Genomic DNA, 64,988 nt, shown 5'->3' on the forward strand with positions numbered 1-64,988 from the left:
TTTATTTTTAATAATGCGGATTTGTTTAAATTTCAATCAGTTTATCTTGGTGTTGTGTCTTTTTTTCTGTTAACAATACTTTTCTCAATATCACTTGTAGACTTAAAGTAAACAGATACCATTTTTATTACGTTTAAAATATTTCGTCTTCTAGCATTCTTCATAACACTGATATAGTCTTAAGGTGCGTAAAGCCTTTGCTGGAATATTAGGGCAGATCAATGTCACCTAATTTACTGTTGTTTGGCAGGAAACTGTGGCCAGAGATTAAAAACTTCATAGTAATATTTTGAAGGCCAGGGTGGACTCCCAACATACTTATCAGCATAAGAACTATCTTGATATTTCTATTCTGGCCACTACACGAATCACTCCAAACTGCTACAGCAACCAGCACAGGCAAGAAGTCAACAACACTGGTTCTTTTTTGTAAAATTCAATATGGCTCCTTGATTTTAATAAACACAGATGGACTTGGTTCCCTCTTGCAAAACATATGACTGACTTTATGCGGTTGGATCCTGAATGGAAATCTCAAAATGATAGTTACGTAAATGGTAGTTGATTCAAACTGCTATAACACAAAATATTGATGGTGAAGCCTTTGGTTCTTTTTTGCTAAACAAAGTTTGATCCTTCCTTATGCCATATAAGCAATATTATCAAATTTTGTATTTTGGTAGTTGGTTCCTTCTTGTATAACTACGTCCAAATCAGAAGTGTAAAAAGTAGAAAATTTCTGTTCCTGTAATATTTAATTAAATTCTTTTTTAACGTTTGTAGGTCTTATCCGATTATCCTAAATATTTTTAGGTTAGTTGTAAGTTTGACAAGATTTTGTATGAATAAAAGTTCAATAATGAAATGACACATGTTTTTTGTTTTAAAAAATCTGTCTTTAAGCGCGAGCAGAGGGCCTCGCAAAATGTATCTTGCCTACATAAAATTATGATCTTGCGCCGCCACTGTATTCCAGTGTTTTTTCTAAAATTTATTTCAGGGTTGCAATCTGATGAATTGTCGATTTACCAGCTCTGAATCCAGCCTGGTATTTTCCAACTATCTGTTCTGCATATGGTGCCATACGGTGATATAGTACTCTGAAAAATATTTTGTACTCTGCATTTAGAAGCGTAATTCCTATGTGGTTAGAGTCTTCAAAGAATATCTCCTTTTTTGTGAATTTTGCAAAGTATTCCAATCATTACAATCTCATAACATGACATAAATTACACTTATTAAAAAATCTTGAGGGGTGCAATTTGCTCGATATCTCATTGAAGATATTATAGAGTGATTGATAATTAGGTACTTGAAAAATTGTATAAAAAAATGTAATGAAAAAAAATTAATAAAAATAAAAATTATTTAAGACGATCCGCTGTGTAAAATGATTTTTATAAAATTAATTATTTGATAAGGTAAATTTATTGTCAATTCCTTATGTAATGATTAATAAAGAAATATTAAATTTTCATAATATCGTTCATAATGATTGATGTCAGAAAACATTTTATATTGAAATGTAAAACTAATAAAATAACCAGTTTATTGAAATAAATTTGTAAATTTAAACATTCAGGTGAATCAGTAGCTGATTAATAAACCAAATTAATTGCTTAAACAACACTGCGATACCTATTAAACATAAAATCATCGAATTGAAATTTAAATGATCGTTAACAGGGATATGTGTCGAAGTAACGTGGAAGTTGACAAAACATTTTTATTCAGTATGATTTTGTTTTATCAGGAAATGTGCCAAAAATTTAGATAAACTGGATATGTTAAACCACTTAAAAGACAGTGTCGTTTCATGGAAAACAATTTAAAGTAAACGTGTTATTTGGTTTTCAAGAAGTCAACTTTAAGTTCACGTCAAGTTTCCTTCAAACTTTTGTGCCAGTCACAGACCTGACATATGCGGATCTGTTCGGCGGATCAGATCTCCTGTTAGCTATATACAGGCAGACGTGTGTTCAGACAAATTCGTTGGTGCTACACATTAACGGGCAAATCTCTCAGATCTAGTGGTTTCCGCGTTGTGTTTATCTGTTTTCCACTGGGCTATGAATAATAAAAAGCAACTACCAATAATTGGATGATATATAAATTCATTTGATGATAGAAAAAAGAAAAGACTATGGTCAAAACGATGGTTATTAGAAAGAAGAAAGTACTCCACATAAATTTATTTAGACAACTCGAAACAAGAGAACCGCATGATTTACACATTTTCTGCAAATGGATAATGAAGCACTTAAAACATTATTAGAATATGTTGGCTCTAGAATCGAGAGAAATAACAGACACATGAGAGAACCGGTAAGTAGCAGAGAGCGATTAATCGCCACGCTACGATACTTAGCAACTGGACGAATTGGTGAAGATTGTGGTTCAGTTGTACAATCTCTTCACAGAATTTAGGACAAATAATACCTGAGACTTGTTGGGAAATATTTATGGTATTAAAAGACGAATACTACGTAATTAAAAACTTACTTAACAGTTTTTTTGTGAAGTACAATAATTTCAGTTTGGAGTATTCTTTTTAAAATTACAAATTCAGAAAGGTTAACCGTAGTATCGTCCATTATTGTATTAGTTAATGTACATTGAGAGAGTACGAAGTAGACGACGCCATGAGTAAAACAGGCCTAAACGATGGATAATGCGACAACAAAGAGAGATGGAAACAGTTGAGCGAGAGAAGGCAGTGAATATTGTAGAATCTCTGAACATATATATATATATATATATATATATATATATATATATATATATATATATATATATATATATATATATTGTGATGATGTTTTAGCAATGAGTGTTTTTTAATAATATATATATATATATATATATATATATATATATATATATATATATATATATATATATATATATGTATATATATTGAAATGAATAGAATATAGGAGAAAGAAAAATAGTGTTTAAAAGGTTAATTTACAAGTTATATACTAGAGAATTTTATAAAAATTATTTATGTGAGGGCATTTTTAAGAAATTAGCATATAAAAAGTATTTTTTTATAATTATAATGTTGTAAATATATTTTAGTGAGCCATGTGATTAGGCAACCAGATATACATACTCTCCAAGTGACATTTTAAATAATAATTAGGAATATAAAGTGAGGTTATAATAATATGTTAGTTTAAAATGTTTAATTTATATATAGTTACTGATTTAAGTGTATATTCTGATCTGAAAAGCCTAAATGTCAACAAAATTCTCGATAGAAAAGTAAGGAATTCTCTAGATCACCGGAGATGGCTTTGTTTGCGAAATGGATTGTTTCAGAAAATTCAGACATGTAAGGGATGGAACAAATCGAACATGATTTCTTGCGAGATGATTCTGGAACATGGAAAAAGATATAAATACCCGGTGATTTGGATTCAAGATGTCCAGTTTTAGTATGAAAGTTAGTTAGAGTCAGTCAATCAGTTACTGTTCAGTAAGTTCAAGATAGTCAGAAGGTCCAATTGTTCAATATAGTGAGTTAAATGAAGATTAAGAAACAGTATAAAGAAAATATTATTGAAGATTAAAAATTATGTTATGTATAAATGGTGATTGGATAATGGAAGAAGTATTAATTGAATATTAAAATTATATAATATATTTGGTGATTGGATATTGGTATATTGAAAAGAAGAATAAATATAAATGCTGTTTGCTGGTTTGCTTGGTGGTTTATAAATGCTTAAGAAGAAATATATTTTAAATTGGTGGAAGCTGATAATTGGAAAAAGTAATTTCACAAAAACAAGGATAACCGAAGCACGAAGACATTGAGTGGTGATTAGAATCTATATAGTGGAAAACAGTTCATTTAGGCATTCAGTGAAAGAAAGGTACAAAATTTTGTTAATATAATTTAGTTAGTGTCATAAGAATTTCAATTTTGAAGATAGTTTGTTTAAATTTTACATTGTCTATAGAATTTAATTAGTTTCATAAGAATTTCAATTTAAAGATAGTTTATTTAAATTTACATTGGCTAGGTTAGATATATATGTGTGTTTCATAATAGATATAATAAAGATAATTTAAAAAAGTACTTACAAACTAATTCTTTGAGAACCGCAATAAAAACCCTATATTATTAAAAAACACTCATTACTCATCATTCACAAACAATACATCATAACAATATATATATATATATATATATATATATATATATATATATATATATATATATATATATATATATATATATATATATATATATATATAGGGTTTTTATCACGGTTCTCAAAGAATTAGTTTGTAAGCACTTTTTGAATTTATCTTTATTATATCTATTATGAAACACACATATATATCTAACATAGCCAATGTAAATTTAAAACAAACTATCTTTAAATTGAAATTCTTATGAAACTAATTAAATTATATTAACAAAATTTTGTACCTTTCTGTCACTGAATGCCTAAATGAAACTGTTCTCCACTATATAGATTTTAATCACCACTCAATGTCTTCGTTCTCAGCTTCGGTTATCCTTGTTTTTGTGAAATTACTTTTTCCAATTATCAGCTTCCATCAATTTAAAATATTTTTCTTCTTAATAGCATTTATATTTATCATCATCATATAACGGGGGTCTTACGGCGATTGCCGCTTCCCGCATTTCAGCCTCCATCTTTTCCTATCTCTCCAATCTCCCTCTTCCCCTTTTCCTTCTTTCTGGCGGAACATACATTAAGGCTTTCTTTGGCCACCGCTCCTCCTCCATTCTCATCACGTGACCATACCATTGTAATTGCCTTCCTTGTATTCTATCTGAAAAAATATCTCTAATTCCTGTACGGTTTCGTATTTCCTCATTCCTGATTCTTTCCATTCTTCTAAGATAATCCATTTCCACAACGTCTACTTTATCTCGTTCATTCTTTGTCATCGTCCAACATTCGGCACCATATGTGGTAATTGGTTCTACAATTGCTCTGTATACGCGAAGTTTGGTATGCATCTTTATTTTATTAGACCACAGTAATGAATTCAGTATTCGGATGCATTTTTTCCCTTGGGTTATTCGGTTTTGTACATCTATCTTAACTCTGCCATCTGCTGATATGATGCTTCCTAGATATTTATACTGGTTGCAGCCTTTTATGACTGCGTTTTCAAGCCTCAGATCTGTGGTATTTCCTCCAATTTTTAAATATTCTGTTTTGCTTATGTTTACAGTAAGCCCCCATTTGGCATTTATATTTATTCTTCTTTTTAATACACCAATATCCAATCACCATATAACTATTATAATTTGATTTCTACTAATCTCCAATCATAATATAATTTTTAATTTCTTCCAATATACTACCAATATTCTTCTAATATACTTTTCAATACTATCAAATTTTAATACTAAATCACTGATTATTGCGCACTTTATACTTTCTTCCTAATTCTGACTGACTAATCTTGAACTTACTGAACAACTGACTTCACTAACTTTAACTAACTGTGTCTGTCTTCTTACTAACTGTCTGACTATATACTGACTGCTTACTGACTGACTGGCCTTATACTGACTTCATAGTACCTGTCTGACCGCTTACTGACTGACTGAGCTTATACTGACTTCATAGTAACTGTCTGACCGCTTACTGACTGACTGGCCTTTTTGAATCCAAATCACCGAGTATTTATACCTTTTCAATGTTTCAGAACCATCTGGCAAGAAATCATATTCGACTTGTTCTATTTCCTACATATATGAATGTTCTCGAAAAAGTATATGTTCGATTATGTCCATTTCACAGACATAACCATATTCGCGAAGGTTCTACCGTAAACAAAGGTTCAATTCTGTATTCTAGAGAATTCTTTACTATTCTATCGAGAATTTTATTGACATTTAGGCTTTTCAGATCAGAATATAAACTTATATGTAAATTAAACAACCTAAATTAATAAACTACACTACCTCAAATCCGTAATTATATGTAAATTAAACATCTCAAACCAATAAATAACCCCACTTCTACATTCGCAACCATCACTTAAATGTCTGTCACTTATTCAGAGTATATTTCTTTGCCTATGCACATGGCTCACTTAAATATATTTACAATATTATAATTATATAAAAAAATTTTTAAATATATTCTATAGTATATAACTTATAAATTATTTTTTTTATAAACACTAATTTTCTTCCTCCTAAGTTTAATATCATCTCAATATATATATATATATATATATATATATATATATATATATATATATATATATATATAATATAGAAAAGAAATTTAATCTTTGCAGATAAGTTAAATAGTAAACTCTTAAATATTGGGGAAATCTGCAAGAAAGACTCTAATGAGTATCAATTGTTTCGCCGAACGTTTTCGCCAAAGAAAATTAATTTGGCTTCTTCAGGGCTGAAAGAGAATAAATTATAATTAGCTACCATATATTATCTATTAAAAACATTATTGATCTTACCGTAACTTAGAATTGTAGAGTTAGAATATTAAAAAACTTTGCCAGTAACAGCATAATGGTGTTTTTTGCCACTATGTGCAAAAAATAGTTTTTTAACGTTGGAAATGTATGGTAGCTGTGAACTTAAAACGTAAAGGTTTACCCAAGGTTAATCGAAAAAATTTTTGTCTATGGTTTCGAGATCCAGTGCTACACTTTTTCCAAACGGTTTTTGCTACTTCTAAAAAACTTTACTTTTTTAGCTAAACTAGTATTTTTATTTGTGAACCTGCTCCTCTTTTCACTACTCTGAGAACAGCAGCTACTTAAGGGAGTTGATGGCTAGCTTAATGATTGTGATTGTTCATCCTGAAAAAAATTATATATACTCTTATTATACATTCTGCATCTAGTTTCTAAACCTACCCTTATTATAATTTTTTTACAGTTTCCATCAAGCACATATGATTGGTAGGAACTAGCAGACGGATTTAAAACTTCCTGCGACTTTGAACATTGCTTGGGAGCCGTGGATGTCAAGCATGTTGCGATTAAAAAACCGCCTAATAGTGGGTCTTTTTTCTACAATTATAAAAGTTTTTGTAGCATCGTCTTGTTAGCCATTGTAAATTTTAATTATGAATTTATATACGTATATTCCGGAATAAATGGTAGAATTTCTGATGGAGGTATCCTGCAAGAAACCGACTTTTAGGACAAATTTGAAAACCATGCCTTAAATATACCTCCTAAATCTCGCCAAATCACCATACATTCGAACAAACTTTTACCAAACACATTCACCAAACTTCCGTACATTTTTATTGGAGACAACGCCTTTAGCATCACAGAAAATATATCTAATGAAACCCTATTCACTAACTGGTATTAGTCACGATGAACAAATTTTTAATTATCGCCTATGTCGAGCAAGAAGACTGGTTGAAAATGTGTTTGTTATATTGGCTTCTCGTTTCAGAGTATTAGTAATTACAATTTCATTTAATAATGTCGAAAAAGTTGATAAAGTAGTAATGGCATGTTGTGTTCTACATAATTTTTTAAGAAGGAATAGCTCTACGTATATACACAGTCGCTCTATTAATCGCGAGGACAGTAATCACAGCATTTAAGATGGTGACTGATGTGAAGAGCTTCTTCAATTACAAGGTTTACAAAGCCAATCGCACCTTTAGCCAATACAATAAATTTTTTTTTTGAGAACGATTTCCGAAGTGGAAATTGAAACATCAATAAACGTATTTTAACCTTTAATTGTGGCTTATTCCCATTTAAACAGTAATTAATTTAAAATGCCACAAGAAAATAGCTTCAGAACAGTACTATAAATACTATAGTAATGAAGGACGAATATCATTTCAAGAAGACATGATCAACGGAAATTAATAATTTAATCGAAAAGCTCTACCATATTTATCTTTATTAAATTGTCTGTGTCTCTTTCTTTGTTAAAACGGATAAAAAATAAATAATAATAGATAAATATATGACTTACCATTATTTCACTTTGACCATTATTCTTGATCTTGTGTGAATAACAGTATGTCAAAATACTACAAGGTGGGTTCATAAACAGTGTCCGTAGGACCCAGTTCTCTTACTCTTCCTTATTTCGGTTAACTTACATCGAAATCCAGCACGCAAGGAATCTATTTCTTTCTTAGATACTTTACATCTACATCTGGGCAAATTTCTTGGCATTTTTAAACTAATTCTTCATATGCGTTTTTTCACAGTTGCCTGTTAGAATAGTCTTCACTTTTTACATTCCACAAGAATGGCTTCAACTTTCCCAAAATACTTCTTATCAGCATCAATTTTGTCTTCTTGATGTTGAGGCTCAGACTATTGCCTGTTGTAATTCATCTATGCTACTGGCAATGATCACCGTGTCATCTACATATCTATCTCTACATTGTTCGTTAATTCAACGTTATTTTTATGCTTTCTATTGCATTTTCCTTATATTTTTGAAATATTTCCTCGGAGTAAATATTCAAGAGGAGTTAGGATAAGATACATCCTTGTCGGACACCTCTTTTTATCTTCACACTTTCAGTAAGTTTATTGCCTACATTAGGTTTACCACAATCCAAATATTCTTGTTGTGAATACCTGCCTTTCGTAAAATATCTATTATTTGTTCATGTTTGACATTGTCAAATGCTTTTATAAAATCCACAAAGCGCAAATACATATTCTTATTAATGTTTATACACCGTTGTATAAGCACCTGGAGAGCGAAAACTGCTTCTCTAATTCCAAACCTTCCAATCCTCTAATTTCCGAAAGCTAAACTACGATCTATCATTATTTGACTCACATTTATTATATTATATTCGTCTAGAATGATCTTAGTGAACGCTTTACTTCAATTTGATGTGATTTATCAAGCTTATCGGTGGTTATCACATAACTAGGCATTTAGTTTCTTCGGGAATAAATGTCGACTGCAGCTAGTCCTCCGGGATTTTTCCACTATTATAATATGTTGTTAAAAAGTGCAACTAAAATATCAAGGCATTGTTTGTCTGATTTACACATGCTAGCTTTGGGTTGGCAATATGACACAGGGTTGTTGTGACATGGCGGCAAGTGAGTTAGGAAGGTTAGTCTCAAGATGGTTGTAAGGTTTCACTTTATTATAGATTAATGGGTGTTCTCGTCAACTACCTGTTTTATTAATACACAACATTCTGGCGACGAAGATGGGAAGTTGATAATATAGTTTGTGCGGGGTGAATTCTTGAAGTTACAAAAAATGACGTTAATCGACAATATATCTGTACCATCCGTGAATAAGTGGATAAGTCAAATTTTCGTAAAAACAAGATATCCCAATCTTGAAATAGTTCTCTTTCAATTTAGTCAGGTGAATAAATGAGTAATTCAAATATGCAAGAGCTTACTTGGTAGGAGCCCGTGAATATTTGGACTTGACGATTTATTTGGTATCAGAACCGATATATCGACTTGTCTAATATTGAAGAGATTTAAATAAATATTTGTTTGAAATAATGTATCTTAATTTGACCATCCGTGTACATAATATTCAGTCTGTGAATAACTACGTATGTAAAAATACTCACGTTGCATTTTGCTTTATTTTTCTTGGTGTCTTCAGTTACCTGTTTATCAACATAACAAAATAGTAGGGGTTTTACAATTGAATGGGGAGTAACTAGATATTCAAGACTAGTACGCCAGTTTCTGTTTTAAGGTTAATATGTGAGCCAGTATTTTAACGACCATTAGGTATTGGCATTTAAAAAACCTAAACGGGATACTTGTTCTAAATGTGATATCTTCGAAACAAAATTAAAAGTTCTTGAGGAGGAAGAGGAGAAAGAGAATTTGAGACAAAAGATGGATAAACACCATCTGCTCGCAGACGATGCTTACAAGTCAAAACAGATGGATAAGAACGTTGCGTCTTCAGACACTAAAAAAAAGCATACGCTTTTAATCTTTAACAGTACCTTTCAACCCATTTTTTAACAGCGAACACTGTCTTTTATAAGCGTCAAATGTGGACGTTTAACCTTACCGTTCACGATTTAGCAACAAATGAAGTTACATATTTTATGTGGGACGAATCAACAGCTAGAAGAGGTGGCAATGAGATACCTTTTTGTATTTACCGCCTTTTATCAGAACTTCATGATGTGGAAGAGATAACTTGCTACTCAGATACTTGCAGAGGTCAAAATAAAAACCAGCTAGTCGCTTTCATGTTCACTTTCCCTTTCACAAAACTACCAAATCTCAAAGTTATAAATCACAAGTTTTTGGTCAGGGGGCATACTCACATGGAGCTTGATACGGCTCATACGAAGAGAATACACATTAAGATCAATCACCCTAATGACTGGTATCAGCTGGTAAGATCCTGCAAAAGAAAGAAACCATTCAAAGTAGTTGTAATGAAACAAGAAGATTTCTTGGATTTCAGCAGTCTAGGAAAAGGAGCATTAATCGTTACAAAAAAGTTAACGTCGATGGAGAAAAGTTCCTGTGGCAGCTAGTGCAGTGGTTCCAATATAATAGTAATATTGAAATAGTGCAATATAAACATAGTTTAGACGTCTTCAATCCTTGTAAATCTGTAAATTTCTGAAGAACAGAAAAACATGTTGCACCAAGCACGTTGTCCCAAATCACAGACAAGTTTCTGTCAATTAGTAAGGAGAAAAAGAAAGACCTACTTGATTTTTTGCCGCTCATCGATGAAGTTTTTCATAATTTTTATCAAAATTTGCCTAATACAGATATGCAGAACTTGGACGCCCATTTGGAAGAGTTTGATGCAGATAATCAGTAGTGTCTTAGTTTCCTTTTTCAATTAAAGTTGATGTTGCGTGTTATAAAGAAATAAAGTATAAAAAAATGTTTAATTTTTTGTCCTGGAATTTATGTACAGTAAGTACAATAAGTCGGTAACTCAATAAGAACACAGAAATTTGGCGTGAATAAGTGGGTAAATTAGATTTCTTTAAGCGTAAGTGATATACTCACAGCTCATAATTATGTACGTCATTCGTTGCATGAGTTCCCACCAATTTCTATAAAAATGAAACTAAAATTAATCTTTTTATTCTTCAAAACTATTAAAATGTTTAAAATGGCCATACTGAAAAGTTTATATTTTTGATTTATCGACTTATTCACAGATGGTACAGATATAACCATTTGGCGGAAAATCTGAAGAATTTGAGATATACCTGGAACGAATGGATCATCTTTTTGCGGTGAACGAGATAACAAAAGAAACAAAAGTCTCAATGTTTATCACGCTAGCAGGTTCTAATGCATATCAAACACTGAAAAATTTATCGGCACCTAAAAGACCCGGTGAGCTATTATATAGAAAAGTGGTACAGCTTTTATTAGCACATTACTCACTACCTACGTTTGAAATTTATGATCGATTTATTTTTAATAAATGCAATCAGAAAGTAGATCAGTCGAGTTCTGAATATATCATTGAAATTCGTAGACTTGCGAGTACGTTTAACTTTAAGTTATTTTTGGAGGAAGCATTACGAGATAAATTTGTGTGTGGGTTAAGATCGGAAAATATTCAACGAAAATTATTATCAGATAAAAAATTGACATTTCAATGTGCGTGTAAAGCTGCTCAAGCAGCAGAATTGGCTGAAAAACAAGTTAGGAATTCGTCTGAAGAAACTAGTGTAAATACTGTCAGAAACACCAATTATAATAAGCCAAAAGTGATCGGGTACAAAAGTAATAATTCATTCAATTTTAAAAGTGGTGAATGTGAAAAGGTTTGCAACAAATGTAATCGTCAGCATGCCAAAGTGTCCAGCCAAAAGATGGAGATTTTTCTCCTGTCAGAGATGTGTGTCCTACGTCCAAGTTAGCACATTGGTGAACAAAATCAAGATAACAATATAGTTTCTAGTGTATATATTGCAGATCAGCCTGAAGAGGTAAATAATGATCTGTATGTTTTAAACCAGGTATGTAACAATGATAATTCAGCTCATGAAGTGAGGTTAATTGTTAATGAAGTGCCAATACAGTTTAAAGTCGATACAGGTGCTTGTAAGACTTTAATAGCCCACAAAATGTTTGTTGATTTGTTAAATGTACATTTAAATAAAGTTTCGGTCAAATTAAATTCAGATTCAGGTCAAAAGATAAGATAGTACCAATAGGGGACTGTAGGGTCAATGTATGTAATGTCCATTTTCGACGGAAAAAGCCGTTTTCTGGATGTCTTGTGGCTCGATTTCAATCTGGTGAAATCCAGACGCTAAATTTAGTGTTGTGAAGTATTGGCATCTTCCTAGTTGGTCCAATAGTTCTGATATTTGTGGTAGAGGATAACAATCTTATACTGTGAGTTCGTTAAGTTTTCGATAATCGATCACAACTCGTCATTTTTGTTTTCCTGACGCATCTAATTTCTTCGGTACGACCCAGACTGGACTCGACCAGGGCGAGACGCTTTTCTGGGTTATTCCTTCTTCTAACATTTTATTAATTTGCGTCTTTACCTCTTCCTTATGTATTTGATGATATCTATAGGATTTAGTGAAGATAGGTTTAGCGTTGTTTGTTTCGATTTTGTACTTGATTTCGTTTGTGAAGGTCAGTTTGTCGCCTTCGACATAAAATATCTCTACTTATTCAGTACATATATCTAGAATTAGTTCTTGTTCTTCGCAATGTAGATGATCAATTCTTAGTTGTTCTTTAATTATTCGTGTTCTATCTACTACGGGTTCTTTAAAATCATTTCCGTTGTAGTATAGGTTGGCTCCGAATTTTTGAAAGGTGCGATTGAAATGTCTGAAAATTCGATTGTCTTCGGCATAGCATTAGCGTTTAGGACGGAAGTTGAGAATTCTCTACTTTCGTCTACATGGACTAATGTATGAGGTAATCTAACTTTTTCTATTTCTTTAGCTGATAATATGGCATCTGTATTTGATACGTTGCATTTTAGTCTGCATATTTGTTCGGTCCGGCTGTCAATGGTAATTCTGGTTTTTCCTTTTATTCGTTTTCTTTCCGGTCTTTCAAGATTTTTGTCTTAATCTCGGTTTTTTACGATAGTGTATTTTTCATTCATAGGGTTTTGGTATTTTAAATTTGATTCCTGTTTAGAATCTGATTTAATTTTTATTTTAGGCTCGTTTTGTCTTGTTTCTGTAGGGTCTGTCGGTGATTTGTCTTTAGGAGGTGTGTTTGTCTCGTGTCCTACTTTGTGAAGGTTGAAAGTTTTAAAATTTGTAAGCAACTGTCGGGATTTGAGATGTATTACGCATTCATAATGATCTAGAAAGTCTAGGCTTATTATGCCATCGAAATCAATGTCTAAATTCTTTTAAATTGAAAATAAAGACTTTGTGAGGATTATCGTTAGTGAAGGGAATCAGGACAGATTCTGTTATTAACAATTTTTGATCGGTTATACCTTGAATAGTAACGTTTTCAGGAAATCTATTATGATAATTGCTTGCTGTGTTTTCTTTGAAAACAGTGATTCCAGCAACTGTGTCGATTAAAAGTTTAAAAGTGTTGGTAGCATCGTTAATTTAATATAAATTTTTGGAACTCATTGTATGAAATGAGGTTACATGAATGTCTGTTCGGGAAAATTGAGATCCGGATGAAAGTTGATGAAAGAGGTCCAAGTTGAGTGCTTGGACTTGTTCTTGAATATTCGTAATATCCGTGGAGTGGTTCGTATGATTGGAAGGATAATTTTGATTCTGAAGTGAAAGAAAATCCTGATAATTTTGTGTGTTAGTGGTTTCGTAAAAGTTATCAGTTTGTGGATTATTTTCTGTATAATAATCTGTTTCATAGTTTTCATAGTTATCGGTATTATAATAATTATGTGTACAGTAATCGTCTGTATAATAGTTAGTCGTCATTTCATAAGGGTATTCGTTTAAAACATGTGCCCTTTGGAAGTTTGGGTTTCTTTGGATAACAGATGGACGATTTTGATTTTGAGATGTAAAGGAAGGGCTCTGTTGGTTGAAATTTGGATTGTTGGAGGAGTATTGATTCCTATTAGGGTTCTGATTGTTTTGATAGTTGTTAGGTCCATTGTTATATTGGTTTTGGTAACCGTGTGGGCTAGAAAAAGTTTGGTTTGACTATACGAAACGTGAAGAGCGGCATTCAGTATTTAGATGACCAATGCGGCCACAATTTGTACATTTTGTAAACTGAGATGAGGGTCTTCTCATTGGTTGAGAGGGTTTAGGAATAGTTGATCTAGAATTAGATTTTTGTTCTTAAAAATATGACAATTGAAGTCGCGTCGAATACGATTGCTTGCTTCAATGAGATCTTTTGGATTACTAGCCCTAATAATTTGTCCTAGACGGGGTTCTAAACCGGTTAAAAGTGTGTTTAGTCATGGTATCGATTAAGTTACATTGGGCAGTTTTTTGATGTGGGGATAAATTTGCTATTTGGATCGAGGCGTGCATTTTTACATTCAGAACTTGTAAGCGGTCAAAGAAAGTTAGAAGAGATTCGTTAGATAGTTGTGTTAGTCTTTGTAAGTCTTGTATTAAGGAGGTCAGGTCTCTACTGTCTCCGAAATGTAGATTTAGTATTTGTTTTATTTCTGTATAAGAAAGTGGCTTTCTAGAATTAATAAGCTGTGCAGCTTTACCTTTGAGTTCATTTTTTATGTGAATCGTTAATAGAACGCGCTGATCCCCTGTGGCCATCTTAAAAGCACAGTCGCACGCATCTAAAAATGTAGAAAGAGAAATCGGATCGCCTTCAAATTCTGGGATAAGGGAAAATATTTCCGAAAGCTTATATGGTTCGATTTCTTGTTGAGTTTGGGAACGTGTCTCGGGCATTTTTCGAGATATTTTTAAATGAAAATGAAAAATAGAAGATGGGGAAATATAAAATGTATCAGTATATAAGGGAGAAAAAAAATGTGGTGTTATATAAAGGGCAAAAATGTATCAATATAAAAATATCAAATAATAAATAAAAATGTATCAAATATATCAAATAAAAATATATCAAGAAAAAATATACCAAAAATATAGCAAGTAAACAAATATGTCAATAAAATATCAGTATAAAATAGTATGAAAGAAATATGTTAATATCAATAATTTCAAATATTAGATAATCAACTTGTATTTTTTTTATGTATCTTGATTAATTGACTTGCAGTATAGTCAATTTCGTAAATTATTATAACAACATTATTAACGAGATGATTCAAAATCCACTTACAAAAAGAAGAACATCGGGACGCCTGTTTCTCTCTGCTCAGCTATGAGGGGCTTCACTAGGTGTTCTTTCCGTAGATTACAGGAGTGAGGTTATTCGGAGATGCTTTCTTCTTTAAGGATGGTCTTGTTTCCATCCATGGGGTCATGACCACCCCCAAAACAAAATTAAATATCAATAAAAAAATCCTAAAAAAATATAATTTAAAACTCATCAACCCTATAAGCAGGAAGTTAAGAGTTAAAATGATTCAAACTCATTTATTCTAGGGGTAAATGTAGAATTATACGAAAGCCTTTTTAAATTGCTCTTTAAAAAAATTAACAATTCTAAATACAGTAATACCTCGACTAAGACTTCCACGAATTCAGAGTTACGCGATTTTCAAATTTTGTCAATTCGTCATTTGAGTGCCAGAGAATCGTTCGATTATCTATGACATAGAATTACCGCCCACACATTATTTTAATTTACCAATCGTTGCCAGCTGTTGCTGACAATTTGTGAGAAAAATTTCAATACCGAGTAAAAAAATATTTCACTCACTTATAGCCTAATATGCCTAATTATAGAAATAACTATTCCTTAATTATATTATGTTTTTTGTTGAATAAATTAATTTAAATAAAATGCTGTTTACACTTATTCTTAAGGTTTCTTCTTCATTACGGAAGGGTGGTTATAACTACAGCAAATTGCTCTCGTATCTTGAGCTGTTCTTAGTGTCGAATGTGTGTCCATGCCTGTCCAGTCTCTTACATTCATCAGCCAGGAGCATTTTTTTTCTTGACCTCTTTTTCCTTCTACTTTCCCTTCCATTATGAGCCGTAGAAAGTTATATTTTTCTTCTCTGTAAATATGTCCTAGATAAGTCGTTTTTCTGTTATTTACAATATTTACGAGTTCTCTCTCAGTCCTCATTCTTCTCAGCACCTCGTTATTGGTCACGTGCTCTGTCCACGAAATCTTCAGCATTCTTCGAAAAACACTTCAAAAGGCTTCTAAACCCTCCATACCTGTAATTTCGAGAGTCCATGTTTCCACTCCGTATAGCAATAAGGAATAAATGAATGTTTTTACAAATTGATATCGGATAGCCAACAATAAGTTATGAGTTTATTAGGAATGTTAAATACATTCATTAATGTTTACACTTACATTGAGTTATTGCATTTAAATTACTTAACTTTGGTTTATACTTATTTATCCTTGGTGTGTTCTTGATTTTGTAGCTATAGTATAGGTGGGTTTAAATTAATTGTCTTTAAAATACCTAGTTTAAATTGACAGTCCTGGATTTTTCAGTATTTATATTTTAATAACTTTCCTTTGGTTTAATAGTCTGGTACACTTGATTTTACTGTCATAGAGTATGTGGGGTTAAATTATTTTCTTTTTGTTCAAGTTTAAGACCCCTTAATGGGGTCTTTTAACTTAATGGTATTTTGGTTTTAATAACTTCTCATTAGTTTAGTATATCGCTTAATAATTATTGAGAAAATGGTTCCCTTACATGAGGCACAAATTATAACAATCGTAAAGGTGCAAAAAATCTAAATCCTATATCAAAATCACCCTCAGGGCCCATGACCCCCCACCCCGACAAAAAATTTCTGGGGATCAGCCAGTGAAAGGTGCAAAAATCTAAATCCTGTATCAAAATCACCCTCCAGACCCATGACCCCCCCCCTGACAATAAATTCTGGATTCGCCACTGAGCACATGAGATAAAAAGACAATTTTACCGTAAATCCTCTAGGTATCCTAAATTTTGTAAGAGGAATAGAACTGTGTGAGCTAATCTGATCATTGACAAACCATTAGAAGGCATGAAGGAAGGGCACAATAGATATTATAGGTCACAGTGTAACTTCGTTCATCGAACGATTACGTAATACTTTTAGTTCTAAATACACAAATAACTAATTGTGAATATATGCAAATATGCAAACTATATCTCAAAACTGACCATGTAACACCATGTATCTATTACGCTAAGATTCACGAGAAAATATTTGAAAATAATGTACAAGATTGAGGTAATGTATATATATATATATATATATATATATATATATATATATATATATATATATGTATATATATATATATATATATATATGTATATATATATATATATATATATATATATATATATATATATGTATGTATTCAAAAAACTTTTTTGGGAATAGGTTCATTTAAAACCAGATATTATTAAAAGTTTTTAATTTATTCAAAAGTTGACGTTTCAACAGGTATTCCATGTCTTTATCAAAACTATATCTAAAATTTATTGATTATTTTTATCATAGTATTTATAAAAAACTAATAAAAAAACTTACTAATAAATATTAACATAAAAAACGATAACACGAGAGACACCCTTTATTTCAAACAGTGATTAAGCAAATAACACTAGAGTACTACGTAGTAAGTGCCTTTTTATTAAGTCTAAGCTTTCGTCTATGTTTATAGACTTCATCGGAGTTCAAACTACAAAACAAAGGATAGTTCTGACAATTATAGCCTACTATAAAATATTACAATCTTTCCAAATATTAGCTCAAAAACTTTTACTACTCAAATCACCTTGACAATTTTTTCTCTGGGGTTACCCGAAATATCTCGTTTATGTTGACAGACCAACTAAACTTACATTATTTAAAAGATAGCATACGTCGCGAGATGCAGGGAATTACTGTAAAAACGATCTATAATTATCTTCAGAGCTTCCACGATAGATTTTATCATTGTCAACAAATAAATGGACAGAATTTTGAGCAGTTGTTGTAACGAAGAAATCGTAATTTAGTTTAATTGATTAATTTTACGTGTTAAAAAAATATACATTATATTTACTTCAATTATTTAGTAATTTATTGATTATTATGCTATGTAGCAACAGAATAAATAATAATCAGAATGCCCACTCTGTTTGTCAAGATAAGTACGAGGATCTCTTTCGCGCAGACGGAATCAGCCATGTTTTAAACGGAATAAGTTCTGTTCAGTGAAATTTTATCTGGTGTGCATAGAAAAATTAACCCGGTTTTTAACCCAATATTTTATGTCGTACTTTTAGTTGAAGAATAGATTAAATTATTTCAAATTTACTAAATGATTAATCTCTAAAAATTTAAATTATGGTTGTGTCATAGCTTGTCATAAATTTCTCAATCCGAGTCTGTGTTTCCGTTTAAAATACGGCGATCGCGAGCTGACACACTTCAAAGGTGGCATCTGAGAGTGGGCATTCTGATTGTTATTTATTCTGTGACATAGCTAGAATTTTTGAAAAATGGAAGAAATAAGATTTTCTTTGACATATCACTCAAACCATGTTGGTACATATTTGAAAAAATCAAAGTGATGACGTCATACAAATTTGTCATAATTATAATTTTATTTATTTCAAAGACGTATAATGATTGTACAGGTTTTACATTTAAATATAAATTGTTCAAACTATACAACTTAACTAGTTAAAATCTACGTTTTGTATTTAAGTTCATGGTAATAGTACTGTAAAATACAATAGAAGTATTAGACCAATAAAGTAAACAAAAAAAAAGTATCATATTTGTGACACTCAATTGGCCAGGCCAAATTAGGTCCAAAAAAATCGACTGCAGGAAACATATAGGTTCTTGATACAGAGGTCCATACTACTTAAAACAACTGTCGTTTGTCTGGCCGGTTCAGTGCCAGGAAAAAAATCTTATTTCCCTGGTCTATATATTTTTCCTTCTATTTTATGAGCTATTGATTATTTCTTATTGGGAATATGCTCTTCCTAGGTATAATACTGCCATATCATCTTTTTTTCATCGTTATTTCATACTGCATCTTCTAACAAGAAACTTTATTTGATACATAGAGGGGTTTAGCGTGAGAAAGTAAGTAAATGATGCAATAATATCTAATAACACTGGGAAACAGAAAATTTGTTGCATTTGTACAAATACTTGTTTTTAATTAATTAAAGTTACCGATTTCAAATATGAATTTTTTCCCCTAATGTTGATTCCTACAGTATCAGAGCCATGCTAAATCGTTTTTTTAATAATATAATTAATGATTTTGGTGTGTGGTAACTCTCCCTAATGTAATTTTTTTTACTTGTAAGCTATTAAGTTTTCGTAGATTACAATTTTTATGTTTTTAAAAGTTACATAATTTTTAAAAATAAATTATTTATATAAAAATTTAATTTCGTAAATCGATTTTTTTGTTTAGTAATAATTTTGCAAAAGTTTGAAACATTCAACGGAACTCACAAACTTATTTCTACTTAGTACAGATCCTCTCCTAGCCAGAACTTCGCTTATAACTCTTGCCTTTGTATACTTAAGCCTGACAGTCTTGAAGAATATTCCAGCAATAGTCCGCCATCATATTAATGTCCCAACGTCCTTGGTAGCGCTCCGCTATCGTCATAAAACCTTGGTGAAAGAGTCCCCTCTGCTTATTACTGACATGCCCAAGTTTCTCAGAAGGACTTTTTATCAAGGTGACTATTCAGGAAATGGAGCTTGATACTCTTATTACACCCACGATCGCGAAAACCAAATATTAATAATTAAAGTCTCACAATTGTCAGCTTTTTTGTTTCGGAGGAAATTTTGTATAACATCTTTAAAAGAGATCATTTTGAAATAAAAATTCTTTGTGGTGTATACTGCTGTGTGTGTGTCATCGAACATATCTGCTTTGATCTTCTCGTACTTCAGGTGAGACAATTGGGTCGTTCACAACGTTTGGCATCCCAGCTACAAGTGGTTGACATTCAGGCCAGTTTTTCTGGGTTTAATGAGTATCTCTAGCACTACAGTTCCACATGCAAATATAATCTGGAAACTTTGTCTACCCTCTCCATTAAAAATTTCGATTTCAGATTTGAATTCTGTGACTACAAAATACCTCAGATTAGTTAAAATTTCATGCAACAAAACAAAAATTTTTTGTTCCCCAGTGAATAGCTATGACAAGGGGAAACATACTTAATACTAAAATAATACTTTGTTTATAGACGACATTAAAAAATGGAAAAATAATACCTATCATAATCTATGTCGAGGCAAGATGTATTGACTAGTCTAGTTTTTAAGTAACTCTATTCTTTGCTTTTTTTGTCCAACGAATACATCTATGGCAGCATTCGTCTACACAGCACATTCAATATTAATGATTGCTAAGTCTCAAGTGTTAATAACTAAAACGGAATTTTTAAAAACAGGATTTGTTGCGGTTGAGAATTTCGCAAATACGTTTTTATTCTTTATAACAAGATAAGCATAATTTTGATGAGGTGCTGGTAGCAAAAATATTCAAAATTAAACACGATAATTTGGATAACTCTGGGAACAACGAACATATCCGAAACAGTATACTCATCATCATCATCACAGCCTCTATATATCTGAAATCTAGTTACTGAATTAACTGTTGTCTGAATTTTTATTTAAAGGACTTCAAACTGATTCTCAGTATGTGGAAATATTACAGAAAACACTCTCAAGAAAAATATTAAATCAAAGTTACCCAACAATTATGAAAAACCTCGATCTTAAATAAGTTTTTTTATATCAATCCTTTTTTCGATATTAACAATTAGCTGATAAAGCGCTGACAGATTTTCGTTGTTAATTCACTATTCACATGATCTTACTTGGAAAGTTAGATTTCAGAAGGAAAAAAAATAAATGTAAATGTGTTGCGTTAGTGGATGACAGGATCATACAAATGTATGATCTCAAACATCAGGAACAATCAATTCTGGATATGTAAATAAACTATAACTATATAAACTATAAATATCCTATAAACTACGATAACAATGTACATTTACAAAATACCCGCCGCAAAATTCTACATTCCTTGATAAATCTAAATTAACTGTATGGGCGTAACAAAGAATAAATATTGCATTTGGCAATATTTCGGAACTCTAGCAAATCAACTGTTATCAAATCGTGCCATTAATTAGTATCACACAATCATAAGGTTGAGCCTGTTGAACTAGTTGGTTCGCTCAATTTAATTCATCAAACAAATGTAAAGTGTAAAGAAAAAGATAAAATAGGAAAAAAGAAAAAAAACAAGAAGAAAAGTACAAAGAATAATTCAAAAATTCCTCAAAAAATTGAAAATAATATATAATCTCTGAGCTACAACCCGAAATTAGTAACTCAGAAAAAAGCACTTGACGATTGAATGAAGATTAATAAATCACCAGGGAAGGATGGCCTTACAGTCGAAATAATGGGAAAGTTAAGTCGAAAAGATGGGTGGGAAAGTTATAAGAGAAGTTTTCAAAGTTTAATGGCTGGGATTAAGCCATCACGCTATTATTGCTCAAAAAGGAGACCAAAAAGAAATTAAAAATTATAAATTAATTACTAGACTTCATATTATGTATAAACTGCTAACTAAAACAGTAACCAACAGACTAAATTCTAAATTTGACAGTTACAAAATCAAAGACCAAGCAGGTTTCAAAAAAGGCTACAGTACATATTATCATCTATTTATAATGAAGGTACTAATTGAGAAAGTAAACGAATATAATTTATAAAACTGATAATTTTAGTAACTGTTGAAAATTTTTTGATATGAATATATTGCTGTTAATTGCGACTTTGAAGTTTGGTAATGTATTTAATACTAACAATGAATTAGTGCACACGACAAATTTGTTCCACTGGTTTTCACAACACCATTTAAGGGTCTTATATATAGCACAGGCTTCAGTGGAAAATATGCTGGATTGATTTTTAGGGTAAATGCTTTTTTAATCCTTATTTTTGGTACAAAATAAGCACTGGTTATACATGTTACTAATTTTGACCCATCTGTATATATTGCAATGTAATCTGAATAGTTACTTAAGATCTCCTTCAGAGTATTATGACAAAATTCAGTTTGGTATTTAGGAATAATAAAGTTTTAGACAGAACACCTGACAAAGTCAGGTGTGGTATGTTAAATGATTTCCAAATAGGATTATAAGGAGTATTTATTAACAGTTCATTGCAAGTTACAAATGCTTTGCAAGTGGTGGGGAATTCTTTTTTAAGAACGTAGCTGTTAAATCAGCTGTATTTAATTGATTCATTATTTTGGCATTATAGCTGCAGTGATAATGTTGCCATAAAGTATTTGCTTGCCAGATATTCTCTGCGCAATGAGAGTGGGTTTTCAAGGGTGTAGCTTCATTTGACGTACAAATAGAAGTTAATGAATACACATATTTGGCACAGATATTAAAATTAAATGAAGACAGCCAAACTATAGAAATAGAGAGACGAACAAGATTGCCATTGAGATTCGTTTGGTAAACTTAGCTACATATTGAAAAATAAAAAATATCCTCAATATATAAAAAAGAAACTATTCAGCCAGTGCGTACTTCACGTCCATCCATACAGATGTCAAACTTGCCATTCACAAGAGCTAATATGGCTAAAATAGTGAAGACACTAAGAGCAATTGAAATACAAATGATCAATATATGACTGTAAGAGAAAAGGTCACCAACTTTTGTTATCTGGGTGCAAACTTAAATGAACAGTGGGACCAATCGACGGAAACTAAGATACCTAAGATAAGGATCGAGAAGGCAAGATCAGCTTTCGTCAAAATGAAAAAAATCTTTAACAGCCACGATATAAAATTGGAAATAAAAGTTCGTTTACTAAAATGCTACGTATTCTCCGTTCTTTTATATGTTGAGGATTTTTTGGATACAGAGTTACCAACGAAGAAGTACTATATAGAATGGGTAAAGAGCGCGAACTAGTCATAACCATAAAACGTCGCAAACTAGAATACCTGGGCCATATAATGCGCAATGAACAACGATACAACCTACTTCGGACCATACTTCAAGGTAAAGTGCATGGGACGAAGAGGTCCAGGACGAAGAAAAATATCCTGGCTGCATAACCTGCGAAAATGGTTTAACTTAACCACTACCGGACTTTTCAGGGCAGCAGTCAACAAAGTCAGAATAGCCATGTTAATGTCCAACATCCGTAACGGATAGGCACCATAAGAAGAAGAGAAAAGGAGGAATACCTGGATAAGAAACGTCAATAGCATACTATTAGACAAAAATATGAAAAATAGACCAGTATTAAACAGATTGGAGGCCCTGGACATAATTAAAAACGAGTGAAACCATAGATCAAACACCACGCTGGTTCGAGGTGGATGCACATGGCTCCAAATAGAGAAAGGAGGAGCGAAGGGGATGCCTATGTTTAATATTGTTTCACGATGTTTCAAGAATAATATAGATAGATATACTCTCAAGCAATACTTGAGATGCAGAATCATCCACACTTTTAAAAATATATAGGGCACTTAAAATAATATTATGCCTCAAAGGTGTATTCCTATGCCAATAATTTGTATTAAAACAATTAGATACTATTAAAAACACAGCTAACGACTATAATTTGTCCTTTCCATGGATTATACAAACTCTTATATGCAATATAAATTAAACCAACTTCTCAAGAGTGATACCGTCATTTATTACAAAGATACATACATTGTTCATGTTGTTATGACAATTACTCATTCAAAATTCGTTTAAACTCATTTTCAAACTATTTTTATGTACAAATAGTGCTAAAAAAGAGGTACAATGTTTTCATATTTAATCACTGATGCTATGATAGTGTCGCATATCCGATATTGTATAAAATAGAATATATAATTTTATTTGCAGATTGTGTTCCGTAGATCAAGACTACAATGAAGTTCTTATTTCTTGTGATTATTTCATATTTTGATCAATATGGTTAATATCAAGCTTGAAGTAATATCTCGGACGTATCTATCATAATCCAAGGCGATACAGTAGTGAAAAAGCAGTGTGGGAAGAAGATGAAAATATTGGCTGAGGGATATTGGTAAGAGAATGGTATGGTTATAGCGCAAAGCAATTATTTATAAACATAAGTAAATTGTATTACTTTGGAAACAGTTTTTTTTCTATTCATTAACGTTCTTAGTTTTTATTTTTCATTAAATGTTTTGGTTTCATACTGTTTATTTTTACCACTACAGCGTAAAATAGTCAATAATGGGCGATTTGGCACCGGCTGATATCGTTAAAGCTGTAGCAATGATCGTAGGTGGTCGAGTTAAAGTAATATCAATTAAAATGTCTGGTAAATCAAATTCGAGGCCTCATAGTACTGTTAAATGTTGGAGAGGGAAACTGGAAAATATATTACAAGATGAGGTCAAGGCAGAAAGCCCAAAACCACGGCTGTAGATGATTGATTGTATTGCAGATATTCCTACATAGACATCAAATAGCGAAAAAAAGTACAAATAATAAAATAATATACTTTTCAATGCCTAAATACTAGTAAACCATAGAATAAATTCAATTTTGAATTGAGCACTTAAGTATAATTTAGTCACCTTAATCATCTATAAAATTTTACACATTTTGTTGAACACTCAAAATAATTCTTAAAAATATCACATATAACTAAAACACATTTTTGTGTAGTTGACAAAGTTGTGTTCCGAAATCATTTAACGAACTGAACACATAACCAGACTTTTAACACACAATACATAACCATACATAACCAGATAAAGTTTTACTTTAATCAGAATTATAATCATCAGAACTAGAGTCAGTGTACAAATTGGGCTGAATAACAATTAGAGCGGTTGTAGGATCCATTATGCGGTATTGATTTTCTTTGTCGATAACAAGAATTATTCCAACTCTCACTATCAAACTCTTTGACTGCTTGGCATAATTATATTGTCTAGCAGCACTGTGCTCAATGCCGGTGACTGATTGCATTTCAGTAATAAGGTGGCAAGCGTAAAAATAGTATGTCCTTGTCTCTTATATAGTTCTTCAAGTACGTATTCTTTGTTAAAATTATGGTACTTTACAATATTTAATAAATATGTCTTTAAAGGGACTCTTTTAGAAAGGCATATGTTCTGATCTCTCAAAACAGTTACAATATCATCTTTCTTAGTACTAATATTGGGTATTTTTGTTAAGAGTCGGAAATGATAAGAAGCATTGTCCATGAAAATTACAGAGTTGGGCGGAATATTAGGTAGAAGTTGTTTCTTAAACCATTTTTCAAATAAATGAGTGGTCATGCCTAGAATAAAGTTAAAAATTTCGGCTATTAACACACCGAAGACCTGAAAACTGCTCTAATTAAAATATGGAAGAATCTGTGGAAGAAGGCAATGATCAAGAAGATCATTAGAAGTACGAAAAGATAAGTAGCTGCATTCATAAGGGTCGTGTGAGACACAGACGTTGTTTGAAAAACAAAACCTTTTTTACAAATACACTATTTTGTCTTTTAACAGCTTCAAAGCGGCATAAAACGTACGAAAATGCAACGTCATTAGCTAGATACTATTTTTAATGCTTTCTTGTAAAACATTATTTTCTTTGCTAGACGACAAAAAAGTTATAAAACATAACTACGTTTCTTTAAATTTGTCGGTGCGTTTAGGCATATTTTATCACTTTGCAATCTTAAGTCAACACAAATTTTTATTAAACTGGATTCTTATTTTAATAGTAAGTTATTTTGATAGTATGTTTTCAAAATGAGATCATAAAAATTAACTTGAATACAATAAATCTTTTACAACTTTCTAATCGGAACCACCATGGTTCTGTTTTTTATGCTTAGCCATATAATGTTTTAGTTTAGTCTTATAATCACATTTATCACATTTCAAATACTTCAATCTCCTCTTATCCGTATGCACATTTAACACGTGCAAACTCAGATTTATTTTCCTTTTCGTTTGGAACTTGCACTTTTTCTCCTCGCACTTGTACATCTTCACTTCTTGGTCTTTGTGGTTTTGACTAATATGTTCGTTGAACGTTTTTAATACATTAGATATGAAGGGACAGTGTGGGCATTGGCGGTAGTTTTGGGGATTTTTGTGTTTCATCCGAATATGTTTCCTAAGTGTTGGACTTCTATTCGTTTCGTATTTGCAGGTAGGACATTTGTATATTAGAGGTTCCTTAGGAAATTTGTGTTTTTCCTAAAAAAAAAAGAGGATTACGTGTCAACACATATATGTGAACCTTTGAAGTTATACGAGCCATAACAACTATATATTGGGACCAATTAAAATATATTCAGGTGTTTGGCTGTTAATTTATTATTATTATTTAAATAATTACGATAGTAATGCTAAATAAACAATATTTTAAATGATAAATAATCACAAGACGTCATTAATATTTTTTATACAACCCTATATAACCTATTATTGTCATGAGGATTATCAAAAGATGTAGAAATTAGTGACAACTACGTAATAGGACAGTATGAAGTTAGCTAAAAACTTAACCAGACCAACTAAGCTTCGAAAACAAAGCAATTGGACACGGAACAAACATCACTTTATTCTACAGTTAATTTCTTGTCAAATTGCAGAATCGCTGAATTATTCCAATAAAATGGTGCGTAGTATCTCTATAAATTCAAAAATTCGTGAGTTAGCGATTAAAAATTATTGCCGCAATAAAACAATCCGTGAAGTGGCGGACTATAATTAAGTATTTTCGGGAAACAGTAAGAATCTTAGATAAAAAAGGTAAAAGCCCAGGTGTCCAACACTAATTTCTGAAAAGAACAGGAAGATATTAGTAAAAGTTTGCAAAAAATTTAAGAAGAAATACTCTAAGGCAACTTACAGCTGAATATAATCATGGACCTGGATTAAATTTGTCAAGGGAATGTAGTCGCATGTGGATACATAAATCTGGATTAAAGTTTTTATAAGGTTAGAATGCAGGTAGAAATTTAAAAGTGTACTCTTAAACTTAACAAAAACAGAAACAAAAATTATATTTCCTTATAGACGAAAGAAAAGCCACTGTTAACAGCAAAGCAAAAGCAAGTCAGACTCATGTGGGCAAAATATAAACTTTCTTGGTCGGTAGAAGATTGGTCCCGAGTAATTTTTAGTGACGAATAAAAATCCGACGTATGTGTTGATGATGACCGCAAACGAGTTATTCGCACTAAGCATGAGGTTTGTCATAAGGACTGTTTGAAACGGCCGTAAAATTTCCTAAAAGATTGATGATTAAATATGACTGAAATATGATTAAATAACACAATCAACGTTGCATTTAGATCGAGATATGTCCCAAATTTATGGAAAATAGCTGAGGTTATAATGATACCAAGACCAGGGAAAACACCAAATGAAGTCTACATCCATAGGCCAATATAATTTTTACCAGCTTTTTGAGAAACTCTTGTCAAAAAAATAAACCAATAATAGAAGAGAACAAAGTGATTCCAAACCACCTATTTGGCTTTAGAAATAAACATTCTACGATTGATCAGGTACACAGAATTACCAACACTATTGAAAAATCATTAGAAGAAAGTCTGTTCTAGAATATTTTTCGACGTAGCTAAGGCCTTCGACGAAGTATGGCATGAAAGTTTAATCTATAAACTCAAAATTCTTATACCTAAACAATATTGAGAAATGTTGCAGTCTAACATATCTGACAGATATTTCATAACTAAGCAAGAATACGTGTACTAAGATCTAAAAGAAATCAAAGCAGGAGTCCCTCAAGGAAGCTTATTAGGTCCGGTTTTCTACCTGTTATATACATACGATATACCTGAACTAGAGAATGATACTATAGCCACCTTTGCAGATGGTACTGCTATCCTAGCAGTAGGTGATGCCCGCGAAGAAGCAAAACATTCCAATTAAAATAAGTGATGCCCAAATACATCTACAAATGTATCTTCCGAAGATACTTGGGTGTCACATTTGAAGAAAATGTATTGGCTGATGGGAATAAATTGAGCATTGTCCATACAAAATAAACAACTGCTATACAAACAAATACTGAGACCACTATGGACGTATGATTGCCAACTCTCGGCTGTGCCAATTCAAGTAATATCAAGATATAATCCAAAATAAGGAACATCGTTGATGCTCCTTGGTATATCGGAAATGTCGACTTCCACAAGGACCTTGAGGTGAAAAATGTAAATAAAGTTATCAAGAAGATGGCAGGTAGTCACGACCAAAAACTCCATAGGCATGTAAATATCGAGGCCATTCAGCTCCGCGATAATACCGGGTTAGAAAGAAGATTCAAACGAAGAAAGCTATTTGAGTTAGTGTAAAGTGTTAACTAGTGTAAAAGCAGAGCATAGTGCTGTGTTGTGTGTTAGCTATAATGCATAGTTGTTAGATAAAATTAATATGAGGACACCATAGGTATAAGTCCTTAGAATATAAGTATTATTTAGTAATTTAAGACAAAGAAGAATTAATAATTGTTTAACTGTGACCAGATTCCGGAGGTATAAATACAGTTTAGGTGTTTAATAAAAAATAGAATAGATACACAGAAAACCCGTGGTTTTTAATTAACATGCAAGACGTTAAAAAATGTAATAGGTATACAAATAACTTACATGCACGTGTCTATTGATGTTCTTTTTTGATTTAGTTTCATAAGGACATGACAAACATTTGAACATGTCTACCTCCCAATTTTTTTTATGCGTCAGAATGTGATTTTCTAGGGTTGTTTTTAATATGCTTTCATATGAACAATGGGGACATTTAAACATCTTCTTTGGTTTGGGAGGTTCTTTATGTCTGAAACAACATTTTTTTATAAAACAAAAATCTACTTATTTGGCATTGAGAGAAAGTAATCTCCAATCATGTATGCAAAACACCAGAACAAAATATTTTCAGTAAACATTTATATTGATATTTGACCCGAACTTACTTTATTTCATTTCTCCAACGTGTAAAAGGTCCAAATTTAATATGAATGGGTCTATACATTTATTGTTATTGGCAGACCTATTCTAAAATTCAATAAGCTATGCCTACTTTAGCAGGTGTAAGCCTCTAATAGGACCGCATTTAGGATTATCTTTTCGTTTGACCAGAAGTATTATCTTGTAAAATACGAAATTTATATTTTAATTTTGCAAAAATTCAACACAAAGATCATGATTGCTTTTAGTTATTATTCGACAATAGGAACCATTTACACAGGTCGAAAAAAACCAAGAAATTATTTTATTTATCTCAAAAACAGCCAACAAATTTTATATACAAAAAATATCCTTCAAAAAATATTTTGAAAAAATTATAAATAAAGTTTTATTTATAATCTTTGTTATAGTTATTTGTACGATTCCAAAAAGTTTAAATACTGCAAAACGGTTAGTTTTTTGGAATCAAAATACAAAGTGATTTATAATTCGTTTGAGTTCGACGTAAATATACGACAGAGTGCGAGATCTCGGCCATTTTTAAACCTTATTTCTGGTGTAATTGATGAAATTTAAATGAAAACTAGATTTAGGCATCTGCAAATTTGATGTGGTGTATTTTCCTGCGCTCTCATGTTTAATCTTTGCCCAGATGAGTTCAAGTCTCCATTTTTGCCATTTCATATTTTTTATGTTTTTTTACGATTAAGCATATGTTGAAAAAATTTTATATTTTTGGAACGGAGCCAATTCTGGATATTACTTTTTTTAGATTCACATGTTGGTATTTTCTCTATATTACGAGAATGGTACGGTGCGTTGTCAAAAGCAGTAATATATTTTTGGAAATATTCACCAATTTTCAAAATATTGACCTGTCTCTGGATCTGAACCTGACTATCTGTTCATGATAATCACATACTTATTCGACTCAAATGCCCAAAGGGCATTTGGAACAAACCCATTCTCGCTGTGAGAAATAATAAGTCTTTTACCTTTTCCTAAAAATTTAAAGTATTTGTAAGTTCTGAGATTTGACATAATGTAGAATTTAAGGGATCAGCTAAATCTTTTAGAAACGATCTGTCAGCAAAATAGTAATCTTAGGCCAGTCCTTCATTTGACAAAGGCAGAATATTGAATTAAATTAAAAGCAGCTAAAAGTAGTCACTTCATGAGACAGTTAAACGAATCATCAAATAAAATTAAATGTATTTGGCATTTAGTAAACTTAACAGTCGGGAAACAAAATAACTCAAAAGTACCTAGTGATGATAACAGTAATTTAGCAGACAAATTTACCCACCATTTTGTTGAAATGGCTCCAAAGTTACTTGCCGCTTTGGATCCTACTAAAATAGGTGAGTTTACATCAGCATCAAAAAACCGTAATAGTTGTTCTATGTTTTTATATCCAACTAACCCACAGGAAATAACTAGTATAGTCGAAAGTTTTAAATCCAAACACAGTTGTGGTTTTGATCAGATTTCCCCTAAGTTATTAAAACAATGCATTCATGCTCTCGCAGATCCACTGACGGATATTTGTAATGCCTCTTTTCAACAAGGAATATTTCCTAGTATGTTTAAACTATCTATTGTAATCCCTTTATTCAAAAGTGGCGATAAAGATGACCTTAACAACTATCGCCCCATAAGTCTCTTATCTGTGTTTTCAAAGATAATTGAAACTCTGGTTTATACTAGAATGAACGCATTCCTAAAAAAGCATAGTGTCTTGCATAATTTTCAACATGGTTTTATATCTTCTAAGTCTACAACTACAGCTCTTGCAAATTTCGTCAGCTTAGTGTTGGATGCTTTGGACAGACGAGAGAAGGCATGTGGTTTATTTCTCGATTTGTCCAAGGCTTTTGACACTTTGGATCATAATTTGTTGCTAATAAAACTTGAGGGTATTGGTATTCGTGGTGTAGTTCTAAAATGGTTTACTTCCTACCTAGAGAATAGAAGACAAAAAGTAAAGATAACATCTAATGAACTTACAAACGAATCAAACACATTGGATATCCATTATGGTATCCCTCAGGGTAGTGTATTGGGTCCTCTACTTTTTATAGTATTTATTAATGATATGGTTTTGGTAACTAATTCACTGACTGGGGTTAACGTCATCAGTTATGCGGATGATACTAACATTCTAGTCACAGAACGTCTGATCAAAATTTGCAAAATAAAACTACAAAGATACTATCCACCATCAACAGTTATTTCTTATGCAACAAATTAGTTTTGAATAAAGAGAAATCAAAGTATATGATTTTCACGTCAAATAATTTATTAAACCATCAAGCCACTATAGAAGCAGCAATAGATAAAACAGACTGCACGAAGTTGCTGGGGTACTTCTAGACAGTAATTGTAAATGGTCAAACCACATTTCTAATTTGAAATCCAGATTAAGTAGCACATGTTATGCATTGAGAATTCTTTCACGTCTCTTTCATACATCAGTATTAAAAACAGAGGTTGTACCTCTGAATTAGAGCAGATATTCGTACTTCAGAAAAGAGCTATTAGGATAATGTATAAAATGAAATTTAGAGATTCTTGTAGAGGCATCTTTAGACAAAACAATATTCTTACAATTCCTGGTCTGTATATATTTTCGTGTATAATGTATTTACATAGCAAAATTTATGAATTCAATAAATTTCAATTTAACCATGTTTATTCAACAAGATTCAGAGACAATCACTTTATGCTTCCACAACATCGTTCTGTTTTGTTGGTAGGTAGCACACATTATGCAGCCCTAAGTTTCTTTAACAAATTACCAATAGATATACGAATGAATTTACATCAGCCAAACTTTCGGAGGTGTGTACATCAATACATTTGTGAACTAGAGCCATATTCTAAAAATAACTTTTAAGTATGTTTTATCGTGTTTATTAATTTATATACTTTTAAGATGTATTTCAGTAACTTTGACTTGTCTCATACATGTACTTTGTATAATGTTGTGATCAATAAATTTGACTTGACTTGACTTGAATGTAATAAAATACTTACAGGATTTTTTAATCCCATTGTTAATGCATCCAAAAAGCTTGTTTAGACGATTTGACTGTAGTGTCTTCCCATATTTTAGATTTTGTATGCCCAGCGTTCAACCATGTCTCATACAGATAATAAATTTTGCGCTCCTCTTCTCTATAAGTCCTTATCTGTTGAAGATATTCTCGTTGCCACACCACAATGTAGTCACTGTAATTTTTTTTTAATATTCTATAAAATGTGGTTTTCGTCAAATTTGGCCATTCAGGATCATCGTTCACCTCCTTTAAAATCCAATTAACGGTATGTATTTCGTTTCTCATAAAAAATTTTCCTTAAGGTTGATCTTCACCCTCGATTAATTTGTTTCTGATCCTAGAGATGGCTCTACTGCGGCATACTACTGTGGTAATTTTTTTAACTTAATCGTAGATTTCTACATGATGACTCTGTAATATTTTCAAACCCTAATATAAATTACAGTTTTCTATCATTATATCCATTGGCTGAGTTGCCAAGTTGTGTAGACAATAATTTTATCAAATACCTAGTAGACCAAATAAGCAAAGATATCTTTAACATCTTTATGTATAATATTTTACTGCTCCGCTGTGTCAATCGGAATATTAAGGTTGATCTTCACCCTCGATTAATTTGTTTCTGATCCTAGAGATGGCTCTACTGCGGCATACTACTATGGTAATTTTTTTAACTTAATCGTAGATTTCTACATGATGACTCTGTAATATTTCCAAACCCGAACATAAATTGCAGTTTTCTATCATTATATCAATTGGCTGAGTTGCCAAGTTGTGTAAAGTTGTGTAAACAGTAATTTTATCAAATACCTACGCTATAACTTATAATACTAGTAGACCAAGTAAGCAAAGATATCTTTAACACCATCTTTATGTATAATACTTTACTGCTCTGCTGTGTCACTCGGAATATAATAATTATCTAAACAGTTTTATCGACAAAGAAATTATTGCGGCTATATCTGTGAATATCATATTACCATTAAATTGGTACATCATATTATATTACATTTTTGTTGATATGTAGTTAAAAATTAAATGATCTGGTATTATGTAATATTTATACTATCTCAGTCTTTATGGATTAATACACTTTACTATGTCTTCATCAAATTAGTTCATTTGTTTATTGTTTGTTTGTTCTTCATCAAATTAGGTCATTATTTTTAATGGGACTGATTGTACTTTTATTTTAATTTTGTTTAGGCTTCTTAATACCATAGTGAAAAGTAATCACATTTTTATCTCAAAAAAGAAAATATTACGATCACATCACAGCTACAGAGGGAAATTAATTACATTTACTTTTAAGTAAAGTGCATACTCAATTTTTAATTGTAATTAATTTGTTCCCAGCTCTGATATCTAATAAAAAGTCTATATTGTACCAAAGTATCGTTATATTATACGCGTTGACAGTACACGCAAAAATTTTAACAACGCATACATTTGCCTTTAGGTACTGAACGTAAGAGAGTATGCAAAATATTCTTCATGAATACCCTAGATATTTCCGAGAAAACCATCAGATCTGTTGTGAAAAAGAACAATAACTGTACTGTCAAAGGCATTCAGGATGAAAATTTTAGAGGAAGACACAATAATCATCACCAGATTAATCCATCTCTACGACGACGTTAGGGATCATATTAACTCCATTCCGAGAATCGAGAGCCATTATTGTAGATCTCGTTCTAAACGCGAATATATAGAAGGCGGTCTTACCATTGCTGCTTTACACCGAAATTATGTTACTATTTATAAATGTGTTTCTGAGGATAAACAATATATTCCACACCAAATGCATGATCACATTTTTGTGATAGACTTTAATATCTCCTGTCAGCCCAAGAAAGACCAGTGTGAAGAATGTACATTCTCTAATAATGCTGACGATAAACCAAGTTTACAAGCGAAACAAAAACCAGATGAAAGAGAAAATTCTTTCAAGGTCAGAAAAAGAAAAAGACAAACAAAAAGTTACTGAGATATTTATAGTTGCAGTGTATGACTTGAAGGCTGTAATGCCTTGTCTACAGGACGAGGTCTCTAGTGTTTATTATATTTGAAAGTAAATGTACTTAATTTTACAATTACCAGTTTGTGGCTGTTTTGTATTGAAGTAGCGATATATAGCGAGTATATTTTAATATACAATACATACAACACAATACAAAATATACAAAATAGGGGGGTTTTGGGGGTTACACCCCCCTTCCCCAGAGCATATAAAGTAAAAAATATATAAAGAATAGTAGGAAAATGTAACTTGTCTTTCACATACAATACAAAAAATTCAAAACGCTAATTGAATAATTAAATTACCACGTTAAATATGTAGAACATAATAATTATTGTATAAATACACAATAATTAATAATATTTTTTGTTATATTTAGATATAGATACTTAATATTAGGCTTATGACAAAAGTAGACAGGTCGTAGACATTGTGGACTATCACGGGTTGCGTTTCTCTGCATGTGCTAGCAGTAGAAAAGACACATCTCTATGAGAAAAGAGAGCATTTGACAACAGCTATAAAAAAAAGAAGAAAGGGAAAGATCAATGGAAAGATGGCAAGAAGAGGAGAACAACAAGGCAGATGTTGCCCAGTGGACCAAGATGCTGATCCCGAGCCTAAGGAGACTGGTTAGATTGTCTGTTTTAGGGCGTATCTTCACAGGTTCAGAAAGACAGATACAGATAAACTCCTATACTGCGAATATTCCGACATTGTTACTCACACAATGCTGAAGTATAATAGATCTACAGTGGAGGAAAACAGAATGTATAACGAAATAGGTATAAACCCTGCGACTGTAAGAGAGATAATCGTGAAGATGACGGGAAGTACGGAGGGATGGAATAGTGTTCACAATTACATCCGAGCAGTCATTAAAAAGAAAGAAGAAGAATGGAAACACCAACCGGGCCAACGACTGGATTACTATTTTAATGGGAATAAGCCGGAAATGAAGGTTAAAATAAGTTTATTGACGTTTGAATCTTTGATCTTTGATCTTGCACTGATAACTTGTTTATACTCCAACAATTAATGGAAAAAAGAATAGTAGTTGGTACCAAAGTACATCTAGCCTTCATCGACCTAGAAAAGGCATATGATACAGTTCCAAGACTTAAATTGTGGCAAGCTTTACAACTACTCGACATTAGTCCATACCTTTTAGGAATAATTACAGAAGTATACAGCGATAACACTACTTACCTAAAAATCGGAAATAGACTATCAGAGTCAATAAAAGTAACTAAAGGACTAAAACAAGGGTGCTGTATGTCACTCATTGCTAAGAACGGCTTGGGACAAACCGAAATTAAACACCGAATTTATCAAGGACGTAAAATTGTAGTATGTCTGAACTCCTTATGGTGGGATCTCAAGATTTCCAAAAGGAACAAAAAAAGAATAGGGCAAACCATGGTTGAATCAGTTCTTTGTTATGGCTCTGAAGTATGGACAATTAATGCAGACCTGAAGAGAAGATTGTTAGCAGTTGAAATGGATTATTTGAGAAGTGCTAGAACATCAAGGCAGGAAAGGAAGACCAACGAATATATAAGATATAAGATGAATGCTACAGAAACGGTCATTGACAGAATAGAAAGAAGAGGTTAAAAATGGTTTGGACACCTATTGAGAATGCCTGACGAACTTTGGCCCCAAAAACTTCACAAATTGAAGCCCCCTGGAAGAAGAAAAAGAGATAGAACTTGACGCTCATGGAATGAAGGAATTAGAAGAGCGATGGAATCAAAAGGTCTGGAGGAGGAGCATGCCTTAAACCGGCAGGATTGGCGGAGAAGAACGGGAATACGGCGATAGCTGTCTCCAAAATGGAGTATTATAAGTTGGATTAATGTCAAACATTAATAAACTTATTTTAACCTTCAATTGTGGCTTATTCCCATTAAAATAGTAATTACTTTAACACAATTACAATAGATAAGATTTAGATAAGAGAAGGGAGTGTCCCAAAAAGTGAGTGTCATCAGTCTTACAGTGACCTCCCCACCTCTTTCGGAGTACGGTACGTGTCTCCACACTCCTTTCGGAGTACGGTACGTGCGACAGTCAAATGCACACAAGTAAGAGAGGGTGGTTTTAGTTGGTAGGCAGGATAATGAATACCTGAATCTTTGGCACTGCTATCTTTAGTACTTTAAATTAAACTAAAACCCAAATTTTAGGGACTCACAATGGAGGTAGCATAAAAAAATTTCAAAACCCAACCCTCAGAAAAATTGTGAGTACGCCACTGGTTATGCAAGGAGCACTATTGTTTATAAATACTAAAATAATTAACTAAAAACGCCTAAATAGTTTTGTAAAACTAAATAGGTTTTTTATAGATATATTACTTACGAGTGTAAATTTTATAATATCGTACTTTCAAAATAAAAGTTGCAGTATCTACTATTGTGTAACTCTGTAAGTTTCAGCATGACCGGTTCAAAATTCAAATCGATAACATTTATATTAAATTTTGTTATAATCTGCCAAAGTGTTGTACAAAGTAATTGATATGGCAACCCTGTTAGTATGACGTTTAGTTTGAAGCGTTTCGAAGCCGAACGTAATGCTATCTATCGATGATAAATACTACCATTGTTTCAGATGGAGCCATCTCCCTACATTACAATTTGAAGGCGGTAGTTCAAGACATAATTCTTGTTTAACGCGATTTTTCATATGTTTAGGAAAAAATATTTAAGGTTTTATTTCAAATATTTTCCACTTTTACAGTTTTATATATGTTGTTATTAAAAAAATTTTCGGTTTCTTACCGGTAACTTTATTATAAGCCGAAACATATTATTTTTTCCTATTGGGACAAAACGGTAAATTCAAAAATTTTCAAAAAATTCATAAGTATTTCTTATAATTATATCTTGATGCTGTAAAAAAACTAACAAAATCCTATGTTTGGTTTTCCCGCTTTATACTTGGAAAAAAGTAGTTTTTTTGAGTTTTTTCAAAAACGAAAACATGAAGTTTGCTTAAAAGTTCTCAAAATACTTCTAGTCATCACATATACCTTCTCAAATTTTTTCAAATTTTTTGAATTTACAGTTTGTCTTTTGGGGGGTGCAGATCAACCTTAAAGTTACGCATTTGCAAGAACATAATCCACACATATCATTGAAACATGACACATATTTATTATGTAAACATTTTTATCGACAAAGAGGTACTTAGCGGCGCTATCTGTGAGTATCGTATTACCATTAAATTTATACATGCAATCATATATTAGATTTTCGTTGATAGTTAAAAATTAAAGTATCTGGTATTATTAAATATTTTAGTGGGATTTATATGAAAAATGGTCAATCGTCAAAAATGTTATTTAAAACATGCGAACATGTCTTTCTTTTGGTCTGTTTATTACTGGTTTCAGGTTTGTTATCTTCCTTATTATTGCATCTTTTTCTCTTCATTGTATGTGTCCAAACCATCTCAGTCTGTGTAGATTAATAAATTTCACTATGTCTTCCCCTTCGGTTATATTTCTATTTCTTATTTCATGCTTCATTAGTCTTCTATATTCTCCTTGTTCGGGCTTTATTAAGCTGTTTATTCTTATCATTTTGCTTTAATAATTCTTACTTTTTCTTTATATTTTACTTTTTATTTATATTTTTATTTTCTTTATATCTATTTTCGTAAGACATATTACTTTCGCTACGTATGCTATCACTGGTCTAATTGCTGCTCTATATATTTTTATCTTTGTTTTTTGCTGTTTTTTATCTTTAAGTAGTGAATGATATTTCCAAAACACGATGTTCTTCTCTCACCTTGTGTGCGTGGTAGTGTCATCGAGCCCTAGGTGGCTTGGTATGTTGGAGTATCTCCCAAAAATTTTCGTACACATCTGGACGTTGAGAGTACTACAGCTTTCTGCATAGTCTTGTAAAGATGTTCATTCAGACCTAGCTTTTTTATGTTTTCTAGGAGTTTCTTTGGAATTACTCCAGTAGTAGAGAGAATAATAGGTATTGTCTGTGTACTTTCCATTCTCCACTGTCTTTGTATTTGAATTTCCAGATCCCTGTACTTGGCGATTTTTTCGTTCTGTTTAACACGAAGATTATTGTTGTTGGGTATCGCCACATCAATTAATGTTGTTTGTCTCTTTAGTTTATTAACTAGTATGAGATCTGGTCTATTATGTGCCACTGTTTGTTCTGTTAGCACAGTGCGGTCCCAGTATAGCTTGTAGTTGTCATTGTCAAGTATACTCTCAGGAACGTATTGATAATATGGAAGATGGTTTGTTTGAAGAAGTCCCAGTTTGATAGCTATCTCTTGATGAATGATCTTTCTTACTGAGTCGTGCCGTTCCTTATATTCAGTTGCAGCAAATGCCTGACAGCCCCGGTAAGATGTTGGATGGTTTCTTGAGCTTAACATCCATATCGGCATTTGTCATTCTGGACCTGAGGGTCTTTGACGATATATTTCAGGTAATTTTTGGTTTGTATAACCTGATCCTGAATGGCCAGTAGTGAATCTTCTGTTTCAGGGAACATCTTTCCTGACGTCAGCAAATAGTTCGACGCTATATTGTCGACATGGTCTTGACTGACCTCATTGGGATGTCGCCCGTGCAGAGGTTCACCCATCAAACAGAGAAAGAAATAGGTATGAACACTGTGACTGTAAGAGAGATGATCGTGAAGATGACTGGAAGTACGGAGGGATGGAATAGTGTTCACAATTACATCCGAGCAGTCATTAAAAAGAAAGAAGAAGAAGAGAAACACCAACCGAGCCAACGACAGAGATAAGATCTAATTACTATTTTAATGGAAATAAGCCACAATTGAAGGTTAAAATAAGTTTATTGACGTTTGAATCTTTGATCTTTGATCTTGCACTAATAACTTGTTTATACTCCAACAATTAATAGAAAAAAGAATAGTAGTTGGTACCAAAGTACATCTAGCCTTCATCGACCTAGAAAAGGCGTATGATACAGTTCCAAGACTTAAATTGTGGCAACAACTCGACATTAGTCCATACCTTTTAGGAATAATTACAGAAGTATACAGGGAGAACACTACTTACCTAAAAATCGGAAATAGACTATCAAAGCCAATAAAAGTAACTAAAGGACTAAAACAAGGATGCATAATGTCACACTCACTGTTTAATTTATATATTGAGGCAGCCCTCCATAATTGGAAAAACAACTGCCTGGGAATGGGAATCCCCATAGGAAATGACGTACTGTTCTCCCTGAACTTTGCGGATGACCAAGTCGTCCTAGCTCAAGATTTTTATGATCTAGAATTTATGATAAAGCGTCTATACAGAGAATATGTAAAATGTGGGACTCTGAAGTATGGACAATTGTCAATGCAGACCTGAAGAGAAGATTGTTAGCAGTTGAAATGGATTATTTGAGAAGAAGTGCTAGAACATCAAGCCAGGAAAGGAAGACCAACGCTACAGAAACGGTCATTGACAGAATAGAAAAAAAGAGGTTCAAAATGGTTTGGACACCTATTGAGAATGCCTGACGAACGTTGGCCCCAAAAACTTCACAAATGGATGCCCCCCTGGAAGAAGAAAAAGAGGTAGAACTTGACGCTCATGGAATGAAGGAATTAGAAGAGCGATGGAATCGAAAGGTTTGGAGGAGGAGCATGCTTTAAACCGGCAGGATTGGCGGAGAAGAACGGGAATACGGCGATAGCCGTCTCCAAAATGTATTGTATTTACAAGTTGGCTTATTCCCATTAAAATAGTAATTACTTTAAAAGCCACAAGAAAATAGTTTCAGAACAATAGATAAGATTTAGATAAGAGAAGTGAGTGTTCCAAAAATGTCTTCACCCCACTTTCGGAGCACGGTACGTGCGACAGTCAAATGCACACAAGTAAGAGAGGGTGGTTTTAGTTGGTAGGCAGGATAATAGATACCTGAATCTTTGGCACTGCTATCTTTAGTACTTTAAATTAAACTCTTTAGTACTTTAAATTAAACAAAAACCCAAATTTTAGGGACTCAAAATGGAGGTAGCATAAAAAAATTTCAAACCCCTCCCCCCTCAGACAAATTCTGTGTACGATACTGGTTATGCAAGAAACACTATTTTTATAAATACTAAAATAATTAACTAAAAACGCCTAAATAGGTTTTTAAAACTAAATAGGTTTTTTATAGATATATTACTTATAGAGTGTAAATTTTATGATATCCTACTTTCAAAATAAAAGTTGCAGTATCTACTATTCTGTAACTCTGTAAGTTTCAGCATGATCGGTTCAAAGTTCAAACCGATAACATTCCTATTAAATTTTGTTGTTATCTGCCAAAGTGTTGTACAAAGTAATCGATATGGCAACCCTGTTAGTGTGACGTTTTGCTTGAAGCGTTTCGAAGCCGAACGTAATGCTATCTATCGATGATAAATACTACCATTGCTTCAGATGGAGCCATCTCCCTACATTACAATTTGAAGGCGGCAGTTCAAGACATAATTCTTGTTTAACGAGATTTTTCATATGTTTAGGAAAAAATATTTAACTTTTTGTTGCAAATATTTTCCACTTTTACAGTTTTATATATGTTGTTATTAAAAAATTTTTCGGTTTCTTACCGGTAACTTTATTATAAGCCGAAACATATTATTTTTTCCTATTGGAACAAAACTGTAAATTCAAAAATTTTCAAAAAATTCATGAGTATTTCTTATAATCATATCTTGATGCTGTAAAAAAATTAACAAAATCCTATGTTTGGTTTTCCCGCTTTATACTTGGAAAAAAGTAGTTTTTTTGAGTTTTTTCAAAAACGAAAACATGAAGTTTGTTTAAAAGTTGTCAAAATACTTCTAGACATCACATATACCTTCTCAAATTTTTTCAAATTTTTTGAATTTGGGGTTTGTCTTTTGGAGGGTGCAGATCAACCTTAATCACCGTACATACACTTCGATCATAAACTCCAACTTGACTCGCCACTTTTTTTTACAATATTTCCAACCACTAACCTGGGATTTTCCCATTGTTTCATATTTAAATATACTTAAAATTATTTCTTTCACTTCAATGCTAAGAGGACTTCTTGTAGTTCGTTTTCGAAAAGCACTCAATGTATTTTCAACTAATTCATCAGCAGAATCAGTGGACGACATTTTTGTTTTCAACAACAGTAATTACTTATACAGTTTAAAGACATTATGCAGATAAAAATAAAAACCTAAGTAGTTTTAAAACTCACAACAAATAATGATTACTAGTTCAATATTAACAGTATAAACATTTATGATCCTTTAACCACCAAAATGACAAACACATTACTAACAAATCGATTCAAAATATACTTCAATACCAAAATGGTAAATCTGGTCCGAACCTGTATTAGTTGCCAAATACGCGACGGCGAGTAACAATTTTTCCAGCAAAATAGAGATGGTTATTTTATTTAGTTTTTGAATATTCTCGGACAATCGTTAAATTATTCATTAATTTAATTTAAAAGGTTAAGTAGCTTCTAAAAACCTAAAAATGTACAGGGTGTTTCAATAAAAATAAAGATGATGGACTATGCTGACTTGCGTAAATCATCCGGTACATTTAAATTTATGTTTAAAAAGCGCACATACAGAAAAGTCGATAGGTCTCAGAATTTTGGTTTTTGTCGATAGGACACTCTGATCAAAAGATATCGAATTTTTACCGTCGAGTTGATACAAATTTTATTTAAAATTGATTTTGTGTACGTAACACATTCAAAATTGCCGGTCGCTTCAAGTATTGTTTCTGAGAAAACAGTCCATTCTACAGAAAGTGTTACTAAACGCTCCCCCCATTCCCCGAGGTGGGGTTTTATAGGAAAGCCGGGAGTAGGAGTAGTTAACTTTTTTGCATATTTGTTGCGGTCCCAAAATTGATAATCTCAGCAAAATGCAGCTTGTTAGTATGATTTTTAGAGGTTCATTGGCATTTTCGATTTGTTTGCACTCAGGATCCAAAGTTCGCAGGTTTACGCAGCTAATTCCCTTTCAGAATCTTCATTTAGACCCTTGAGGACTAACTAATATGTATTTCAAAGAGTACAAAGAGGCTTTTTTTGTAAGGTCTTGACTAAAAAACTTTAAATTCTCTAGGTTTTCTGGGCTGGTACAAATTGTCAAAACAAAACTTTCTGGGTTCTGATTGCCTAAAGGGTAGGGCTATGCATATTTACTAATCATTAATTGATTAAATATATGGAAAAAAAATCATTTTTAAGCGCTTTTTTGGCTTTTTCGCCCCACTGTGCGTCGCATCGGTTTCGTTTCCATTTTACCTGACGGTGCAATACAGCGAGTTTACTTTGTCTGTAACAGATGTTAGCGACAAAATTGTAAATTGGAAGAGGAATGTGCGTGGTGACAAATAAATCAGTATTTAGCCAGTCTCTACTACGTATTTAGGACTTACAATATGAGTCACTGACAATCTTATTAAATTTCGAGTATACTGATTACATTCTGATATCTAAAAGATCATTCACAAAAAATGTCAAAGGCCTACCTATAAGTGAATATCGAAGGGCACGTACCTTAAAAGGTGTTTTTCCAAATTCCATTTAATTCTTGTCTTAAAGGGACACTCCGTACAGTTAAACATTTTCATATTGGGATTTTCCTGATGTACAGAGCTAGTGTGTCGAACGAGATTTTCCGGCAATTTGGTAACAAATTTACAAAAGTTGCAATAGTATTTTTCACCTACATCAATGTCAGGATGACACATCTGAAAAATAATTACTACAATAATATTCAATATAAGATGTAGAATAAAGCATGATTACAGCTATTGTTTGGATAATTAACAACAAAATTAAGTTATTCACACGAGTAGACAGATTCAGGCAGGCACGTTCTATGAGGCACTGATAATCACAACAAAAATGTTACAATAATAGCAGGATACTTTAATGATAAAGTCGGAAAAGAGAATACCTTTTTTCCCACCATCTGTAAACAGGGCACATAGCGCTAAAATACTTTAAATTTTTCTATCTTCAGAAACAGATTGCTGTAATTAGCTTTATAGAAGGCAGCGAATTCTATAATAAGAACACGAATGTCCCATTCTTCCTGTGTCAAAGTTTGTGATCCGGTTACACTATCATAATGATGTGTCAGAAAGTTCGGCATATTAATAAAAAATCCCACTACGGAGTGGACACGATACGTAGACACCACCTATCTTGGATGGCAGAGATAAGCTGTGTTCCGGTCTTCGAGTTCAATCCACCACTATCTGATGAACCCCAATATAGAGAGAAACAAGTCATAGTCTGACCGAAGCAGAAAGTTTTAGACAAAATGAACAAGGAATTCATACGTCCTAGCGCTTAGTACGACGATCTCTATGACATTACTTGATTATCAGTAGTAATATCAATAGGACATTGATAACAGACGAGATAATTTTATGACAATCGAAAGATTTATGACAATTGAGAAATTTGTCATGAAATTATGAGGCATTCAACAATGTCCGAGGGATATTCGGCGGATAATTTTTCGAAAAAAAAAAAAAAAAAAAAAAATCATAACTCAACATAACGAAACATTTATTTATTAAAAGTACAGTTAGTGAAAGTACAATTATTAAAATTTAAGTTAACATTAGATTCGTTGCTGTTGTTGTTGTTTGTTTGGGTTTATATGACTGCGGACACTAAATCCATTCGCCAATCTTACAATTTTTACTCATTTTTCATTAGTCATTGTTTCTTATACAATCTTATCCTAAATCTATTACTAAGTAGTATTGATCTCTAATACATAGTCGTTTTTTTTTGGTAATTTGTTTCTAGTTTTTTTTTCTAACAGGTGCTTTTTAGTTATTTATATATAAAATAGGTGATGAGGTCCTCAGAGTTCCACAGCAAACTCTTCTGCAGCTATCTACTTAATTCAATAGCTACTTTACTGTGGACTGTCCAAGTTCCTCATTTTTTCTCTTTTTTTATTTTTTTAATTTTTTTTTATTTTTATTTATTTTTTATTATTTTTTTTTAATTATTATTTATTTCTTATATTTTTTTATTTTACTTTTTTATTTTTTTTTAATTTTCTTTTTTTTTATTATTTTTTTTTTTGCTGTTTTCTTCTATAGAAGATCTATAAATTTATTTGGATGAAGTTGTCAAACTCGATCGTGTTGTCATAGGGATTGAAAATTGCACTGAATGCAATTATCAGTCTAATGTTGACATGATTGGGTGAAATTGTTCCACATGACACAAAATGACGAAATTTGAATGGTTGTTAGAACAGTCGAAAAATTATCTACATAATTTAATATATGAATTACTTACCATAATATGTTTATTAATATTTCTACCATGCTTCGTTTTAAGAGAACAGTATGGACAACTGAAAAGTTCAATTTCAGAATCATTTTTGTGGACAAGCATGTGCCTGGCAAGATTATACTTGAGTGGAGTTTCATATATACATTCTGGACATTTATGTAAGGGAACGTCAGTAGGGTTACCATGTATCAGAATATGTCGATTGAGATTGGCCTGCGAATCTGTTTTATAGTTGCAAAGTGAACATTTTTGTTTCTTGCTTACTGCTAATATTAATGATTCTGCCATATTAATACTGGTTGATAGTTCTATATCAATGTCCTTTTCAATGCTCACCGGTGCCAGGATTTCTTTGCTAAAAATAAAAGTTGAATACTAGAATTGTTATTCGTGGTATTTAAATTAATTTAAATTAGGGAGTTTTTGTAACTACCTAACGTAACGTATCTCCCTATACGTAAAGAACTAACGTATCGAAGAAGATGAACGTTAAATTGAGAGTTTTTGTTCTGCACGTAACGTAACGATGGTATTGCCCTCACCGAATTAGTGATTAACTAATAAATTGTCAGTGCCAGTCTTGTCCTTGTCATTTAACCCTATTTTTGATATTCAAAATAAATAACAAATATTGTTTTGAACAATTTTTAATTTTTGATATGGACGCGATATTAAATGTAGGTGCCTTTATTGATGATGAAGAAGACGAAGACATAGAAGATGCCCTTCTTCTCCACATCTTGCACCACTATACGGCCGCTTTAATTTTGATACCATTAAAAATATTTCGCTTTTGAATTAAGTGAAGTCGTTTTCTACTGCTTTCCTTTATTTATAAAAATCAAAACAAATATACGTAACCACAAATGTAAAAATACACATACCACGTGTGCTTATGAAATGTGGATGTTGAAATTTTGGTAATCGGGTAAGATTCCCTTGCGCATTCGGTTACCTTCGGCTCGATAGGGATGCGTATGAACGTAACGTACCAGCCCGTTACGTTAGGTAATACGTATCTAGATACGTTAGTTCAACCATTAATGCGCATGCTTATATGTCAAAAAGATACGTTACGTATACGTATTTGCTTGCACAAAAACTCTCTATTATTACAGCAAAAGATACAGGACGTAACACCATGAAGATCTTAAATTAAATGACACACTTTATAGCCCAAAATAACCCGATCAAACCTAACTTACGTTAATATAAATTTTCTTCTCAATCTAGCTCAATGGAGTTCGAGGACTGTGTACAATAAGCAAATATTCGTTATCAGAAATCATTTAACCTAATTTTGTATAATTTACCGGAATCAGAAGGTGACGATAAAGAGGCAGAAGATGTATCCAAGGTTTCCACGATTGTAGATACAATAAAACCACGCAATCCCTCATTTAAAGGTTAACAATAATAATAAGCCTAGGCCATTAAAGGTTAAATCTTCAGATAATGATAGTACATTATTTATGTTGCGCAATAAGAGGAGGTTGTTAAGAACTAAATTTTCTAGAGTTCAATTGATGGATGACTAAATATCAAATCAACTATTTGAATAAAGTGTGAGAGGAACTGAAAAAATGTAAAATACTTAACAAGGAACTAACAATAAAGTATATTAATAAAGTTAGAACTATTATTAGTACTAACCAACAACATGCAGCAAAAAACGAATAAAATTGGGAACAATAAATATTTTTTATACTAATATTGCTTCTCTACATGTTAAGTTTGCTGACTTTTTGTCATTTACATCTTCTGATTCCGATACTCATATTTTTCCTGTAACAGAATTCTGGTTAAGTCCCAGAACACTTAATTTTTTTGTAAAACTTAATGGTTATTCCATTGATCGTAAAGATAGTTTAGATCAAGCAGGAGACGTGTTTACTTTCATAGTGGCTTCTTTAAAAAATCTAAGATAAGTAATGTGCGGAAAGGTATTGAATCCTTGTTTAAACCAAACATTTCGTTTACTCTCACCAAATCAATGTGTGAATTTATTGAAAAATGTAGCAGGGAAAAAGAAAATTTAATCACTTGTGGAGATTTCAATTTAAAGATTTAAAATGGCCAGTTCAAACTCCGCTTATTAGAGATAATCCCAGTGTTCCATTTTGAAACGTAACTTGTCTGGATGAGAAGTAGGGAATGGAAAGAGAAGAAAATCCAGGTGTAAGTTAGATCACCTTGCAAACCGGCGCTCAATTGTTTTGAGGACATAACAGTGAGCTTTAGTATGTGAGGAATTGTAGTATATTGTATTGAATTGTAGAATAGTAGTGAGGAATTTGGTACTAATCGAATGTCTACTAGTCCTTTGTCGAGGGACGGGGAGAACTCGACAGTTGTCCTATGAGAAAATTAGCTTAAGGAGGATAAAAAAACCAGAAGAAAGGAAGATTATGAAAGAGTAATAAAAAAATAATTGCTACAAGTTAAAAACTTTTATTTCTCAAACGTTCAGCCAGGTAAAAGTTATTATAGAATGTCAAGACATTAGTAAAGTAGACATAAATCAAACAAGGAAAATAGCAGTGTATGCTAATTGTAAATTCAGACAAATCAAAGCAAAATTTAGCAAAAGTACTTATGACATTACCCAGTTACAACTTAATTATCATCATATTATCGGTATTATAACTTACTATCTAAAAAAACTACCTAAAAATTAGCTGAAAAAAAAGGTATCACACAAATTTTTAGGCTGTGCAAAAATTTATGTCAGCTATTTTATTTTTCAATTTCCATTAAACAAAAATATGCGTACTCTTTGTCGTACAATGTCCTGGATGGAAGCGGCAATAAATTTTCTTGCACTTTTATTGCACTTTCTCGAATATTTTCTAGTACATCAATAACTGAATATAAATCCAACTGAAAAGTACATAATATAATGTAGTTGCTTGTACAAACCCTGCTTATATTATTAGACTCACTTAGGAAATTCTAGTTTAGTTTATTTTATAATAAATTATAACTATTTTAGTTGTACATAAGAGGATTACATAAATGATAGTATTAACCTTTTTATATATTTATTAAACAGAAAAATTGAAATTATCACATAATTTTACTACAATACTAATATTCTGTTAAACCATCCTTGGATTTAAGAAGTGCAGCCCCTCTCCTAAGCGCGTTATTTATGCATATGGCTATTTTTGGCCCTTTTTAGGCACTACCAGACATTTTCGGTAAGGTTCATGTCTGGTAAGTTGCTGGGCCATGGTCATAGAGGAATTTCTTGACTCATTAAAGAACTTTTAATGCTTTTGGGCTTATATAAAAATGCTATATCCTGCATAAAGACCTTGCAACCATTAAAAAGCCATTCGTTTATTTATGGAATCAATCTTGTCTGCAAGACTCTTTTAAACTTGTCCTGTCGCATGGTTCCGTGTACCATATATAAACGTCTCATTGCTTTGCCACTCATTACAGACCAGATTATTGCTGATGTGGGATATTGAATTGTTTTTTATTACACATCCCTTTTCATATTTGTCCCCTAGTCTTCATACAAATTTTGTAATATCATCGATAATTTGAAATGTTGCTTTATCACTAAAGCAAACCTGCAAATGTGAATAAAAATTATAAAGTATGAAAACAAAATGATTTGTATTAACTTACTTCGTGCCAATCATCAATAGTCCAATCTTTATGCAAATTGATCCAAACTAAGGGTTTTTTGAGCATTTGTGGTGTTATTTTTAGCATTTTAATAGGCCTACGACATTTGATCCCCATACTGTACACATTTTGGCATACAGTGGCCACCGATATTACACTGCTTCTTCCAATTTATTCCTTAGACCTCTTTAGGTGGCTCTTCGGTATTTTACAGCCAAATTCTTTAAAACTCGTTGCCCTATGGGGGAGACTGAAAGCTTTCTGCTACACCGAGCCTTCCGAACCGACGTAACAGCACGTCTCTTAGTTTTTTATTCAACCTGCGATCTGATAATTGAGATACACCATATTTTCTTGCTATTTCTCTTTGACTAAATGTGGTATTTTCTAATAGAGCAGTAACAGAAGAGATTTGCTCAACAGAAAGATATTTACATTTATTCATCTGAAAAAATTCCGATCGGAGATTAATCGTCTTGTTTTATTATTAAAAATAACCATATCCAAAACTAACATTACTATTGAATCATATCAACATTCACCACTGCCAATTTTACAAAAGTTGTTCAGCATCACTAATTTAAGAAAAAAAACTAAAGTTGGAAAAAGTCGAGTCACTGCACACTTCTAGCACATTACATTTTTGATAATTCTAGGGTGATAAACTGATATTTCTAGGGTGAGTCTAATAATTTGATCAGGGTCTGTATATAGTTGTAAATAATATATGTTTTATTTCATAAAACCCACAAACAAAAGTTAATAAGGTTAAGTTCTGAGTAATTTCCAATGCAACATTTTGGAGACTACCCTAAAAAGATATTCCCTAACTTTGTTACTGCAATGAACTGGAATCACATCCTTTAAAAATCACATTTTTAGTATGTTTACGACACTTACTGCTTCCAAGTACTCTATGAATAAGTTTTGTAAGAAGTGGAAATAATTTTTAATTTATGGACAACATAATGATCCTAATAAGTTATTGTTTAGTTATAGTCCAAAAGACCTTTGGTGAAGAATTTTTTCCGCGCAGAAATGTGCGTTATGAGGAATCGGAATTTCATCATTAAATAAAATATTAGTAACTAAATTAACATTGTAACAAATAGAGAAATAATACCAAAACATCACCAAATAAATGGATAGACCACAAACTAAAATGTAAATGAGATGGGTGGCAAAAATTCTATGTAACATACTACAACCTGCAAAAGGAGGGAAATTAACCTTAACACAAGAAAAATATGCCGAAAAGCCGTGGCTCAACACCGAAAGAAGAAATTGGGCATACGAGAAGAATGCAGAAGAATACATTACCAGCAATATAAATCTACAAAAACAACATAAATTTTAAGATAATAAGTCAACAATAGATTATTGGACACTATTTACTAAAGACGTAGATCACGAGCTATGACGAAAAGCTTACAAGAGCAATAAAGGTCGAAAAACATCCATTATTGAATATTAAAATTTAAACAAAATAGAAACAGCAGAATGGATATGTTATATAAAAGAATGCTACAATCTGCACAGTATTACGAGATCTATTACAGCCATCTTCCGACCGGCTGTTGAGTAGCTGCGCCGATTTGATTTTGAGAACAGATAGAAGTCGTAGAGGGCTAAATCTGGCAAATGGTTGGTCCATTTTAGTGTTGCTTCTTAAAAGACAGAAAAGATTTATTTTTCACGTTGAGAACGCCTATGAATATCTGTTCTGACGAGCCCTATTAGGGAGAAATACGTATAAACAGATACATGGACGCTTTGTACGTGAAATCAAATCTTGACTGTCTTTTCATTTTATTCGGATCTACTCTGTATGAGTACAAGAAACCAATTCCCTAATGATTTCTGCTTAGTTGAGGAGACATGTCGTGGAATGCAAATTTTAGATTCCCCATGTCTCTATTAACATCTTTATCAACGTCTGCTTTGCCTTGCAATTTTTAGAAGGCTCAGATTAAGGCAGAAATCTGAATGGTGTTTCGAAACTATTTTACGAGTTTACACATGTTTTTATTTAGGGTAGTCTCACACACATGTCAGTAACTGTGTTCCAATATTCATATGTCAGTACTTAATCGTTAACATTATTGGATAAATTTGTTAGAAGTATGCTGAAACTAAGGATTTTCTGAGACACTCATCTATTAGACAATACAACAGTTAAAGAAGGAAATTGCAGACATGGTATGACATATTTATGCAACAGCCTCTATTTTCAAATATTGCCACAAATATTCGAGAATGATATGAACTGAAGGTCCAACATAACAGAAGGCACTTATATAGATAATGTTATTTGTACATATAGGATAACCTTGAAAATTTTAAAGTTTTGAATACCTATTATAAATTATTATTAATTATCTTCGTTTTCTAATAAGTCAAGAAAAGTTTCTGAGCAAATGTTGAATCCTACATCATACCCGAGATCTGGATATTAGATGATATCCAATTAGAAATTATTCTATTATAGTTCATTGTATCATCCTTTCATAATATGAAATCATTACATACCCAAGGCAATATAAATAAATTTCCCAATTTTAATATAAATAATATAAATTAAATATAAATTTCCCAATTTTAAATTAACTAAAAATGTAAGAGCTTAACGTAAAAACGTAAGAGTAATTTAAGCTTAACATAATATTAGGGTTGCAGTTGATGTCATTACAAACCAAATTATAATAAATGCAATAAGTACTACCTCAACTCTTTGGACTTTAGTATTCTTTATTTTGACAGATACACTAATAATTTAACACACAAATTAAAAAGAATTTTTAATATCAAGTATAATAAATAATAGTAATATAAAATATAATATAGAAATACCTGTGTTCAACCTCCCCAGTTTCAGCACTTAACTGGTCAATTGTAATCAATTCACACTCATCTTCAAACTCTGTATCTGAATTTTCACCATCATAATTTAATTCAGACAGTTGTGTAGTGTCCTCAGTATCCCACATATCTTGGTTACTAGGATCAGGTACTAATTCTAGTTTCGGATTGCATTTAATTCCTTCTAGGATTTCACTATCCATTTTTGAAAACCTAAAAAATCAAACACATGTAGACACCTGCTGTTAAAACATCTTTAATTTATTTTGTCCAAGATAAATTTATTACACAGGTTTATGTAGGTGACAATTTTGTTAGTGTTAAATTTTTTTGTTAAATTTCTTTTATCAAGTTTTCTTTAACCACATGATGCAAGGATGAGGCTCCATATAGAGCTGGTATTAGGTAGAAGTGTCCTAATCTCTTACATCTAGCCCTGAACTCTAAAATATTGTTACCTAAATCTTTATGTTTTCAAAGTATAACTTAAAATTCTCATGATTTATGATCAATTCATTAATAGAGATTTATTTTATTTATCCATTATCTCATTTTATGTACTGATGCTGATATATTTTATTATACAAATTCATATAAGTACTTTGTTATTTTGCATATTTGTTCAAGAATGTTAAACATTATTATTTTGTTTGTCAACGTTAGAAAGCAGACAGGAAGAAAAGATAATTATTTATTATTAATTTTGATAGAGTTACCATGAATATCATTGAAGTAGTTGAAAGTATTATAAAACTAAGGCATCTCAAAAACCCTACCCACAATTAAACTATGTTGTTTATAACAAAACAAACGTAATATCTAATGCTCAGTCTATCAAAACTTTTGTTCAGCTTCATACATCAATAGCCCAACTTCCACATACTGTATACAATGATAAAACATAGATCTACAGATCATGTGTTCAAATTTTCACAATCTAAAGAACAGAACTAACAGAAGAAAACAGAGATTTAAAAGACGAAAAGAATCAATAACTTCAAACAATACATCAAATTCAATAAAGAAGGATAGTGGTATTGGAAACAGAAGTATGAAAAAAGAAGCTGATTGCCAAGGAATAGAAGAGGTTGAAAATGAAGACAAAACCCAAATCAAACATAAGATATCAGAAATTTCAAGAAAATTGCAAGTCAAACTAAATGCAGATCAAGATATTATTGAAATACGAAAACTCAGTATATTAATAAGAAAAGACTGATTCTCATTGAATCATGAGTAAAAAGAATGAGGTCCTAAAAGAAACAAAGATTTAAGATTTGTACAGACATATTTATAAATGAAAATTAAGTATCCAAAAGACATACAAATTCAAAGAGAGGAACTTTGCAAATATTAAAAAAAAGCAAGAAAAAAGGTCCGAATGCAGGTATTCTTTATAACAAATTACTTCTAAATGGAAAATTATTCACGTTGAGTCAACCGCACACTTTATCACAAGAAAATGAGGGAATAGTAACAGAATATTTGAAAAAGAATAAAGCTAGAGAATATGGCGATAGATCCCTCTAGGACAATACTACAGAATGAACAACTGAACAAATTCGAATGTACCTAGTTATAAGTTCGAATTGTTTCTAAATTCCCTTTGTCCGATTCTTCTCGATCGACGATGATAAAATAAAATGTTTAAATCATGGAGTAAAATATAGTTTTATTGACAGCTACTGAATTATTACACTCTAGCTATTGGGATAAAAATTTATAATAGACTGCATCCCAAACTAGTCCCCCGAAGCTATATTTATAATCTCACTAAAATTCTACGATTCATCAAATAAGTGTATTGCCCTCTGCATACAATAAAAACCTTTTGACTTTTGAAAGCTAGCAAATATAATTTTAACAGAGGAAATGATTGCATTTCCTCAATAATATTAGGCAATATTATTGAGGATATTGAGGCATTATCCATATTAAAATATGAACGACATAGATTACAGAATGAAATATCAATGTTAACACTAAATATATGGAATACAGAAATAATGCCAGAATAATGGAAAATTGCCCTATACATAAGAAGGGAGATAAATTAGACGGCAATAATCACTGGGGAATATTAGTGGCTAATGTTGGATACAAAATATTTAACAAAATATTTTGTGTATCAATCTGTCAATCCAAAATAAACAGGTAGATTTTTTTCAGTCAAAGTTTGTCAACTTTGACTGAAAAACCCACCACTCTTCGAGAGTGTACCTTAGTTTATATATATATGTATATATATATATATATATATATATATATATATATATATATATATATATATATATATATATATATATATATATATATATATATATATAGTATTGTGGCTCTATCGCCGTATCCTAAAAATACCATGGACAGCGAAAATACCAGTTCCTCCAACTTATAATCGAGGGTAAAATTGAAGGCAAGAGAGGAATGGGACGCAAGAAAATGTCCTGGCTCCGAAACATAAGGCAACGGACAGGGATTAACGACATACAATCTCTAATACATATTGCAAGAAATAGAGAATTAATGGAAAATGTGATCGCTAACATCCATTAGTGGATTTGCATCTGAAGAAGAAGAAGATATATAGTATAAAACAAAAAACGGGATTATCAAGGAGGATTCAGAAAAGGTAGGTCAATTATAGACCAAACATTTGCAAATGCGGGAACAATTTTATGAATGGAATACTGAACTACATCATTTTTTTGTAGATTTCAAACAAGCATATGACTGAATGAACAATTAGAAAGGAATTATATAGCGCAATGCAAGAGGTAAATGTGCAAAAAAAAATACAGATTAGTATAACTGTGCCTAACCAATATCAAAGCAAAAGTAAGAATCCAAAATCAACTTTCTGACGAGTTTAATATCAAAGAAGGTCCAGTACAAGGAGATGTGCTACCCACAACACTTTTAACCCTGCGTTGGAAAAAATTATCAAGGAATCTCCTACAGATGGAAAAGATCATATGGATGGAAAAGATATATACAAAGATCAACCAAGTCATAGCTTACGCAGATGATATAGACATGATTAGCTGAACATTGAAGGACTTCCATCAAGTGCCTTTTGAACTATTGATCAGTAAAGAACATTATTTAACTATTTAGCTTTATCTGAAAAAAGATCTTAGGATCACTACACTGTCTTTCCAACTGGAATTTTACTATTCACTTCTCTTTCATTGGGAGTATATCATCTTATTGAATAAACTGAATTTGTCAGCATTTTCAATAGCTGTAGTTTGTTTGTGTGTGAGAAATTAACAAGAAGTAGGATCATAGTAATTTTGATGTATCTTGTTACTTTTAATGTAGCAATAAATTATTTATAATTGTTTCTTGACATAATTTATTTTTATAATGTATTATTATATATGTCCCACTAATTTTGACTAAAAGGAAAAGTAATATTTATCTGGCTCTTCGGATAAGAGGACCAGAAAAATATAAGAGGATCAGAAAGATATAAAAGGATTACTGCTTCTTTGGATAGGGCAGTTAGATCAGTATAAAAGGAAGTTTTCAGTATATAATTACATCAATATTCTGGTTTCTTTACAAATATCAGTATTTTGATTCATGTTGTGATCGTAAGATAGGCAATAATATCTAGATAGTTTGTTATCTATTCTCCATCTAAAAATTGTACTTTTTTTCTGGTTGTTTTTTATTTTCAAGTCTTGGCATAAATAACTGTATGAAAATTGAATTGCTTGTCTTTAAGGTTAAGGTACCAAACGATAATTGTTTAATGCCATTGAACTAAAGTTAAATAAATACCTTTAGAATACAAATAATACAGAAATATCTTTGTTTACTTTTCTAAACCGGGTGTAATTATATTTTTATAAACAAAAAACAACTTACTTGAACTTACCCACAAAACGCTAATTGTCAACTGTCAAACGTCTTCTTCTGGTATTTCAATAAACCCGTCCATTAAATATATAGCATTTTTATATAAAAATGAATCGAGTTAGAATCTAGATTCTAACTCGATCTAAAATTGCTGCACGTCACAATTTATATAAAGTAACTTCACTTATATTTAAAATTTCCAGAACGTCAACCTTGGAATTCAAATTTTCCTAACACAGCTAATAATACGAAACCCATATGGAACTACTCGATCTTTCATAGGCGTCAACATGGTGTACCAATCAGAAAAATGTAATCATCATTAGGTAGGCATCAGACTGATCGACCGACCACGACCAACCGTCCGACGGCGATCAACCAACTTTTTTATTTTTATTTTTAAACTCACATTACTCGATCGTTTTCCATCTACCGACCGTCAAAACGTCAGGAGACATTTTTTTAAAAAGACACCAAGGATAATTATTTGTGTTATATCCCATTCTGTTAAATTTCAAAATTATTATCGCATAAGCAAGCCCAAATATTATAGGTTAATTACAAATTTTGAAATGTCAATGGTCAATGTGATTGCTTAGAGTAGTATAAATGAATGCGAAATGTTCCATATTCATCGACCAACGATCAAAAATTCCAACAAGTCCGAATTTCAAAACTGGACGATCGCGGTCGGTCGCTATAAGTGATGGACGGTCCACCAGTCTGACTCTGCGCATACATTTTCATAGACTCGTAATGTTGGTCGATCGTGGACGGTCGCTCTGGTCGAGCAGTCTGATTCCTCCCTTATATTGGGAATTTTAGAATTATATTGATTAAATTAACAAAAACATTTGTTATTATTAATAATATAAATTTTATGAAATAACCCTTTAAGTCTAATATTCCACAAAATAATAATTTTAATTAAATATATTAGACAATTGTACGCAACTGATACGGAAATACTTCAAATTTTATTGACAGTTCAGCGTGTGGCAAAATTGTTTGAAGTGTTGCCGCTTTTTTTGAGTAAGAATTTTGTTTATGTTTTGATTTCTTACACAATTTGATCATAATATAATATATATTAATAAATTGTATTTATAAATATACATTAAATTTAGATTAATAGCTTTAAAAACTAATTATTGTTGTGTATTGTGATTGTGCTATGCCAAAACAAATAGTCTGTAGAAAGCTGATAAGCTAAGTGGAAAAACTTGATAAACTAAATTTTTGATATTTTCTAATAAACAGAAATACAGGTGACCATGGGTATACACCAAAATGTGAAAAAATACAATATATTTAAATATCGAAATCTAAGTGTTCTTCCAAACAAAATTTTTCAGTTTTATTGTTGTCTACTTCCTCCTCCCTAGAAGCATCTTGCGCTGTTGGCAACTATTTTCTTTTGACGTAGATGCTGTATAATTTTCGTCAAAGGCTTTCTTGAAAAAGGATAATGCTTCATCGTTTGCCAGGAGTCTCCGTTGTGCTTCCTAATCACTTAACTTAGACTGTTCTTTCTATCTAGTTTTAATGATAAATCTACCTACAGCTGCAGGTTGCATACGCAGTTTCTCTCCCCTTCATAGCACATATGTATTACCGAGATTATGTTTATAAAAGCTTTGGCATTTTAAATCTAAAATGACATTCAGCTGGAGGCTTCATAACTTGCTACACATTAGTTTGTCAGTCAAGAACTGAGATATAGACCCCCTAACCTGTAGACTTTGCCCCAATTTACGATTATTTAAATGTACTGTTCAGGACATGTAACTTCAGGCGTTTTTAACTAATTTTATCAATTTGACCAAATGCCTGTTTGGTGTAACGTATGAATGTCCTACAACTGGAAAAATTACTTTAACATTTTCTATGACTGACGGACTCAAATTTAATAGCCAATTTAATAACAGTCCTATGACCGTAACGTTTTTATTTTAAGCGCCACAGCCATTACAGAAGAGGCGAATATTTTTTAATCTTTCGCCACATACTGTTCGTTTATTTAATAATATACGTAGGCGGTTCGATAAGTACTTAGCCTCACTGCCCGATGGCGCCACTATCTCAAGAGAAATCTACTATCGTGTAATACATTCTCAAGGACGGGTAAGTGAAAATTTCAGCCAAATCGTACTCGTAGTTTTGTTTTGAGCGCTTGTGAAAGCGGGCGTGTCCGCGGAGTTTAGAAAAATGGAAAAAGGGCAATATCGGTCGGTGATTCGATTCTTGTTTTTGGAAGGGAAATCGTACATTGAAATCAAAGAGTTCTTGGATGTTGTGTACGGTGACTCTTATCCTTCAAAGGCACCGTCAAAAATTGGTTTAACGAGTTTCATCGTGGTCGCACGTCTGTTTTTGATAAGCCACGCCTAGGTGCCCCGAAAATGGTTACTACGGAGAATAACGTGACAAAAATCTACGATCTCGTATTGGGTACCACCGACTGAAGGTGCGCGAGATAGCTGAGATTGTGAGCTTCTCACACGATCGCGTATGTCATATCTTGCCTGAAATTTTGGGCACGGGAAAGCTGTCGGCCGCGATTGGCGTCACGTTTGCTCTCTACGGATAACAAGTGCAACCGTGAGACCACTTCAGAGCAGTGTTTAAAGAAGTTTTTACGTTGCTTCCTAACCGTCGACGAAATATGGATCTACTGCTATACACCAGAGACCAAGGAAGAGTCAAAACAATGGACGGTACCGGTGAACGTGCTCCGAGAAGACGCAGACTTGGAAGAAAAGATGATGGCCTCCATTTTCTGGTATTTTCAAAAACAAAACGGTCACGGGGCTATAGTTAGGCACGTAGGCTCAAGTTATTGGACCGGATCTACGCTAAATTGCAGAAAAAACGACCCCAATTTGCAAAGAAAAAAGTGCTCTTCCACCATGACAACGTACTGGCTCATACTTCCGCCGTCGCCATGGCGAAATGGGCTAGGAACTATTGCCCCATCCACTGTAGTGTCCAGATTTGGCTCCGTGCGACTTTTTGTTTCCAAACTTCCAAACGGAAGCCTTCTTTGCAGACCTCGAGAGAACGTGTTTTTCCGACGTGTTAAAGAAGTTGGAAAATTACTGGGTCAAGTGTGTCAAGCTTAAATGAGACTATATGTTATGAAATAAATGCCACTTTTCCACAATTTTGGTCTTTATTTTGTAGGCTAAGTACTTATCGGACCGCCCTAGTACGTATCGTATTTTAGTAACTCTTGTTTTTTTATCCCATTTGATCTGTTTTTGTCCATTGTTTTGTTCTATATTCTTTAACTATGCTTCTTAGCAACTGTTCTGTAATTCTGATAATTCAGTTTTTGTTTAGCCAGTTTCTTGAATTTATCAAGACTTTCAACTATTTCAGTAGTTGTTGTGGTTACAGGTTTTTTTATGTCGGGTTTTTTTACTATTCTAAATATATTAAAGAAAATTACATAAAAGACACCAAAAAATCGGTTGCCTGTAAAGTCGGTTTTATGGGCGAAGATTTTACGTGACAACGTCTTTTTCTCGGTAGAATATTTATTGATATGAATATTATTAAATTGCACAATAGGAACAAGGAATTGAATGAAAATAAGAATTGCACAAATTTTAACTATAGAAATATATTTTGTTTACTAAAACATTGTACATGTAAACTTAAACTTAACTAATTTCTATTTGAGTGATTTTGTTGAGGATAGGACGATGATAGGAGAAATAGCATCGCACCAGCGGACCGATCATGTTTGAGTGGGAGAGAGACGCAAGGCATTCGCCGGTCCGGCGGGCCTCTCTCTCGTTCGGTGACTCATCGTAACAGACGTGAGCGGGCGTTACACTTTTTCATGAGTGACTCCGAGCCACAACCTAATTAAAGACGTTGTCACGTCAAAAACTATCTAAAATAATGCTAAAACACGTACCTTGTATATAAAGATGCAATATCTTGTCTAAATTTTTATTTTACCACATTCTAGAAAAATGTACATTGTCTATTTACATATACTTAATAGCACTTGCATAAAATTATTTAATTTTAGTCTTTTGTCTTCTTTTTATGTAGATATAACTCTGTCTGTTTATTAATGTGCCTCCAGTAAGTTGTCGTTCCATTGTTTTCGTGGTCTTATTGATCGTCTTCCTATTGGGGAACCGTCTTTACTACTCTATTTGTTGTCATTCGGCTTATATGATCATTCCATTCTACTCTTCTATTTCTTACCCAATCCTTAATGTTCTCCACCTTGCATCAACGTCGTATATGTATACTTCTAGCTCTGTCCCATTAGTGTTTTACGATCAATTTTTCTAAGTATTTTCATCTCTGCTGTTTCTAACATCCTTTTTGTCTTCTGTGTTAGATCGTGTTTCTGCCGCGTATGTCATTATTGGTCTGGTGACTGTTTTGTAATTGCTACCTGTAAATTATTTCCAGATTTTATTTCTCCATATTGTTTCATTCAGGCCACCTGCCTCTCTGTTTGCTCTATTCACTTGATTTTCTACTTTTTTTTCGAGCTTTCCGTAGCTAGATAATGTGATGCCTAGATATTTAAACTCAATCACTTGTTCTAGTATCTGACCTTCCAGCCCCAATTTACATCTTAGTAAATTTGCTGTTATAACCACGAATTTTGTTTTTTTTTTGGAAAAATTAACATGTTAAATAATATTCTGGCGGTTATATTAAATGGGTTTAGCATACGTTGTAAATAATCTTCACTTTGAGAGAGTAATATTGCGTCGTCTGCATAGCAGATTATTTAAGTTGTTTTTCTTCCATATGGTATCCTATTAAATTTTAATCTTTGTAGCATTTAATTAGTATAAAATAGTTTTCATGAAACTGCTTATGCAGGCTTCTAATAAGTAGGCAGATACTTATACATTTCCTCCTTTATCAAAAATCTAGTCTATCAGGAGCTCGAATAGTTTTACGGCTTCTTTTCATTGATTTAAATTGTGTAGAGCAATTTTCACAGAGACCTGGTTGTGTCGGTTCATTTGTTGCTATGATTTCTGGAAGTTCCTTTAACTTTGTCTCAGTTTCAGAAAGTTCCTTCTTTTTTTTAGGTATTAGGGAAGAAACTTCCTATTTCTTCTGTGTATACCTTGTGAACTTTGAACGATATATTAACAACGATACAAATGTTATTTTTTGAACAACTTCTACTTTCTTTTAATTTCCTTCTTGCCTATCTCATACCCATACCTTTTACCTAAGAATTGATTAAAAAACTCAAAAATTCACCTTTTGTTTTTTCCTTTCTCTTTTCCTTCCTTACGTGCACCTTTTGTGAGTTTGTAATTGTCGGAATTAATTGTGTTAGGGCAATTGAAATCATTCCTTCCAACTTACGACCCATCAGTAGTTCAGCTGGACTATAACCATTAAACGAAAGAACTATGAGAAAGCCTGGAAATAACATTTGAGAGGCCGCAGGCAAGATTACAGAAAGAGAACTCAAAGGAAACGCCTTCTTTAAAATAAAGAGCAGCCACAGAAGAGAACTAGCAGAAGCAGTCTGTTCCTACAGACTAAAGCTAAACTAAACCTTCCAAATAATATCTACAGAAGCTATAACAAATAGTTTCATACTGGAAGAGGTAATCGAATCTGAGAGAATTGCACCGAAAATTATAAAGATTATTATTAAGGAAAAGGCCGAATGGATGAAAAACATCATAAGCGGCAAACCTTATCATTATTGTTAAAAGAAATGGAAATATTCCCATACATGCAGAATTTGGCGAGGAATTATTTCACAGACAGAAGCATTAATATAACAAAAGACTCTGCAGGAGTACCTCAGCGCTCGGTCTTCAAACCGCTAGTCTGGAGTGTACTTTATAACGACATACTAGACATAAATTATAGGAGAAGATGTACAGGCAATTGCTTACGTAGACGACCTTTTCATAATAGTGGACCACTTCGAGAATGAGCTCATAATAGATAGGGCAAAAACAGCCCTTGACCTAATTAGGATGTGACTAGAGGAAAGAGAAGTGACGCTAGCCACGACGGAGGCCATAATCTTCAAGGGCGAGAGAGCATGTCTCCTTCACTTTGGAAGGAGAAAGCATCCTACATGTCAAGAAAGTCAAATATTTGGGGGTAATATTATTTAACAGTAATATATTAAGGAAATATAGCGAACACTTATATATACTAGACTAAAATTTATTTCTGGAGTATCCTCTATCGGCAAGTTCTAGCGCATTAATTTTCGCAGAGTGTTTCCTAAACAAAAAATAAAACGAGGATATCAACTATAGCGGTAAAGGACACTAATTCTTTTTTGTATCATTTTTTACAGTGTAACTTCATCACCACATACATAAAATAGCCATAAGAGTGCTAATAGTAAAGGTCATTAATGGTTTTTCTGTCTGTAATGTAAATTTCACAATTTTCCGTGTATTTTGAATAAAATATTTATAACAGCCTAAATAATATTTTTAGCAAACTTCCTACAACAAAGGAAGCTTCTTCTATTAATAATAATTTATACCTTTATCAGTGGCATAAGTTAAAAAACGCTCTACAAACCCATTTTAAATAATTTAATTGAATAATGTTCAATTTCCCTGTAATTCTTTACACATTAGGCATTAGGAAGACCATGAGCCACTTAAGTGTGCATTTTATTCATTTAAGGTGTGCGTGAGTACGAAACTATTAAGAACGGTTTAGACGTGTCGGTGATCAGACGCAACCTTGATTATCATAGTGCTTGATGTGGGGAAATATATAAAGATTTCGTTTGATATACCTCGCGATATAAATAGTTTGACGTATTACAACTACTAGATGGCGACGCATTCTAAAAAAATAGTTTATAGGTCAAAAATAGGATAACTAAACTATGATAGCGGTTACAGAAACGACAGCATTTTCCAAAATTCTGTATTCTGTATCTAAAAATATTGATTTATTCTTAAACCTGTATTTACCTATCTTTATCTTCTTCCTGTAATGGTGCTATTTTGACTTCATTGACTGTTGCCCTAAAATGTCGTTTAGTGAACATTCTATTTTCGTTTATAACCATGTATTTTGTTTTTTGATGTTATAATATAAGTCCAAACCTACTACTTACTTTTGCTACCCTTGAGACAAGCGCCTGCAGACCTTCCAGATTGTCTGCAAAAATAACGGAGTCCTTAGCGTACCTTATGGTGTTCAGCCGTTCTCCATTTAGAAGTTTTCCCTAGTCTATATCAGTTAGCGCTAGGTTCATAATGTGCTCTGAATATATATTGAATATTAATTTTGACAGTATATATCCCTGTGTTATATATTAATCATGCATTGAAACTGTAGACACTTCGGAAAAATTAGACAGGCTTGGGTGAGGTTATGTCATGTCGATGAGCAGCTCCGAATGTCCACGTTGCTATGATTAATTGAATTATTTGTAATCGTTTTAGAAGCAAATAAATAGTTATGCTTTGGAAGTCTGTGCTTCATTAAATACACAACATATCTGGCGACGAGTCACAGAAAGAATTCACGTAAAAGTCGAAAAATGTCGTTAATTGGGGCCATTGAACAATTCGATTCTGCTAAAAGTGATGTCTTATCTAGAGAGACTTGAGCAACTGTTTTTATGTAATGTAGTGGAAGAAGACAAGGAAGTTCCATTATCGATTAATCTAATTGGTGGAGAAGTTTACAGTGCCTTAAAAGACTATTAGCACCATAACTACCAAGTTTAAAATCATTTGAGGAGTTAAAAAGAGTTCTGACTAAACATTGGACTAAACATAGTCCAAACTGGTTAGTTATCGCTGAAATATATAAATTTTACCACACAAATCAAGAGCCGCAGGAGAATATTAAAAGTTTTGTGTCAAAACTAAAAAGTGTGGCTCAATATTGTGAATTGTGTCAATTTTTGAAAAAATCTCTCAGAGACATATTTGTATGTGGTGTACGATCAGTCACAATAAAACTTAAACTCCTGTCAAAAGATGATACTTCCTTTAAAAGAGCTTTTAAGATAGCATTGTCAATAGAACTTACAGAAGGTCAAGTTAGAAGGATGGAACCGGAAAATGTAGCTGCAATTGAAGAAAAGTTAGATAAAGTAATGTTAAGAAAGAAGGAAGCTACAATTAAAAATGATGGTGGTCATAAAGCTGGTGGAAGTTATGTCCAATATAAGTCATGCTTAAGATGGTAGATGGTAGAAAACACGATTCATCAAAATGACCAGCCAAAGCATGACGATGTTTGTTGCAAGAAAGTGGGACATATGAGTACTGCCTGTCGTTCGAAAGTTATGTTGTTAGAAGAAGTAAAGTATACAAGATAAAGTGGAGAGAAAATTCATTATTTCTGAGATTATTGTCTTCATTAAAACCTGAAAATTTAGCTCTAGAGAAAATAGTATTAGAGGTGGAAGGTAACTCAATTTTATTTGACGTTGATACTGGTGCTTGTCGTACAGGAATTCATATACAGGATTTTAAGTTAATATCAGCTTTTAATATTTATTCGTTTAAGTAGTATTTAAAAGTATTAACCGGTCGGGGAGTAAAAATTGAGAGAAACTGATGTATTAGTAAAATATAAAAACAGTCCCGTAAAATTACCTATTGCTATTTTAGAAAGTAATCATAATTTTACTCCTCTGTTGGGTAGGAATTGGTTAAATGTATTATATCCTAATTGGAAACAAAAAGTTAACTTTTCAGAGTAAATTTGTTAGTCAGTTAGAATTGGAAAACCTTGAAACTTCAAGTTTAATAACCGAAATAAGAAAAAATTAGATCTGATTTTGATGAGAATAGTAATTCATTCATTAAACATTTTGAAATGGATTTAAATTTAAAAGAAAATGCGCAACCCATTTTTCATAGAGCGTATGGTATGCCTTTTGCCCTAAAAAAGACAAAGTCAAATTTTAATTAAAAAAACTAGTGGAGTTTTATTCTACAGGAGTAAAGATTTTAAAGAATTTTACAAAAAGTCATGTTATAGTAATTGGGCCAGTCCTATAGTAGTAGTTCCAAAAAAAGCATCTGAGGAACTAGGAATTTATGTAGATTAAAAAAAAAATACATTAAACAAAGTCTTAGATAGTGATTATTGCACTTTACCACTGCCAGAAAATATTTTCGCATGTCTAAGCGGACATACAAATTTTATTGCTCTAGATTTAAAAGGTGCATATCAGCAGTTAAAGGTCAGTAAAAATTCACAAAAAATATTTGTATTAAAGACCCATATAGGCTTGTTTGCCTTCACTAGACTAACATGGTATCAGCTCAGTATCCGGTACTTCAAGGTCGGTGATTCGCAGCATTTTGGCAGGGTAACAAAATACTAAATGTTACCTATAGATTTTCTCAAAGTGACTAGTCTGTACAGGGTAAATGCACAATATCGATGCCATACTTCTTTGCAAACTTGTATTAAAATAAACGTCACTTCTTACTACTTAGCCTAATCCATCTTTTGTGTTGAGGGTAGCTTAAGTACTAATGCTCACTAACGACCCTGCCTGGCTTCCTTCTGTCAGTGTGTTGTTATGTATGTGTATGTGTTAGCGATACAAACTATTTGTTTATAGATTTAAATAAAATCGAATAAAATAAAACTAAAATATAAAGAACCATTTTATTTATGTATTGTTCCGTTCAAAAGTTAAGGAGGAAAGCACTTTTAAAAACCGCACTATATATGTTGGCAGTAACAAAACGTAGAAATATCCGAAAATAAAACTAATAAATAAGTTGAAAATAAAAGAAGTCATTGTATTTAAATCGCTGTCACATTTAGTTTCTGCTTCCCTATCATCATCATCATTATTATCGTCACTGTCTTCACTATATCTGTTATTTATATTTATAATAATTGGTTCGATATCATCCAACAAATTTTCAATTTTCCACATTTTTTTTCTGTTGCTATTACGTGGTTTACGTAGTTTTTTCATTTCTCTGGCGTAATGACCTGGTACGCTGCTGTAATTAAATTTCGCATTGCTGCTTCTTTAAAATTCGCGTTGCGTCCAGCTATATACCGTTTCACTTCACTCCAAACCATTTCGATGGGATTGAGTTCACAGTGATAAGTGATAGGGCGGGAGCCTCAGAATTTTCACATTGTGCTTTTTGGCAATATCTTCTATTATGTACCTGTCATATTTTGCTTTGAAG

The 64,988-nt window shown here is 32.2% G+C and overlaps 1 protein-coding gene and 1 long non-coding RNA gene across 5 annotated transcripts; one reads left to right on the plus strand and one right to left on the minus strand.

Moving 5' to 3' along the window:
* The first annotated feature begins 11,438 nt into the window (after window positions 1-11,438).
* LOC140450145 (uncharacterized) lies at window positions 11,439-25,552 on the plus strand. The gene is made up of 2 exons (XR_011951975.1): window positions 11,439-11,966; window positions 23,969-25,552. It is a non-coding gene; the product is annotated as an uncharacterized lncRNA (long non-coding RNA).
* Window positions 25,553-25,848: 296 nt separating this feature from the next.
* Window positions 25,849-54,876, minus strand: LOC140450127 (uncharacterized). 4 transcript variants are annotated; one of them, XM_072543580.1, is made up of 6 exons: window positions 54,826-54,876; window positions 50,941-51,162; window positions 44,455-44,806; window positions 42,682-42,875; window positions 28,725-28,911; window positions 25,849-26,301 (listed from the first exon to the last, which is right to left on the minus strand). In XM_072543580.1, the coding sequence occupies exons 2-6, from the start codon at window positions 51,150-51,152 to the stop codon at window positions 25,897-25,899; spliced, it is 1,350 nt and encodes a 449-aa protein (XP_072399681.1). In that variant the 5' UTR covers window positions 51,153-51,162; window positions 54,826-54,876; the 3' UTR covers window positions 25,849-25,896. The 4 variants fall into 4 exon arrangements, with proteins under 4 accessions (XP_072399681.1, XP_072399683.1, XP_072399676.1 ...); XM_072543582.1 differs by having other exon boundaries at window positions 54,836-54,856; XM_072543575.1 differs by having other exon boundaries at window positions 54,739-54,827.
* Window positions 54,877-64,988: the final 10,112 nt, after the last annotated feature.

Source organism: Diabrotica undecimpunctata, chromosome 1, assembly GCF_040954645.1.
Source record: "Diabrotica undecimpunctata isolate CICGRU chromosome 1, icDiaUnde3, whole genome shotgun sequence".
Taxonomy (NCBI): Eukaryota; Metazoa; Arthropoda; class Insecta; order Coleoptera; family Chrysomelidae; genus Diabrotica; species Diabrotica undecimpunctata.

Bases quoted from the DNA above. Each gene is read 5' to 3' on its own strand.
- LOC140450127 (XM_072543568.1), bottom strand. From the start codon at position 54,539: ATGAATCAAAATACTGATATTTGTAAAGAAACCAGAATATTGAT. The intron at 44,807-50,940 runs GTATTTCTATAT...TTTTATTTTTAG, and splicing joins ACTGGGGAGGTTGAACACAG to CAAAGAAATCCTGGCACCGG. The intron at 28,912-42,681 runs GTACGTGCCCTT...ATGTTGTTTCAG, and splicing joins TTGGAAAAACACCTTTTAAG to ACATAAAGAACCTCCCAAAC.